The sequence below is a fragment of the Silene latifolia genome, chromosome X (assembly GCF_048544455.1).
Source record: "Silene latifolia isolate original U9 population chromosome X, ASM4854445v1, whole genome shotgun sequence".
Classification (NCBI taxonomy): domain Eukaryota; kingdom Viridiplantae; phylum Streptophyta; class Magnoliopsida; order Caryophyllales; family Caryophyllaceae; genus Silene; species Silene latifolia.
In genome coordinates this window covers 102,872,554-102,944,642 of record NC_133537.1, presented here as the reverse complement: position 1 = coordinate 102,944,642, position 72,089 = coordinate 102,872,554, and the positions used below count along the sequence as shown (strand labels likewise).

The following is a 72,089-nucleotide window of genomic DNA, read 5'->3' as shown; positions in this document are numbered from 1 at the left end:
CTTGTAAAAAGAAGGACTATTATTCCACCTTAGCAACATCTAGGTGATGATAAATTAATTGTTCCCACTTGTACAATCAAAAATGACAATTTAGTTTCATGCATAGCACACTTGTGCATGAACTCCCCCAATTTCTATACTAGCAATAGTGTCCTACTTGGTTTGGGGAAGTTTAAGCACAAGAAATGGGAGTTAATTCAAATTAGTTCTCCAACCAATAAATTCACGCATCATATAGTATAGTTTTGAATGCATCACTCTTGTATATATGCCATGTAGTTCGCATAATAGTGTAGAAACCATGCGTTCTCATATAGCTTGCATAATTCCCTATCGTATTGGCCATTGAGGATAATGCCCATACTAGTGTGGGGATGGGGAATTCTAACTTGACCTTTAAATCAAAAAAATGATAAAAATACAAAATTTTTGAAAAAAACAAAAACATGTTCATTCCTTTATAGTGTAGATTATATATATTTTGTGTATATTGTGTTTGTTTGTCCCTCTATCACATTAATCGACTACGCCACATCCGAGACATGAGGAACATGAAGACCGCATGGTATGGTCTTTCCAATCTCCTTTTTCCTCTTTATGTTAATGAATATGTGGATTAATTTTGATTGATGCGGTTTACACCAATGTGATCTTAGGAATTGCATCTAGTTTATATGGCATACTAGTTGGTAGAAGCATATACATTAGGATGTACAAATGATAGTTGCATCATGGCATGTAGTTGCATTTTAGGAAAAATTTTGTGAAAGCATCTATTTGGGACACTTGACAAGTGTATATAAGGCCCTTGTAGATACTTTTTCTTCTTAAGACTTTGCTCATTAGAATGCTTGGAAAACACCGTAGGATGTGCCATGCTAGTATCCTTTGACCCATGGATTAAGGCCTAGTCAAGAGTACCTTGTGGTGTGATAACTCGTTGGCTACCTTTTATTCCAAGGTGACCCTTGAAACCATGCAACCATCTTCCACATCCATCACATTTTGTTAACAAAAAGGGAATGTGCACAAAAATTATCAATTTGAGTTCAAGCATTGAAATGAAAAGAAATGAAAAAGTTTGCAATTTGCATCAAAGAAAAGAGGAGTACAATAATAGACTACTATGCTTCAAATATAAGCACCCTCACTACAAATGGGGTAGCTTTGAAAATGTTCAAAAGAAAATGCAAAAAGTTGAATGTTGTCAAGTATTGAAATGCCAAACATTAAAAGAAATGGCAAAAAGAAAGTGTTCTCAAATGTCAAATGCCACAAGAAATTGGGGGGAATAACAACAACAAAAGCAAACTCCCACATGAAACTCAAAATACTTATTGATCCCTTTTCCATCGAATCCACTTTTGTGCATGGTAGAGAGGGGACGACCCTTCTTCTTGTCTAGGCCAGAAGGGGAATTCCACGATCCTCCAGTGTTTCTAACACCATATGGAGTCTACTATTGACGAAATCATTTAACTATTGAGGACAAAGGTACCCTAGCTTGACACAACTTGGAGGTGATTTATTGGTATCCTCTTAGGCTGAGTAGGTTGAAGAAACCGTATCTATAATGGAGTGTGTACCCTTAGATTGCTTCCCTTATAGATAATTTCCGCCACTTAGATGAGTAAAGTGGCTATTCATTTTTGTAGATGCATCCATTACTTGTTTTTGTTTGCTTAATGCTTGGATGTATCGCCATTTTGGCAAGCCCCACCTTGCCTTGCAAGAAGGCATCCTACCTAATGGTTGTCTTGTTGTGAGTTGAAGGGGCGGAGTGAGACCCGCTAATTATCTCATATTGGCTATATTAGTAGGTTAGTTTAAATAAATATCCTAGTTGTAGTCACCTCTTTACTCGGGACGAGTAAAGGTTCGGTTTGGGGATGTTTGATGTGACTCATATTTGAGCACATTTAGTCCCCGAATTAGCCTCGTTCCTATGCTTTATATCACTTATTTGGGTCATTTCTTATCTTTAGTTTCCCATTTTGCGTATTATTTGAGGATATGTGTCCTTGGTAGGAGAGGATCGCTAACCATGGATTCATGAGGCAAAATGGAGCTAAATTGATGGCATCTAATGACCAAGTATCAAAGAGAAGACAACACTAGAAGGCCTAAGTAGATAATAAAGTGAAATGGGCAATGATGAAAGGATCCTTGCATCCCCGACATGATCCTTGCGGATTGTGAAGGAGGAAAAGAATAGAAGTTGTCTGCCCAGGGATCCGAGCAGATCAGACACGATCCGGGCGTCTCCCATCATCAACATCGGGGTGTCTTTCAGCCAAGACGAGCGTCTCCCATGGAGCCGAGCGTCTTCCAGACGATCCGAGCGGATCAAAGGTCAGAAAGCCCGTGCCACAGCTCAAGACGCACGGATCGTAGCAGGATTAGCAGGAGAATATGCTTATATCCTTCGAGAGGAGCATTTCCTCAACTTTTTCTTAGGGACTTAATAGTCATTTAAGCCCTTAGTAACCCTAATCCTTGTACCGAATCTCTAGTATAAATACCCCTTTATACTACCTAGATTAGCATCAAGTTGTAATAATCCTTTAATGTTCTCTTAATCCATCCTTAATCAAGTAGTAATCTTGTAATGAACTCTTAATCAAGTTATAATACAATTCTCAATCTTAATCTTTCCTTAATTTCTCTATTGTTCCTAATTTATTTTGGGTAATTAGAAGTTTATTTGGGGTTTATTTGGAGGATTGACAACCTTCCGTCAATCATGAAGTACTTCTATTATTCTTTGCTTTATTATTTCGAATCATCTTCATAGGTATAATTCTCTCTTAACCTTGTTTAATTATTGTTAATCACTTTCATTTATTCATCATGTTTTGCCTTGTTAGTATGATTGACAACCTTATTTGCATGTTAAACTAGATAATGAGTGAGTAGTTTCCTTAGCCAGGGTTCATGGGGAATTAGGGGAAACCAACATGGGGATTGATTCATCCTTAATCTAATATGTTTTCATAATTAAATTGCTTGCTTGTTGTGATTTCAACTTATGCACATGTTATGTTTGATGAATTGCGAGCCTATGAATCCTTGCATTTTTTACCCATCACCATTATTTTCAACGAGACTTGTAAGCTTATACACCAACTCGAGTCTCAGTAGACCATACATGTAGCTGAATAAGGAGGATTAAGTCGACTTGTATGTGTTTTACAATCTAATCGATTCGGCTCCAGGACCCAAACCTTCTTAGGGATTGTAAGCTTATACACCAACTCGATCCCATCACAACAATAAGTGCTTGCTATATAATAGAGAACATGTTTGTATGATCAACTCCCATGAATCCCCTATGAACCCATGACAACCTAGTTCCTTTAATCAATTGTTTACATCTCCTTTTAATCATTTTCCTTGTTTTTATTACTTTACTTTTATATTGTTGATTAGTTTAGTTGATCTCCTACCTCAACCCGAATTGTGACACCCTAAGACACAACCATTTACAATTGAGAATCCTACATCAATACCCGTCCCTTAAGATCCGGCCTTTACTTGCCTCTTTACTAAGAGTAGTTTGTGAAGTTATAAATATTGTTTTGGTTGGTAACTTTTAACGACGAGTTTAAACCGGACCAAAAATTCAGCCTGAATTGAACATATGCCTTAATCTTGTTCAAGGAGTGAAGAATTCAATCAATGATGAGTTCTTCGAGAATTTCTACCTTTTGCATCTTTAGAGTCTCAACATGCTCCATCAACTTGAGCACATTAGGGCTAACTTTTTGGCCCTCCTTAATGTTGAGATCGAAGAACGCGGATGCCGCTTCATATTGAATGATCCTCGGAGCTTGTGAAAACATGGTCACAAGCTTCATATAGATCTCACATGCGGTGCTAATCTTTATAGCACTTCTTTAGAGTTCGGCCTCCATAGAGAACATCAACACATTTTTGATCGCGGCCGACTCCTTTTGGTAAGTCTCATAGGCTTGCCTAGCGGCAGGGGTAGACCTTGCGGTAGGTGCGGCGGGAGAGGCCTCGGTAAGGTAACAAAGCTTGTCGTCACCCTCCGCGGCCAAGCGAATTTGTGCGTCCGAATCGGCGAAATTGGACCCATTCTTTTCTAATTTACATCGATCTATGAAGGATCGAAGCTAAGAAACATTGATGAGAGTGTTCGAGCTAGTGTTAGCGGATGAATTTGGAGTTGTCATTGCAATTGAGAAACAATTTTTTACTACAAAATAGGAAATGAAGGAATTAATAAACATTCATCGTTTTTAATAATTCCTGTAAATATTTTAAACAAGTTTTTAAGCATTTATATAGTGACTTCTATCCAACTACTATAAATGATTTCGAGATCCAAATTCATATTAACTCGGGCACGGTGAGCCGATTCATCCCTAATTAATATAATTCGGTAGATTAACTCTTTAATCGATTCTACTTCTAGAACTCTCGGTCGATAAAATTACTTTAATATTTATCTTAAGCCCGGAACACATGCGGCTACAGTCGCGAATACTTCCGTTGAGCGCAATCCAAATTTTGATGTAATAACAATTTATTACCCACTTACCCAACGTAACAAGTTTAGCACCCCGGTGAGCCGAGCCTACTTCCTTATGAAATTGGGATTCATGGTTCTACTATTTGGTAAGGATAATTCTCAATTATTATTTAGTGAGAGGTCTTGTCAATTTATTATCTATCTCGTTTTAAGTGAACTAAAGCAGTGAACTACGATAATTATAATTGACACGATCGATGACTCGATAAAAATGATATGCATGTGTAGTTATGGCGATTTGGCGATGCATGCAAACATATAAAACAAATGCAAAGCAAAGCAAAAAAATCCTAGTATGGCCTTCCTAAAATAGTAAATCTAATAAACTATTTACAAATTCGGAAACCAACTCCTTTGGTCCCTTGAACTTCATTTGGCACGCACTCCAAGGCAACACCGTCTTTGTCGGAACGCCTTTCCGAATTGCACCGTCTTCAAGGATCTCCGAGATAAATAAATTACATAGCTTTTCTACTTTATACATTATAAAAATAAAAACAAAAATAAAATAAAAGTGATACGAGATCACATTAATTACAACCGAATCGATATCCCCATCCATTTCAGGAAATATCAATCAAAAGTAACACCATACTAAGTACAAATTACATAATTCAAAATTACATAAAATAAAATATGACAATCATACTAAAATGCAGCATTAATATATGTATGAAACATGCCATGTGATGTGCCAAATCGCCCTATTTAAGCTAATATCGTATATTTGGTCCGGTTTTATGGATAATTGTGACTATTAACTTGTTAAAATCACACAATATTACGTAAATCAAATCTATGTCCAAGTTAACTACCCCAAACTTCTTAGGACTCAAAAATTTAGTCTTCACTAAATATTTTACAATAATTCAACTTGATATTTTATTATTGCTCTTTAAACATCTTTTATTCATAATAATAAAGAAATAATTCCCACTAAGTCATAAAATTCGAAAAATTTCAAACTCATAATTTTGTACATTTTGGGAAATTCCCAACATTCCAAAATTTTAATAAAATTTGCCATAGAATATTTTTAGTTTATTTCACAAATAAATCGCATAATACATTATTTTAACCCTTTAATTCCAAATAAACATAAAATTATGCAATAAATCAAAATTAAAATTTTGAATATTCTATATATGTTTCTAGAATCTGGAAAAGACAAATTTTTATGTTCAAAAATCGAATTTACAATTATGACTATTTAAAGTTGCTATTTATCAATTTTACAATATAAAAATCAATAAACATCCAAATCAAACGAAATTTGACATGCAACTTTAGATCTGATGTTTATATCAAATATAAAATATTGGGAAAAATTTTAATGCCATAAAATTCATTTTAGCTAATTTATGCTAAAATAGTCACTATTTATGCGATTTTTACATCTAAAATCATAAATCATGCAAAATAGAACCATTTTATTTAAAAATTTAGATACAGTGTGTAAATATTGCATGTGACAACATACTAAAATTTCATGGACAGAGACGAAGTCTAACTAATTTTAGTAATTTAATTGTTATTTTATTCAATAAAATGTAATAAAAAAAACTAAAAATCATATTAAAGAGCAATAAAATACCATAAATCATCAAAATGACCTAAAATCAATTTAGGACCAGAATGTTATTCATGCCAAAAATTTCGTGGTGTTTATCCTCATCAAACACAAATTTCTAGTTTTATATGGTCACATTTTAACTCGGATAAACAATAACCGATTATGCATGCACCAACCATTGCTCTGACACCAATTGTAAGATTCATTAACCTCTTATTAGACATTTCTAATAATTTTATAATTTTAGTTTAGTCATAACCTAATTAGATCTTATGCATGCATAACAATAAAACACAAAGTAAGAAGAAAACCGATGTACTTACAATGAGGGCCGAATGGTTTATACTAATCGGTCTCCTACCAAATTAGTCTTCTTAAGAAAATCCAAGTGCTCCAACAAAACCCTTAGATTCAATAGTAGAATCTAATCCTCAAGGATTTGTACCAAGGTAATCACCCTTAATTCATATGCTAATTTAAATACTAGAAATTAGAATATGAGCCCTTTAAATTATAACTAATATTATTGTATACTACTTCTAGTAATGGTGGAATAATATTAGAGATGTGTGAGTTCTTCCTTTTATTTCTTCTAAAAAACAATTAAAGAGAGGTTTTATTATCAATGTGATGATCTTATAGGAATGAATTATGAATCATGAAAAAGAAGAGAAAACTCCTCTTTTTCATATGGGTGGCCGGGTGGTCTTGGGTAGGATGCCCAATCCATATGCAAGTTTGTTCTTCTCAAGATTTAGACATGCAAGCCTATGTTTAGTAGGGCATCATTATGTTCCCTCTAATTAATAGAACAAAACACCACCAACCCTTACACCCTCCATTTACACGGCACAATGAAGATAAAAAGGGTCCATTTTAAGTTTGTCAATTGTCAATTTGTATAGTGTGACATATTGGACATGTTACTAGACATGTAATTAGATAATGCATTTTTAACTTATTAAAAATCATTATATATAAAGAAAATAAATCACATAGAAAATTAACTAGTAATTCACAATTATAAGTACTTAAAATGGGTCATAGAATTATAAATCACAACTACTTGTATTTAAAATAAATCATTCAGTCTTATTTTTATTGTTTCATAAACAATAATAAAACCTAAGTAATAAAACAATTTAATTACTTAGTACGAATCTTATTTAATCGAATTACAATAAGATACGTATTCTTACTCACAAAATCATTTGTTCAATTTTAAGGAATTAATTAACTTGTATAAACATACAATTAATTAATTAATCAATTAAGAGTGTTACCCTAGCGGTATGACCTTAACGGATCAACTGATCACCACCGTCGTAAGTAATGTCAAACTCTAGTCAGCCAATCATTACCGATTAATGTGGATCAGTTGACAATAAAATATTACTATCCCTCAAATATTCTTATTATGAGATTTAAACATGTGATCGCATTATTGTCGGGGACACATACCCAATACATACCTAGTTTTGTTTTTGGTTAGGGTTGTTAATAATAGGGTTTTCCCTACCGTTTTGATAGGTGTTTATGGTGGATGCGTTGCCTTCATACGGTTGTATGCGGTGTGGATGTTGATTGCTAAAGGTAGGTTTTCCTACTTAGTATTGTTGATTGTTTGGTATGTTGGTTGTGTTGTTATTTGGTAATGGTTTTGTTTACATTGGTACTGTGGTTGGTTGTTGTTGATTGTCTGTGGTGTTCGCGAGGTGCGTCCTCGGCTGAGTGGAGTCATCTTGGGAATGGCTTCACGCCCTTGATTCGCCCCTTGTGGTCCCCGCCCCATAGGGATGTGCACATTAATGGACATGGGTTATGCGCTAGATGGAGATGAACGGGGCTTAGGTGGGAAAGGTTGCGGTCCCCCACTGGTGGTGTGGAATATCTTTTGCGATGGACATTCCGGCAAGACTTTACCTTTGGGTAGTCAGATGATTGATGGGTGATTAGAGGTGGAGTTGGGTTTGTGTATGCCGTACTTTGTGTTTTGTATTTCTTCAGTTACTGACCTTCTCTGGTTTTGTCTGGGTTTCTTTTGTTATGTGTCTGTCGTGATCCATTATGGTGAGCAGTCATTTTTAGCAGGTGTTGATATGTGGAGCTTAGCTGTGTGCTTTGGAGGGACGTGTCTATCACTGAGTCATGGCATGGATAGTATCACCGTATTTGATAGTCGTTGTTATCAGTTGTACCTTTTATTGAGTTAAACTTGTAATAAATTCAGTTAGTTCTTTTATTGACGTCATGATATTTACTATTCCTCGGGCAACCGAGATGGTAATGCCCGTATCTGCTAGGGAAGGTCTTGTTAAGGCTCCTTGATAGACAAGGGTGTTGCAAAGTGGTATCAGAGCGAGGATTTTGGAAACTGTAACCAAGGAATATAATGAACGTAGTGAGTCAAATAAAATGAACCAGGTGTAGGTATGTTGGGAGCCCTTTTGGTAATCGGTTTTGGGTGAGAAGGCGCCCTCATTCAAAAATCCTGGCCCCAATAAGCTTAATCCAGCCACTCCAAATGGGAATATTGAGTCGGGAATTGTGTGTGTGCATGTGAGTAGTGTACGAAATATATATATATATATATATATATATATATATATATATATATATATATATATATATATAGGGTATAAGGTCAGGATCCGGTGAGAACCACTAACATAATGAGAACCGTGAGAACCCTTACTAAATCATCATCGAATCTTGTTCCGAAAGTTTTGATGGATCATTTACCCTTAGTTTAGTTTATTCAAACACTTTTTTTGTGTAGTTAAACAAAATTTATTGATTTTATTAACAAAATATAAACTTAATGTATAAAAATACAATTAGGTATACTAAAATGGCTATAGATGCACGAAAACGAATATTAGGTGCATGAAAATTGTTACGTGCATGAAAATGATTACTAGGTGCATGAAAATATCAGGCTCTAAGTGCACGAAAATGAGTTCTTGGTGCATAAAAATTGTTAGATACATAAAAATGAGTAGTAGGTGCATGAAAATTAATAAAATGTTTCTCGTCTCGATTTCCGTCAATAATTTATACTTTTTGGACCTAAAAATATGTTATCGAGCCATAAAACTCTATGCCGAATCCAAATATGTCTTTATTCTTTAGTAAAAATCCATAAGGCGGAGTTCTCACGGTTCTCATTATATTGGTGGTTCTCACAGATCTCAATTATATATATATATATATATATATATATATATATATATATATATATATATATATATATATATATATATATATATATATATATATATATATATGAGTATGAGGTAATATCTTATGTGTGCAAGTGATAGAATAGGAATGTGCAAATTGCTTGTATAGTTGTGTATGCGTAAGTGTATGTTGATGAATGGTGAGGTGTGTGGGAAGTATACACGAGGATGTGTGGCGACGTGAAAGTTGGTAACGTTTTTCAAGTTGCTCTATTGACAAATTATATGAACATGCTATGTAGTATTGTAGAATTTAACATATGGATAAGTAGAATGTCGTAATTGATATGAACGCGTATGTGAATTTAATAGCTTGTCGTGCGTAGAATTGAAATGCAAAAGTATGAGTAGATAATTGTTATTGTTATAAGTAGATATGTGAGTTAATGTATGTCATGGCCGGATTGGATCGTATGTTGTTTGAAATGTAGTAGAATAGGAGTAGTAATCTTTGATTGCGGTAATTGTGTTATATGCAGGGTGACGTTGATCGATAGTAATGGTATATAAATAATTAGTGACGAGTTCTAAGTATACCCTAGACTCCGAACGATTTTTTGTTTTGCAGGAACGATTAATCGGATCAGGAATCTTTTGTTGCTTATTTTAATCTTACTCAACTGAGTGTGAGTGAGCACTTGGCCGAGTAGGCCTTACTCGACCTAGTAGGTGAGTCACTTGATCGAATTCGCTGAAAAACAGAATCGTTGTCTATTCTGCCCAGCAGAAACTTGATCGAGTACCCCTAACTCGATCGAGTAGAGGCTACTCGATCGAGTACCGCAATTACTCGATCGAGTAAGTACGCTATAGTACACGGGATTTTTCGGGACTTATACCCCCCTTTCTCTTCATTCTTTTCTTTACTTACTATCTTTCTAATATCTCAAACCCTATTAAAATTTCTTCCTCTACAATTTTTGGAGTAATTAGTGCTTGATTCTTTCCCAAAATCTTTCTAGTTCTTCTTTCAATCCGTTTTCAAACTTATTCAAGTTAAATTTCTACTCTTTTATTTGATTTTAAATCAGTTTGTAGTATGTAATGGTGTTGGATTTTCTGGATTTTTTCAGTTTTGGTTCGTCGGTTTTGTTACTCATCGTCAAAAGTTACCTAGACCAAAACAATATTTATAACTTCACAAACTACTCTACTATTAGTAAAGAGGTAAGTAAAGGTCGGATCCCAAGGGACGGGTATTGATGTAGGATTTGCGATTGCAAATGGTCGTGTCTAAGGGTGTCACAATTTGGGTTGAGATAAGAGATCACTAAACTAAATAACAATGTAAATAAACAAGCAAGATGATTAAAATGAGATGTAAACGATTGATTAAAAGCACTAGGGTGTCATGAGTTCATAGGGGATACATTGGAATTGATCATACAAACATATTCTCAAATTATAAGCAAGCAATTATTGTTGTGATAGGATCGAGTTGGTTTATATCTTACAATCCTAGGAAGGTTTTGGTTTCAGAGCCGAATCGATTAGATTGTACAACACCTACAAGTCGACTTAATCCTCCCTACTCAACTATATGCATGGTCCAATGAGACTCGAGTTGGTTTATGTCTTACAAGTCTCATTGAAAAGGTAAGTGATGGGTAAAAAAAATGCAAGCATTCATAGGCTCGCATTTCATCAAACATAACGTGTGCATAAGTTGAGATCACAACAAGCAAGCAAATAAATTATGTGAACATATTAGATTAAGCATGAATCATCCCCCATGTTGGTTTTCCCTAATTCCCCATTAACCCTAGTTAAGAGACTACTCACTCATTATCAAGTTTATCATGCTAACAAGGTTGTCAATCATATTAACAAGGCAAAACATGATGAATGAATGGAAATGATTAAAAATGATTAAAAAGGGTTTAAGAGAATTATACCTAATGATGATTCCAAAATAATAAGCAAAGAATAATAGAAGTACATGATGATTGATGGAAGGTTGTCAATCTCCCAATAATACCCAAATAATCTTCAATTACCCAAAATAAAGGATGAACAATAGAGAAATTAAGGAAATGAGATTTGTATTAATGCTTAATTAAGAGTTGATTACAAGATTAAGATGAGATTAGAACATAAAAAGAGCATAAGAAGGATATTAATATTGGATGACAATCTAATTAGTACAATGGGGTATTTATACTAAGGAATAGGTACATAAATTAGGGTTACTAAGGGCTTAAATGACGATTAAGATCCTTAAGAAAAGTTGAGGAAGTGCTCCTCTCGAAGGAGATGCTCATCTCTGCTTTTCTAGTCTTCAAAGAATATGCTCATCCCGAGCGGACTGAGGGAGAGACGTGTTGTACTGGGAAGGAATCCGAGCGGCCTGAGGGATGCGACGCTCGGATTGTGGAGGGTCAGGACGAGCGGACTGGCTATGGGACGCTCGGATTATATCCAGCCAGGACACTCGTCCCATGGCTGCGACGCCCGGATAGTAGCTCAGCAAGCTTCTCTTCTTTTCTTCCTCCAGCAATCCTCATGGATTTTGTTGGAGATGCAAGGATCTTCTCATCATTGCCCATTTAATTCATTATTTATATAGGCCTTCTAGTCTTGTCTTCACTTTGATGCGTGGTCATTAGATTCGATCAATTTAGCTCCATTTTGCCATGAAAATGCAAGGTTCTTACTCATTTCCTACCAAGGGATCAAAACCTCAAAGAATATGCAAAAGGAAAGACTAAAGATAGTAAATGACCCAATTATGCACTAAAAAGCATAGGAACGAGGCTAATTCGGGGACTAAATATGCTCAAATATTGGTTACATCAAATATCCCCAAACCGAACCTTTGCTCGTCTCGAGTAAAGTGGTGACAAAACTAGGACCCTTATTTAAACTAACCTACTAATATAGCCTATATGAGACAATTAGCGGGTCTCACTCCGCCCCTTTAACTCACAACAAGACAACCATGTGGTATGATGCCTTCTTGCAAGGCAAGGTGGATCTTGCCAAAATGGCGACACATCCAAACATTAAAGCACACAAAACAAGTAATGGATGCATCTACAAAAATGAATAGCCACTTTCCTCATCGAAGTGGCGGAAATTATCTATAAGGGAAGCAATCTAAGGGTACACATTCCATCATAGATATGGTTTCTTCAAACTACTAAGCCTAGAAGGATACCAATAAATCACCTCCAAGTTGTGTCAAGCTAGGATACCTTTTTCCTCAATCGTTAAATGCTTTTGTCAAGAATAGACTCCCTATGGTGTTAGAAACACTGGAGGATCGCAGAATTCTCCTTCTTGCCTAGACAATAAGAAGGGTCGTCCCCTCTCTACCATGCACAAAAGTGGATACGATGGAAAAGGGATCAATAGTATTTGAGTTTCATTTGGGAGTTTGCTTATGTTGTTGTTTTTCCCCCCAATTTCTTATGGCATTTGACATTTGAGAACACTTTCTTTTTGCAATTTCTTTTAATGTTTGGCATTTCAATACTTGACAATTTTTCAACTTTTCTTTACATTTTCTTTTGAAAATTTTCAAAGTCACCCCATTTGTAGTGAGGGTGCTTATATTTGAAGCATAGGAGTTTTTATTTTTCTTACTCCTCTTTTCTTTTGATGCAATTGCAAACTTTTTGACTTTTTATTTCATTTCTTGAACTCAAATTTTGAACAATTTTTGTGCCCATTCCCTTTGATGACAAAATGTGGTAGAACATGGATGATGGTTGCATGGTTTCAAGGGTCAACTTGGAATAAACGGTAGCCAAGGAGTTATCACACCACAAGGTACTCTTGACTAGGCCTTAATCCATGGGTCAAAGGATAGTAGCATGACAAATCCTAGGGTGTTTTACAAGTATTCTAATAAGCAAAGTCTTAAGAAGAAAAAGCATCTACAAGGGCCTTATATACACTTGTCAAGCTTCCCAAATAGACGGTTTCACAAAATTTTTCCTAAATGCAACTATATGCCATGATGCAACTAACATATATACAACCTAATGTATATGCTTCTACCAACTATTATGCCAAATAAACTAAATGCAATCCTAATTTCACATTGTTTATACCGCATCAATCAAAATAAAGCCACATAGTCATTAACATAAAGAGGAAAAAGGAGATTGAAAAGATCATACCATGCGGTCTTCTATATCCTCATGTCTCGGATGTGGCATAGTCGATCAATGTGAAAAAGGATGAACAAACACAATATATACAAGACTACACTACAAAGGAAATGGACATGTTTTGGTTTTGTGAATTTTTGAATTTTTTTGTATTTTGTATTATGTTTTAATGAAATTAAAAGACATATTTTTGTATTCTTCAAATTTTTCGATTTTTATCATTTTTGTTTTAAAAAGGTCAAGTTAGACTTTCCCATCCCCACACTAGTATGGGCATTGTCCTCAATGGCCAATACGATAGGAAATTATGCAATTTATATGAAAATGCTTGATTTCTATGCTAAATGCAAATTATATGATATATAAACAAGAGTGAACGCGAACTAAGCTATGCTATATGATGTGTTTGGGCCAAAATTCACTATTAGACCCAAGCTACGTGGCACGAGACGAGTGGATAATTAATTAAGCAAATGAACCCATGTCATACATGGGGGAGTCAGCCCCATAGACCGAAGGAAGAGAAATACGGATAGAAGATCGAATACGGCTGTTTGGGTCAATTTCTACATATCGGGCCAACACAGGATTAGGTCCATCAGAGCTGATTTGGTTAATTGGGCCAAGGAGACCAACGGCCAAGGGAAGCCCGCGTGTTGTAGACCTCAGGGAGAATTTAGGGAGATCAGGGAGAATAGAACATAAGGTGGTGTTTATGGAAAAAAGCATGGTAGGACCGGGATTCCTTGCCATACAAGGAATATGATTCGGTTAGGGTTTCCACTCTATAAATAGCCAGGAAATAAGGAGAAGGGATCAATAATTCGGGGAAGAGAGAATACAACTAAACCTAAACCTACCCATAACCTACAACGACGGCGTACACTATTTTGCTCGTCAATACCCCGTACAAAGCACTAAAACCCAAGTCACTCACATATAAATCTTCTGGCCGTCATTAGGTAATGATTTGCTTCATCATTATCATGTTAACTCTCCCATTATAAACCCACGTAATGCTATGAAAGAAAAGTAGATCTATATATATTTAACATATTCATATATATGTTATAAATTAATTTGTCATAAAATTAAAGATGGATTTTATGCATGCAAACTTTAATAAAAGAAGATAAGAAAACATTTTCTCACCATAAAAATGGATCATAAAGGGCACAAGTGGAGAACTCCTTCCTCCACTTGATCTTGAGCTTTCCATATGTTAGGATGATCCTCCAAGAACTCAAAGTAGAATGCCTCCAATTAGTTGCACCCAAGACTAACCCCATAATCCTTACACTATTATTAACTAGATAATAATATAAGTAACCTTAAACTTATTCTAATATTTTATGATTACTACATTGTAATATTGAGAATATATTAGATATAGAGAACAAATTTCCATAAAAACAATTTTATGTATTTAGAGAGAAGTTAGAGTATTTTCTTTTCAAAAACATGTGAAAAAGAAAAACACCACACCACTCAAATGAGAGGGTGGGACGGTTCAAAAGAGAGAGCATGGGGAGTGCAATTTTTGATGTTATTTATGCCCAATAGCTTTTGACATAGATTAGAGAAAAATATGGAAAAGACAAAAGCCAATCAAAAACAATGGCTTGTCTCATGTGTGTCTAATTGTATCTAGTGCACACAATTCAAGGCACATTTTACACGGTCCAAAATGACCTATTTACGGGTCCATTTTGGTTCTTATATTTGTCGCACAAATACGTGTAATTTTATTTTAAACATCGTCTCATGTTTTAAATAATTCCCAATTAATTTCGTCTAACATCACTCTGCAAATATACGTGTACAACTGCACATATATTTTACGTACCAATATTAATCACATTAATCGATTAGTACAAATTTAATAATTAACCGCTTAATTATTAATTCCTGTCTCAAATAATTCATTATTCAATTATCGCATAATAAAAATAATAATTTCCGTGCCTTGAGTTCAAAAACTCGAATTCTCTCTAAATAATTTGTTCGACTACCTTTTAGTCAATTTTAAGGAATTAATTAACTCGTATTGTCATACAATTAATTAATCTTTTCTATTATGGGAATCGTCCTTTAGGTGTGACCTCAAGGGATCAATCGACCACCACCGTCAAACGACAAGTAATGTCAAACTCTAGTCGACCAATCATTACCGATAAATGTTGGTCAGTTGACTATATATAATAGAATCATCCCAAGCGTATTCTTGTAATGAGATTTAATAATGATATTTAAATCATGTGATCGCACTATTGTTGAGGACACATTTCCCAACAATATCCCACTTGTCCTCGACAAGTGTGCGTCACCAATTCTCTTGTCCTATTACTATCTCCCACTCAATGCAAGGTCTCTTTCAGTCGTACTTGCAAGTGATCATATCGAGAGTGGTTTCCTCGATCCGAGAATAATCGATTGACCGGAATTTATCTACCATAGATACCTTCCGAGCGTGGCCACGTATTTCCGATTCATTACTCCTCGAGTGGCCCTGAGATATTGTTTTAACCCCGACAAGGGGGTGGACAATTCCTATCGCACTTATTCCCTTCGATGGCCCATGACCATCATTACCCAAAATATGCCCATTTGACCCCATTTACGAAGGTCGTAGTAACACAAATCAAAGTTAATCTGAAACTGTGCCATCTTAGGTGAACAGTCTTTAGTCAAAGAATCGACTCATTAGAATACTATAGTAGCTCTCGCCACGACCAGGCTTTATAAATTTGCCAGAACTCTATAAGCGGTCACTGCCCGATAAAGTGTTCCTAACAGTCTGCCTATGTGATCGACTAGTCATCTCACATGACTGTATGGCACTTGAACTTGCCCTCAATTGCATCACACTCTAGTCACTTCGAGACGTCACCTCATATAAGTGACTATGGGCAAATACAATGCTAATCCGTGTTCACTTTAACGGGGTTCAATTGTCTTTACAACCCGTTTGGATGTAACAAAGTATAATAAAAGAGTTTTAAAGTAAAAGTCGAACGACAAATGCGATTATCACATATGAATAGTCAATGCCTGATTACTATTTCATGTTTTGTAATCTAATTTGATCTTGTATGTAGTTGTTCATTTCAATTCAATTGTAATGACATGAATCATCATGTTTAGCCTATGAGAAGGCTTTGGTTAGTAGGTTTTATCAATTTCTGTACCTTGCTCAACCTTACTACATACTCGATTTCCTTTGTAATGTATACATTTGCATTACAAAACTTTCTGAGTACGTGTCGAGATCCAATCAAGACATAGGCCCTCTAGCCTAAGAATAGGTCCCACTTGTTTTCACAAAGATTAATGCGGGACTCATCCTTCTTGCACATCTCATGATCGCAAGTGTACTCAATTTCCGTTATAAATATCTCTCATTGTTTTTTATTTCCTAGAACGATTCTAGAAAATCTACTTCTTAATTAACATTGTCACAATGGTATCTTAACCATCCTAATGTGTTTTGATTATGGTTTTGTCGGAAACCATGCGCAATCTCAATTGTCAATTGTCACTTGTGTAACACCCTTACACAAAATTGCATCATAAACACTCAGCATCATAGCCTTAATGCTTCTGCAAGCACTTAAGGGTAATCTTTATGGCTTACTTGGTAAAGATTACTTAAATTCGATTTTGAAAACAATTCATCATACTCAAAGCATATGAAGTGTTTATACATCATTTCTTTTTAATTGATTCGGCAACGGAAGCAAATGAAATCAATCAAATATGTTCAATTTAATTGAACTAGTCATGAATCTTATCAACATAAGACTTCTTACTGACGCTAATATCATGTGGATTTATCTTCATAAATCCGGATATTCAAGATGTATTATAATACTCCAAAAGTCTTAAATCATTCTCAATGATCAATATGTCATCCACATATCGGACTAATTAAAAATCCGTAACTGCCACTAAACTCCATGTATAAACACAACTTCTCGACTTATCGAGAAATGTTTTGTCACATGATCAAAATGTTGATTCTAAATCATTGATGTCCTACTTAAGACCCTCTCTTAAGTTTCACATTATCTTAGGATTGCAAGAATCTACTAAACTCAAGGCATGTATTGAATACATTCCTTCTATTGAAGAAGTGGGTTTTAGATTGACTCGCTATGTATTTCATAACCTCATAATGAAACACAATCCCTAAGAAGATCCAAATAGACTTAATCATTTCAATTAGTGTAAAACCCTTTGCAACCAATTTTGCTTTGAAATATCTCTTTATTAGTGCAAAACCCTTTGTCACTAATCAAGCCCTTTTGATTCGGATTTTCATGACTCTAAGCCTTGTATTGAGTTGTGACTTAAACACTCTTATGTAAGTCATATGTTCATTACTTTCTAGAAGTAATCAACTTGAATCAAACAATTTCTTTTGTAAGTTATAAGCTCTTTTCTTTCTTAAAAGTAACATGAATTCATCATTTTTAACAAGTGACGAATTTAACCTCCTAGGTTTTAAAGAAACAATATTTTACACAAAACGTCTCATGTAGCCAAGAAATACCAGTTTCTTGCGACATAACATTCTTTGTGGCTCTTGAATAATTTTCTCCCACTCTGTCTTCTAGAAATAAACTTGCATTTTTAGAAAGACAGCTTCACGAGCCACAAACCCGGTGTACTCGTGATAATTGAAAAGGGAAAAATGAGCATTTGTTTCTTGTGAAAACTTACAAACATGGTACCCTTACCATTTCATATCTCATATGATTCGATTTAGTGGAAAAATAATTTAGACAAAAATGATAAAATCCCCAAAAAGATCAAGTAACTCAAAGTAACTTGATTGAAGTCCAAACCATATCAAATAGCGTTTGATTTCTTATCCAATCACACATTATTTCATAATGAGTGCTAAGAGAGATTAACTTGTGATATTAGATCACATTTCCATTGGCTTATATCAAAGTCTTCACTTTGATAATCCCATCACGACTAAATCGTGATTTCTTTAACTCTTTAAACTTCTTTAAAGATTTTCTATTTACCTTATTAAGTTAACACATTAGCGTCAATTTAAATCGTTGGTAAAAGAGAATGATCAACCTATTATGGATCAATGATTTATAACCTCGATCTCCTTTTCAACCAAAAGGCACGAGACATCTTGCTTTGAATACAAGATACGCATATACCATTAACAATCTAATGGTTTCAAGAGTACTCGATAACTCTTTGCGTTCATCATTCCAAAATTTTAAGGTTTAATCTTGGGTTACCAATTTTGAGTCTTGCATCATCTTCATGATATATTATTCTAGTTTGGTTTAGAATATAATCACCTTGATGATGGGCTAGCCATACATCAAATCATGGTGTATAGGGTCACAAAAGTGAAACCTCTTTTGTATCTTTAACAAATTGTATTCTTATTTAGAGTTTATGTACTTAATAGTCACAATTAAGTACAACTCCAAACCCGAAAACTAGATTTAGTACACAATGACTCTATCTCTTGACTTCATTGTTGCTAGTCGTCATATTCTAATCATCCTATGTATCAAACATAATGATGAAAACCACCACCGGTTTCTAATATTGACGAAGTAATACTAGCAAAATTATGTTTAATCAAATAAACATTTAACGAAGAAGGTCCCATTAGATGTCCCACAACTAACTTGTTGATTCTTCAATAATTTGGGGTAGTTTCCTTTCTTGTGTCCAACATTTAGGACAATGGAAACTTTATCGGTCGGGATTGATAGGTTTAGTATCGTCATTCTCAACAACTTTACCTTTAACATTACCTTGTATCAATTCCATTATAATCCTTACTTCTTGAACCTCGTCCTCATCTTAACGGTTTAAGAGAATGCTCCCACTTAATTCAATGAGTCTTTGCTTTGAGAAGCAAAATTGAATTCATGAAGATTCACTCTTCATTTGTTCGTTTTAGTCTTAAAACTTTCATTGAAGTGGTTGCGTTATTTTGGTCAATTACGAATTCTTGACAAAACTAATTACCAAAACAATTTATCGCTTCAAGGTACTTAATTCATTTAAGTACATGAAAAATAATCCATTGTAAGTAGATGTGTTAGTCAAGAATCAAAACCTGTTTGATAATGAATAACTTTAATCTATACTCTTTACAAGAGATCCTTAGCAATGGTTCATATGAGGTTTTAGAAGCAAATTCATATTTGTCTTTAGTTATGATGTTTTAATGGAGTTTTGAATCAAAAACGAAATGATATCGTATATGAATTGTGGTAAAGAAATAGAACAATATAACAACGAAATAGTGGAAAACTTAACATTTATCGTTTTATTAATACTTGTAAACAACAAGTAAAGCATTTACATAGTGACCTCTACCCAACTATGATAAATGATTCCAAGACCCAAATTCATATCGACTTAGGCACGGTAGGGCCGATACATCCTTTATCAATATAACTCGGTGGATTAACGTTTAATCGATTCTACTTTTAGAACTCTTGGTCGATAATATTACATTAACAATTATCTTTAGCCCAAAACACATCCGACAAGGGCACGGTAGGGCCGATACATCCCTTATCAAAAACTTTTGTTGAGTTCAATCCAAATTTCGAATAAATGTGTCCATGATCCAAATCCATATCAACTTGGGCACGGTAGGGCCGATTCATCCCTTATCAACATGAATTCGGTGGATTAACATTCATCACCCACTTCCCTTACGTAACAAGGTTTGTACCCCGGTAGGGCCGAGTGCACTCCCTCGCGAAATAGGTTTTCATGGTTTCTACTATTTGGTAAGGCTATATCTCAATTAATTGTTTTAGCGAGAGGTCATGTCAATTTATTATCTATCACGTTTGAAGTGAACTAAAGCGGTGAACTACGATAATTCGAATTGACACGGTCGATAAACTCGATAAAATAGGTTGCATGTTTTAGTTATGGCGATTTAGCGATGCATGCGACATAAAATAAAATGCAAGCATAAAAATAAATAAATCCTAGTATGGCCTTTCCTAAAATAGAAAAACTATTTAACTATTACATATTCGGAAACCAACTCCATTGGTCCCTTGAACTTCGGTTGTGGCACGCATCTCGAGGTAACACCGTCTTTATGTATCACCATTCTTGAAGAAATCCGTCTTTGGGAACTCCGGAATGAATAAAATTACATAATAAATTAAATAATTTCCTATTATACATTTGTAACTAAAATAAAATAAATCTATTAAATTACAAAACGGTGATACGAGATCACAATAAAATTACAACCGAATCGATATTCCCATACATTTCGGGAAATACGAATTAAAATCTAAGGCCATACTAAGTAAAATTACATAATTCAAAATTACATAAATTAAAATTATGACAATCATAAAGAAAAATGCAGCATTATGATATGTATGAACATGCTTAATTTTATGCTAAATCGCCTTTAATTAGCCAATATCGTATATTACTCGGTTTTTACGGATTTGCGTGATTTCAACATTTTACAATCACAAAAATTACATAAATTCATATTTATGCATAAGTTAATTACCCTAACCTCTTAGGACTCAAAATTTAGTCTTCACTAATAATTTGACCATAATTAACTCATATTTTCAAAATTTGTTCATTAATGGACTAAAAATTACAAAAATAAGCTATAAACTTCAAATAAATCACAAAATTTCAAATAAATTCAAAATTTGAAATTTAAACTCATGAACATTCTGGAAAAAAATACCATGACACTCATAATGTTCAAAATCTTAGGTTAAAAAATTTCGAAATTTTTCCGGAAAAACAATGTTGCGGTTTATCGGTTTTTTAATAAAATAATCATAAAACATGGAAAAAATTATATTCATTAACTTTTCAATTTTAGATCTGAAAAATATAATAAAATGCAACATTAGACATTTTTCCTAAGTCATAGATTATGTTTTATTAATTTTTTCACTAATAATGTCACTATTTATGCTATTTTTCTTCAAAAATTCATAAATCATGCAAAAAGACTTCTTTATAGCCAATTATTTTACACACATCTTGTAAAATTGTATGTAACAACATATTAAATTTCTATGACCAGATTCTAAATTTAACTCATATTAACCTATTTTTCACCTAAATCCGAATTTAATAATGAAAAATCCATTTTTCGAGCATAACAAGTCAAAAATTATGAAAATTTATAGGTTATCTCAAAATAATATATGTGACAATATATCCAAAAATCAACTGAAAATTCGAAGTATAGCTAATTTTAGACCGAAAATGACATTTTTACTCATAAAATCATATTTAAATGCCATTATTGTATTATATGAACAATAAAAATCCGTAAAATTAACCAAAATATCCTAAAACATTTTAGGACCAGAAATATTAACATGCATGAATTAATTTCGTGATATATCATAATAACACATATTTTCAAGTTTTATATGTTATTCTTATAACTCGAAAAAACTTTTAACCGATTTGCATGCAAACAACCGTGGCTCTTGATACCGATTGAAAGAAAAGTAGATCTATATATTCAACATATTCATATATATGTTATAAATTAATTTGTCATAAAATTAAAGATGGATTTTATGCATGCAAACTTTAATAAAAGAAGATAAGAAAACATTTTCTCACCATAAAAACGGATCATAAAGGGCACAAGTGGAGAACTCCTTCCTCCACTTGATCTTGAGCTTTCCATATGTTAGGATGATCCTCCAAGCACTCAAAGTAGAATGCCTCCAATTAGTTGCACCCAAGACTAATCCCATAATCCTTACACTATTATTAACTAGATAATAATATAAGTAACCTTAAAATTATTCTAATATTTTATGATTACTACATTGTAATCTTGAGAATATATTAGATATAGAGAACAAATTTCCATAAAAACAATTTTATGTATTTAGAGAGAAGTTAGAGTATTTTCTTTTCAAAAACATGTGAAAAAGAAAAACACCACACCACTCAAATGAGAGGGTGGGACGGTTCAAAAGAGAGAGCATGGGGAGTGCAATTTTTGATGTTATTTATGCCCAATAGCTTTTCACATAGATTAGAGAAAAATATGGAAACGACAAAAGTCAATCAAAAACAATGGCTTGTCTCATGTGTGTCTAATTGTGTCTAGTGCACACAATTCAAGGCACATTTTACACGGTCCAAAATGACCTATTTACGGGTCCATTTTGGTTCTTATATTTGTCGCACAAATACGTGTAATTTTATTTTAAACATCGTCTCATGTTTTAAATAATTCACAATTAATTTCGTCTAACATCACTCTGCAAATATACGTGTACAACTGCACATATATTTTACGTACCAATATTAATCACATTAATCGATTAGTACAAATTTAATAATTAACCGCTTAATTATTAATTCCTGTCTCAAATAATTCATTATTCAATTATCGCATAATAAAAATAATAATTTCCGTGCCTTGAGTTCAAAAACTCGAATTCTCTCTAAATAATTTGTTCGACTACCTTTTAGTCAATTTTAAGGAATTAATTAACTCGTATTGTCATACAATTAATTAATCTTTTCTATTATGGGAATCGTCCTTTAGGTGTGACCTCAAGGGATCAATCGACCACCACCGTCAAACGACAAAGAATGTCAAACTCTAGTCAGCCAATCATTACCGATAAATGTTGGTCAGTTGACTATATATAATAGAATCATCCCAAGCGTATTCTTGTAATGAGATTTAATAATGATATTTAAATCATGTGATCGCACTATTGTTGAGGACACATTTCCCAACATGATAAACAAATATCACCCAAATGAATCCCATCATGCCGTCATCATTAACAGATCATTATACCATAATTACTAGTCATTACCCAAATAACCCAACTACAACTCTACATATAAACTCCACAGTCAACCAAAACAGCCACTGTAATGTTCATCATTCATATACCTCGTGCGATTCACAGCCGTTCGTACGTATAAGCTCCGAGCCATTACCAAGCAAGGATTCGACCGTTATACATTATATATTGTACTCATGCTCTGATTATCAAATAGTGGAATATTGGCGGGATACCGACTCCCCCCGCAGTTGTTTCCCAAATTGGGTTTTCCGCGTCACCAAAATCTCGTGTCATTATTCCTTTATTCTGCCCTTTATGTTATTTACATCATTATTCCGTCACAAGTCATATATAATTTAACACCCCGATACGAGGCTAAAAAGAGTAGGTCACTTTAACCCCTAACGAGATAAAATATCATGTTTTGACAGTTTTTTACCAAAACAGTTTTGGCGCCCACCGTGGGGCATGGTGATCGATTTCTATAGCCAAGTTCTCATCAAGTCAATATCCGGTACCATGTCTGCTAGCGAGCAAGATCCCATCGCTATTTATGAAGTCAGCAGTAGATTTATTCCCTGGAAGTTATCTGGAAGTCATCAGCAGATCAGCTTCCTCTGATCCTCCACAAGTCTCGCAGCAGACCAGCTTCCTAGGATCCTCCGGAAGCCAACAACGGATCAGCCTCCTGGGATCCTCCAGAAGCAAGCAGCAGATCAGCTTCCTGGGATCCTCCAGAAGTCAGCAATAGATCTGCTCCCCGGAAGTTATCCAGAAGCCAGCAGTAGATCAGCTTCTTGTGATCCTGCAGAAGTCCCGTAGCAGAACTGCTCCCTGGAGCTCCTCTGGAGTCCTAAAACAAATCTGGTTCCTAGGGTTCCACCAACCTCTGTAAGAGCAGGAATGATCAATCCACCAGAAATCAGCAACAGTATGCCAGCAGCAAGTGTACATACAGTAGGAGGACTAGCAGGAATATTCTGTACAGGGTCGTAGAATCAAACATATCAGGCATGGAGGCAGATCTGGACCTCAAGAATCTCTAACCCAGATAGACAGATCCCTGAGGAGCTAGTCACTATACTACAACCAGGGGGTCCAACATACAACCTCCCTTCATGCTGATCAGACTGCAGGCTACGTCAGGTAACACCTTATTTTTTTATTCTGTTGAAGCTAAAATTCTCCTTATTGCAGGAATTTCAGCCATCGGGAATCAGAATGACAATCTGGAGCCGTTGCCACACAACTCCAATAATCAGTAACCCTAGAGGACATACCTCTACAAGAGTGTCATCACGGAGGTAACATTTGTGGTACTATTTCGCCTGTCCCAAACCCTCTTGCAGGATCAGGAAGCCTTGTCGACATCCAGGAGAAAGGTAAAATATCAATACGAATAGGGCAACTTGGACCACCTGCTATCACGTGGGGGCAAGGTACAGTAATTATGCTCCACAAATCAGGTTCTACCTCTATACTTCCTATTTGTCCTAGAATAATATACGTGATAACAGGTGGATCAGAACAGTGCGGCCTAACATACTAAGCAACAAAAAAAAGGGCATGACACAGAAACAAAAAGATCTCCTAGAGTCCTCCTACAGAGTCAGCCATGAGAATCTGCCACCTGTCATATTCGACGAAGTAGATGCTCATGACACTCAGGGAAACCACCATGATGCTCTCTTCATAACATCATACATAAAAACTACACCATGAGGAAAATCCTAATGGTCACAGTAAACTTAGTCAACATGGGTAAGCATGACCCAGAACTAACAATGCGGACAGGTTAAGAGTATGCAGGAAATTTTCATCAACAATTGATTGAATTTCTTAAAACTAACATGGATTGTTTCCTTTGGTCCCACGATGATATGATAAGAAACAGACCAAATATAGCCAGTAGGTTGGACCCAGCCAAGGCAAAAACAATCAGGATGATGACTACAATAACTATAAGCAATTGTCACCCTCATAGGGTCAGCAGCCACCAACCAGTCTCCTAGCCTTGGTAGAACTCGAGAAACATCACAAAAACGAAACAAAGCAAAACAGTAAGGGCCAAGCCCCGAAACTGACAAATCAAGAGCCCGAACAAGTTAGGGGGGAGATCTATCTAAAAGGATCCTTTCCTCAGCAGCTGTAACACCGGCTCCACCATCTAGCTCTACTTGATCTCTTCTTGCAGAAACTAGCTATAGCTCGGAGACATCAGCAGCCTTAGCAACATTTTAGGGGAGCTGACCTCATCAGCATCCAGAATTAGGTCCCCAGCACGCTGAGATCTAGCAGAATAAGGAAGTCTCGACCAGCTGCCTCATCTCAAATTCAGGAAGCAGGAGGAGCCAGAATCGGAAATTGAGGAGGCAAACAAAAGGAAGCAATCAGCAGACACCAGAACGACAAACTGGGTTAGTTGTCGCAGCAACCCTTTCAGCCAGCGACCCAGGCAGCCAGAATCTAGCAACAGTTTGGACATGAAGCATCACCTAGGAGCTAGAAGCGAAAAGGGGGCATATGCAGAAGCATAAGAATCTTGGTCCCAATACCTATTAGTGGCTGAGACAATAGCCAATGTCATGCTGGAAGCCGGAATATTACATCATTGAGTCTCTGCATCCTGTAGAGACCAGGTACACACTACTTGGAAAACTGGTTCTTGCACATGTTATAGCCTTCTATAAATTGCGTTCTTATTTTTAGTCTAATAATGACCATGTGCTAACTGACTATCCCCAGAGAGCCATTATGAGTAAACCGTAGATATCAGGAGGGATGACCAATTGAACGACACATCTAAGTGCTTACAACATGAAATCCGAACCTCGGACGACCATTAAGTCACAAACCATGGTAAATTCTGTACCTACTTTAGTCCAGCACCTTAGACCTAGGTGGATAAAATCATACCCAACCTAGGGAGAGACATAAGACCTAAAATTTGACTTAGCGCACTGGTAGGGCCACCAATATAAGCGGAACATGAGTACGCCTGGTACCTACGAGGGATGCAGGACATGTACCTGAGAAAGCCAATCACCTGATCGTCCAAGCATGCGGCAACCCTGAAAGTCTGGACACCTAAAAGTATGACGTCTGCCAGTCAGACACCTGAAAGTCAGACACCTGAAAGTTTGGACGCCTGAAAGTCTGACGTCTGCCCGTCAGACACCTGAAAGTCTGACGTCTGCCAGTCAGACACCTGAATTTTTGACGCCTGAAAGTCAGACACCTGAAAGTCTGGCACCTGAAAGTCAGCCACCTGAAAGTCTGACGCCTGAAAGTCAGCCGCCTGAAAAATGTCCGAGCTCGTAGTGGTCCTGAAAATAAGACACTATAAAATCAGGCACCAGAGAAAGTCAGGCACCTGAGGATATCTGAAACCAGGCAGATACCCGTTCAGGGACCAGAACCTGCAGGCAAACGCCCTCACAACCGTGGGGGCAGCACTCAACCAAGGTATCTTATCAACCATACTTATCATTTTATATGCTACTATTAGCAGTAAGCAAAAGAAAGAAGATTCATATTCATAGGGAGATACACTGCTCCTAAGGTAGCTCATCAATTCGTGATCTCATTACAATATTTTGTATAACTACTGCCTTGAGCGTCGGAGGGTCGGTGGCTATGCCATCTGCCAGCCTTAGCAGAAATATTTCTTGTAGGACCGTCATTAAATTCTCCTGCCAGCAGAAGTGCTCACAAGGGCTCTAGAACCTGCCACTCTTCCCCCAGATCAAATGGATCATCCTCCTGCAAAATGCAGAGAGCAGAACGCAGAACACTGCCTACAGCAAACTTTCTGCCTGCAGAAACAGCCTTCTTGCATGCAGATCAGGCCACCCAGGCGGCAGGTCAGGTCCCTCTGCCAGCAAACTTTCTGCATGCAGAAACAACCTTCTTGCGTGAAGATCAGGCCACCCAGGCGGCGGGACGTCGCTCGCCCGGCAAAGAAACTTTCTGCTGCGAAAAATAGCCTTCTTCCGTGCGGTCGGGCCACCCGGCCCGGCGGACGAGTCGCTCGCGGCCAGCTTGCAGATCACTTTGCTTGCAGAATACTCTGCCTCCTAATGAGTATCAGACCGCTCTGCCAGCTGGATCCCAATTTCTAGCGTCTGATCCCCAACATCTGCCCGACATCTGGCAGTACATAAAAGTTCCTAGCACCCTGAATATGCATGAGACATGCAGCAGCCAGAATGCTGCAGAACACATCCTTACATTAGCTTCCTCAAGCAAAAAGTTACAGCAATACATGTTGCCATCAGCCAGGTCCCCTGGGAACCAGAACATGAAATAATAAATGACAATTAGAAGTGCATGTCCTCCACACCCAAGCTTTGAAAACCATGCAGGAGGCAGACAATACATATTCCGCATCGCAGCCAGAAACAAGCAGTCGAATGGACAAGCTGACTCACTATTGAGAATCTGAAACGAAACCTAAAAGAAACTGGGGGCAAAAACTAAAAGAATAGTTCAAACACCCTTCATCCTAGTGTTCGGAGGAGAGGCAGTAATACCACCAGAGGTTCTGGTTCCCACCCACAGGTATGAATGAATGAAGGGAGGAACAGAACCAGGTGGATATGACCACGCAGAACAAATCAGCAAAGGATAATACAGTTACCTTGAAGGTGTACAACCACCTAAACAGGCATACAATCCCCTTGAAGGTCTACAACCACCTAAACAGGTATACAATCCCCCAGATGAGAATCTCCATACCAGGTTGGAGGCGTTGTTGGTCGTTGTGCGTATAAGTTAATGACCATGCAAGGTTAATTAATAGACGAGCCATGGAACATACTCCACCTGAAGAGGTATCACTTTTGATAATAAGTAGATTTTAGTGTACAGAGTAGTGCGTCCAGAAAAGCCAAAAAAAAAAAAAAAAAAAATAAAGTCCGGTAGTAGGCATACTACCAATTTCGTGTCCTTTTCTGATACCTTTATTTCTTTCAATTTTTAAACTACTATTGGAGTGGTGTGGTCTGAAAGCTTCCTGGGACCACAATTGCTCTGGTACCCCATGAGATGGCATCAGGTACTTCACATCACTCTGATAGAATTTTCTATTTTCAGGCTTCTCTAAGTGCATCACTCTGAATTCTAACATCTATCGTACGTTAAAAGTGTATCTAGCAGGACTGACAACTACAAACGCTGGGTGACAAGGCACATGGCACTCCAACATGCCTCACCTACTTTCTCCATTAGGAGCACCCTCACCAGGCGAACTGTGGAACATACGAAAGGGAGCCTAGTTGACAGCTGAACGCTTACCCAGCTACCCCTGATACCACCCCCTGGACGTAGCTCGCACTAATCGCAATTAATCAGGGCCCCAGCATGCATGCACACATATATGGAACGTAGGGATCTCTGAGCTACCAGAATCCTGCAACGTCCCATCGGTCATAGAATAACGATAAACATGCCTAAAGTACGCCCCTGTTGGCTTTAAACGTGATGAACACACCTTGCGTCGTGAACAAGGTTAAGTAGTCAGAATGCGGCATACGCCTAAATCAGTCATTAGACTGACACGGCAGCTAGCTAAGTCTAAATCAGCCTCCTGGGTTGACACGACAGGTCTAAATCATCCCATTGGTTTGACACGACCACCTCCGGCCTAAATCTGCTCCTTGGGCAGACACGACAATCAATGTATTTGAAAACACTTACCAAGACTTGCATCTTACAAAGTCAAGTCCCCGAAATATTTCAGCAGTCCTAGAACGACGATAAACTTACCTAAGGTACGTCCTACAATGACTTAACACTAACTCCTACCCCCAGGGGCAGGTATATTTATCATCCTTCAAAACATATCTTGTCCCCGCAGACAAAGACAAAACATATAGGCATGATTGACATTGCAGTCACATCGTACTATAGCCCCTATCATGCATTAGAGGGTCCTCGCATGCATATGCATTGCATTACTAACATTTTTCCGGTATCACCTACATGACAAGTGCACAATAAACTTGTGCCAACTACCAGACTCACCCTTGGTGACCAGATAACATGATGGTAAGGGTAGGTGGATACTATTCCTCCTGAGCAGCTGTGAGCAAGATTCCTGTGTCAGGCACCTACTTCCCAGCATCTGCCAGCAAGATTCCAGCATCTGCCACCTGGTCCCTAGTGTCAGGCATCTGCTTCCTGGAATACGCCAGCAGGATTCCAACGCCATGCGTATGGTCCCCAGCGCCAGCTGTCTGGTTCCAAGAGTCAGCCGTCTAATCCCAGAATCAGTCGTCTAGTTCCCAACATTAGCCGTTTGGTCCCCAGCGCCAGCCTTCTGGTTTCCCAGCATCAGCCGTCTGGTTCCCAGAGTCAGCCGTCTGGTCCTTAGCGCCAGCTATCTGGTTCCCAAAGTTAGCTGTCTGATCCCAGAATCAGCCGTCTGGTTCCCAACATCAGCCGTCTGGACCCCAGCGTCAACCAGCAGAATCCCAATGTTCGCCACCTGGTTCCTAGCGTTAGTCATCTGGTTCCCGCAGCAACCAACAGTGTCCGCCTTCAGGAACCCAACGTCCATCATCAGAATCTTGGCATCCACAAAGTTAAACTGAGCATCCTTCAGTAGAAATTCGCCTGAAACTCGCTTACTGGCATAATATGCTAGTAGAAATCTACAAGTTGGCATCTTCAGAACATCAGCTTACAGATTAGCAGAGTTAAGGAGTGACAAATATCAACCTGTCAGGACAAACGGAGTATGGTTCAGCAGAAACAAGTAGATAAGGGCACCCGAATTATGGGTACAGATCATGGATACAAAATTATCTCAAATGTATCTAACATGAGTCATACCTAGTAGGCTGGCAACAGCATGCTCCATCGCAGTTTCAGCAGCCTGTTCCAGGAGAAGTTTTGCAGTATATCCTAGCAGAGTTTCAGCAATCTTCTCTAGTAAGGTTCCAATGCCATCTTCCGGCGAGATGGCAGCATCTTATTCCAACAAAGTCTCAGCGGAAGAATCCAGAAGGGTAGTAGCTGTTTGTTCCAGTAGTAGAATGACGATAGCGGATAAAATTTGAAGAGTCAATTTCCATCCTCAACGAAGCTCAGAAGCGAAATTGGGGGTAAACTGTTTGGGCCAAAATTCACTTTTTGGCCTAAGCTACGTGACACGAGACGAGTGGATAATTAATTAAGCAAATCAACCCATGTCATACATGGGGGAGTTGGCCCCATGGACCGAAGGAAGAGAAATACAGATAGAAGACCGAATACGGCTGTTTGGGTCAATTTCTACATATCTGGCCAACACAGGATTAGGTCCATCGGAGCTGATTTGGTGAATTGGGCCAAGGAGACCAACGACCAAGGGAAGCCCGCGTGTTGTAGACCTCAGGGAGAATTTAGGGAGATCAGGGAGAACAGAACATAAGGCAGTGTTTATGGAAAGAAGCATGGTAGGACCAGGATTCCTTGCCATACAAGGAATATCATTCGGTTAGGGTTTCCACTATATAAATAGCCAGGAAATAAGGAGAAGGGATCAATAATTCGGGGAAGAGAGAATACAACTAAACCTAAACCTACCCATAACCTACAACGATGGCGTACACTATTTTGCTCGTCAATACCCCGTACAAAGCACCAAAACTCAAGTCACACATATATAAATCTTCTGGCCGTCATTAGGTAATGATTTGCTTCATCATTATCATGTGAACTCTCACATTATAAACCCACTTAATGCTAAACAAATATCACCCAAGTGAATCCCATTATGCCGTCATCATTAACCGATCATTACACCATAATTACTAGTCATTACCCAAATAACCCAACTAAAACTCTACATATAAACTCCACAGTCAACCAAAACAGCCACTGTAATGTTCATCATTCATATACCTCGTGCGATTCACAGCCGTTCGTATATATAAGCTCCGAGCCATTACCAAGCAAGGATTCGACCGTTATACATTATATATTATACTCATTCTCCGATTATCAAATAGTGGAATATTGGCGGTGTTGGGTTTGTGCCTTTATTAGGTCATTTTGTACTAGGTTTAGAGAGTATTATATAAACTCTCTAAGCCTCTACCTAGCAGTCATACCGTCTGAATCTGTAATCTGAAAACTCCTCACATATCAATAAAACTCTCTCCCTTTTGCCTTGTGGACGTAGCTAACACACCGTTAGTGAACCACGTAAATCTGTGCGTTTGTCTCTTTATTGTTTTTTTATCAGTTCTTTTTTGCTTCTGTTATAAAAAACTGGTATCAGAGCCTTCGGGTTTCTGACCAGCGAGAAAGATGTCGGCGAAGAACATAAAGATCGATCGCTTTACCGGGAGGAATAGTTTGAGTCTGTGGCAGATCAAGATGCGGGCTCTGTTAAAGCAGCAAGGGTTGTGGGCGCCGCTTTCAGATAAGAAGACGGAAGGCACAACTGCTTCTACTGCCACTGCTACCGCTGAGATGGCCAGTCTGGAGGAGAAGGCACATTCAACGCTTATGTTGTGTCTTGCTGATGATATCATCACTGAAGTCGTGGAGGAAACTACCGCAACCAGTCTGTGGAAAAAGCTTGAGAGTCTTTATATGACCAAGTCTTTGACCAATAAGCTGCTTCTGAAGCAACGTTTGTTTAGTCTGAGAATGCAGGAAGGTATGCTTCTTCGAGATCATTTAGATCAGTTAAACATAATTTTACTAGAATTACGTAATATTGATGTTAAGGTAGAACATGAGGATGCCGCATTAATTCTGTTAGTCTCTTTACCGTTATCGTATGAGAATTTTGTACAGTCTTTTTTTTTTGGTAAAGATACTGTTACTCTAGAAGATGTTAGATCGTCTCTTCATACTAGAGAACTGCGCCATAAGGCGGCTAGTACAGGTACAGACAATTAGGGCTGCGGGGTTAGCGGCCGTGGGGGTTATGGACGGGGAAATTCGGGAAAGAAAAAGTATAAGAAGCCTTCTTATTCGGGTTCTTCTAATTCTGCTGGTACTTTTGGTACTTTTGGTACTTCTGGTAATTCTGGTTCTTATGTTTCTAAAGGTCCTAAACCTCGATGTCCGTAACTCTTTGTAAAGGGAAGGGGCATTGGAAATTCGATTGTCCCAAGAAAGATAAACAGAACAAGTCCGAAATGCATTCTGGGTGTAACAAATGCAGGTTCCGAGGAAGATGATTATGTTCTGTTACGGATAGGGTCACGCATCACACTGATGTGTGGATTCTAGATTCTGGAGCATCTTACCATATATGTCCGCGCAGGGAGTGGTTTACAACTTATGAACAGGTAGATGGAGGCACTATTTCTATGGCCAACAGCGCTGTTTGCAGGATAGTTGGAATCGGCTCAGTCAGGGTAAGGACACATGATGGTAAATTCTGTACATTGAACGAGGTTAGACATGTTCCACTAATGACAAAAAATCGATCTCTGAAGCACGTTAGACAATGAAGGGTTTCACTTTCAAGGTGTAGGTGGAGTGCTAAACGTCCGCAAAGGTTCGAATGTGGTTCGAGGGGTATCAAGCATGGTACTCTATATTATCTTCGAGGATCTACTCTGTCGGGTTACTGTTCTGTCGTTGCATCCTCGGATGTTGATAAAGAAGATTTGACTAAGTTGTGGCATATGAGGCTTTGTCATATGAGTGAAAGGGGGATGCAGACTCTGTCAAAAAAAGATCTTCTGTGTGGTCACAAGGTCAAGAATCTGGATTTTTATGACCATTGTGTATTTGGGAAGCTACATCGCAGCAAGTTTCCTAAAGCAGTGCATAGGACCAAGGGCACACTTGATTACATCCATTCTGATTGTTGGGGTCCTTCTAAGGTTGAGTCTTTGGGAGGTCACAGATATTTTGTGTCTATTATTGATGATTATTCCAGGAAGACTTGGATTTATTTGATGAAGCACAAAAACGCGGCCTTTACTCACTTTAAGCAGTGGAAGGCATTAATAGAGAATCAAACTGGGAACAAGGTCAAGAGGCTGCGAACTGATAACGGCCTAGAGTTTTGTTGTTCTGAGTTCGACGAGTTCTGCAAGAATGAAGGGATTGCTAGACATCGTACAGTCCGAGATACACCTCAACAAAATGGTGTAGCAGAGCGAATAAACCAGACACTTCTGGAGAGGGCAAGGTGCATGCTCTCTAATGCTGGACTAACAAGAAGATTCTAGGCAGAATCAGTTAGTACAGCATGCTATCTGATAAATCGGGGACCTCACACGAGTCTGAATCTCAAAACTCCATTTGAGATGTGGTCTGGTAAGTCTGCTGACTATTCTATTTTAAGAGCTTTTGGTAGTACTTCTTATTATCATGTTAGTGAAAGTAAGCTTGAGCCACAAGCTAAAAAGGGATTATTCATGGGCTATGGGGATGATGTCAAGGGATACCGTATCTGGTCTCCATCTGAGGGTAGGGTTATTTTGAGTAGAAATGTTGTCTTTGATGAAAATTCTATGGTTAATCCTACCGTGAAGTCTTATATGTTGTCAGATAGTAGTAGTAGTGTTGATAAACAGGTGGAGCAGCAAGACACTCTTGATGAGAGTGTACCACAGGAAGAAGATCAACCACTACAGTCCGAATCCAAATCTGTTCCATCAGATTCTTCATTACAAGTTCCGAATCAGCAGAGTTTGGCCCGTGAGCGGTCAATCAGGCCTAATTTTGGGAAGCCTCCTAATAGACTTTGTTTTGAAGATATGGTGGGTTATGCACTTCAGGTTGCTGAGGAGGTGGATCCTGGCTTACATGAGCCATCCACTTTTAAAGAAGCAGCTACATGTTCTGAATCGGCCCAATGGCTTGCTGCCATGGGAGATGAGATGGAGTCCCTTCAAAAGAATTAGACCTGAGAATTATCCAAGAAGCCTCAAGGGAGAAAGATTGTTACTTGTAAATGGGTCTTCAATAAGAAAGAGGGAGAGACTGTTGCTGAAGGTATAAGGTATAAAGCTCGATTGGTAGCTCGTGGGTTCAGTCAGAAAGAGGGGGTAGACTACAATGAAATATTTTCGCCAGTGGTCAGACATACTTCCATCAGAGTGTTGCTAGCAATAGTTGCACATCAGGATTTAGAACTCGAACAACTAGATGTGAAGACAGCTTTCCTACATGGAGAGTTGGAAGAAGAGATATACATGACTCGACCAGGACGGTTTCAGTTCGGGCAAAGAAGACTATGTTTGCAAGCTGAAGAAGTCCTTATATGGGCTAAAACAGTCTCCGAGGCAGTGGTATAAAAGGTTTGACAGCTACATGTTGGAGATTGGCTACACAAGGAGTCTGTATGATTGTTGTGTTTATTATAACAAGCTAAAGAATGAGTCTTTCATTTATCTGATCCTATATATAGACAATATGTTGATAGCTGCAGAGAGCAAGTGTGATGTTCAGAAATTGAAGGGTCTTCTCAGTGCTGAATTTGAGATGAAAGATTTGGGTGCAGCAAGAAAAATTCTAGGAATGGAGATCTACAGGGATAGGAGTAAGAAGGAGCTTTTCTTATCTCAGAAAGGCTATATTCAGAAGGCGCTAGCAAGGTTTGGCATGTCTATTGCTAAATCCATAAATACTCCTAGTGCATCGAATGCACATCTGTCTGTTGCTTTCTCACCCAAGTCAGCTGAACAAAGGGAGTACATGTCCCGAGTTCTGTACTCTAGTGCAATGGGTAGTTTGATGTATGCTATGGTCTGCACTAGACCTGATTTAGCACAGTCAGTCAGTGTGGTGAGCCGGTTTATGGGTGATCCAGGAAAAGAGCACTGACAAGCTGTGAAGAGAATTTTTCGGTACCTTAAGGGTACATCTGATGTTGGTCTCATTTATGGAGGTGATAGAGAGTGCCTTGTGTCAGGGTACTCATATTCTGATTATGCAGGAGATGTTGACAGCAGACGATCAATGACTGTTGATGATTTCACTCTTGGTGGTTCAGTCGTCAGTTGGAAGGCTGCATTGCAGCCTACAGTTACTTTGTCTACTACTGAAGCAGAGTATATGGCGTTGACCGCAGCAGCTAAAGAGGGAATCTGGTTAAAAGGACTGGTTAGTGATTTGGGTCTACATCAGGAGCAAGCTATTGTATTCTGTGACAGTCTTAGTGCAATATGCTTGGCTAAAGATCAAGTCCATCATGAGAGGACTAAGCATATAGATGTGAGATATCACTTTCTCGAGAAATGAGAAGAGGATTAAGGTGAACAAAGTGGAACTACTGATAACCCACCGACATGTTCACTAAGCCGATTCCGCATAGCAAGTTCCAACATTGTTTGGACTTGCTAAATATCCGCAATCTGTAATTACCCTCTTGGGGGCAATATCTGAGGGGGAAGGGAGAAGAGCTTTCTGGTACATCTGACATTTATGGGAATGCATCTGGTACATCTGTCTCTTTGTGAGAGAATTCAAGTCAAGGTAGAGATTTGTTGGGTTTGTGCCTTGATTCTTCTGGACGTCATTAGGTAATGATTTGCTTCATCATTATCATGTGAACTCTCCCATTATAAACCCACTTAATGCTAAACAAATATCACCCAAGTGAATCCCATCATGCCGTCATCATTAACCGATCATTACACCATAATTACTAGTCATTACCCAATTAACCCAACAAAAACTCTACATATAAACACCACAGTCAACCAAAATAGCCACTATAATGTTCATCATTCATAAACCTCGTGCGATTCACAGCCGTTCGTACGTAAAAGCTCCGAGCCATTACCAAGCAAGGATTCGACCGTTATACATTATATATTGTGCTCATTCTCCGATTATCAAATAGAGGAATATTGGCGGTGTTGGGTTTGTGCCTTGATTTCGTATCTGTTATTGGGCTAGGTATGTCTTGGGCCTTTATTAGGTCATTTTGTATTAGGTTTAGAGAGTATTATATAAACTCTCTAAGCCTCTACCTAGTAGTCATACCGTCTGAATCTGTAATCTGAAAACTCCTCACATATCAATAAAACTCTTTCCCTTCTGCCATGTGGACGTAGCTAACACACCGTTAGTGAACCACGTAAATATGTGCGTTTGTCTTTTTATTGTTCTTTTATCAGTTCTTTCTTGCTTCTGTTATAACAGGCGGGATACCGACTCCCCCCGCGGTTGTTTCCCACATTGGGTTTTCCGCGTCACCAAAATCTCTTGTGTTATTATTCCTTTATTCTGCCCTTTATGTTATTTACATCATTATTCCGTCACAATGTAGTATGTATGAATGAATGAATTGTATATAAGCAAAAATGAACCAAAACTACTCTTAAGGAGTAGTATGGCCGGGTAGCTTATGTCCAAAAGGGCATCTAGCTTTTCTTTTTGCTCTTACCAAAATATAGACTTGTAAGGCTATGTATAGGTTAGACATCATTAGCTTATTTTATCTCATAAAATAATTCACCCACTAACACCCATCATCCTCATTATTTTGGTCCATATACATTTAAAATGGACTACCATTTTATTTTGTCAATTTGTCATTTGTCACACAATATGTCACATGTAGTATTTTACATGTTATTAATTAATTTAATGGATATTTATCACATAAATATCATTATATAAATTAATTAAATTACATTCAACAAATTGACTAGTGATGCTTGATCACATAAATAAAATGGGTCATTTAATTATAATTCACAACATCTTGTAATTATAATCTACCATTCATTCTTATCTCTATTGTTTCTCAAACAATATACAATTTTAGTAATAAAGCTTTGTTATTACTAAAATAAATCTTATTTAATCCCATTACAATAAGATAAATATATTCTCTCTCACAAATGAATTGTTCAATTTTAAGGAATTGATTAACTTGTATCGTCATACAATTAATCAACTTTACAGATAAGGACATCATCCTTTAGGTGTGACCTTAAGGGATCAACTGACCACCACCGTCCTCGACGAACGTCAAACTCTAGCAAGCCAATCGTTACCGATTAATGTTGATCAGTTGACTATATAATTGAATCATCCCTTACGTATTCTTTATATGAGATTTAATTATGATATTAAATCATGTGATCGCACTATTGTTGAGGACACATTTTCCAACAATCTCCCACTTGTCCGAGACAAGTGTGCGTCACCAATTCTCTTGCCCTATTACAATCTCCCACTCAATGCAAGGTGTCTTGCAGGTTGTACTTGCACTTGATCATATCTTGAGTGGTTTCCTCTATCTGGAGAGTAACTGTCTGACCGGAATTATCTACCATAGTTACCTTCCGAGCGTGGCCACGCATTTCCAGTTAACTACTCCTCGAGTGGCCTTGAGATTTCAAAGAACCCTGACAAGAGGTGGACAATTCCTATCGCACTACTCCCTTCATTCAGCCACAGTTCATCATAACCCAAAATATACCCAGTTTGACTTCATTTACGACAGCCGTAGAGTATAAATCAAAGCTAATCAGAAATTTGTGCCAACTTGGGCGAATAGTCTCTAGTCAAAAGAATTGACTCACAAGAATACTATAGTAGCTCTTGCCACGACCAGGCTTTATGAATTACCAGAACCCTATAAGCGGTCATCGCCCGACGAGTGTCCCATACACCGCCTATGTGATCGACTAGTCATCCCATATAACTCTATGGCACTTGAACTTGCCATCAATCGCATCACACTCTAGTCACTTCGAGACGTCACCTCATATAAGTAACTAGGGGCGAATACCATGTCAATCCAGTTCACTTTAATGGGGTTCAATTTGTCTCTATAACCCATTTGGATTTAACACAGTAAGGTGTGAGTTTAATAAAACTCAAACGATAAATGCGATTATCACATATGAATAGACAATACACTATTACTACTTCATATCTTATAATCTTTAGTGTACCATTTACACTAGTTAAAATGCAATAAAAGTTTGGCAAGTGGATATACCCTATACCCATATATTCCAACTTTGTCAATTGATATTTCCTTCTATTCAATGTTATTTCTAATAACTTGAATTATCTCTAAGTATTTGTCTAGTCTTCTTACCAGACTTGGGCTCTTTAACTTGAAAGATGCCCCCCACTGTTATCACATAACTTGTGATAAAGTCATTGGTAGAGGAATCTACTCTCGTTCTCTACGTTGACCATTTTATCACAATTTACTTAGATTGCCTTAGTAGAATTTGCAATGTGCGAAGCTAAAACACTTTTCTAGTCTCTTACTCCCTAGTCAATAAGACATCCTAAGATTTCAACAAATCCCTTTTGGTTTGGAAACTAAAGTTTGTGTAACCCTTCAACACATAAATTAGTTTATCATCCAAACATATGAACGAATCCTTATTTCTTCTCAAGAATCTCAAGGATGTTCTGTAACGCCCCGTAAATTTGAAGACCTTTATTATATTTTAAAAGTAATATTTTAATCCATTTTAATTTAATATTAATTTATTTGAAATAATAATATTGGTTCGGAATAATATGTGTCGACTTAAAAAAATTCAGACTACAATTATCTGATTACTGCGACACCCTTATTCATTGCGGAAAAGTAAACACGTAATTCTAGAATAAAACTGCATGGATATGTTTGTACATTTGGGTAAAAACCTGTAATTTTTAAAACCTGAACCTGTTATAAAGATATCCAAATTGAAAGGTGTCAAAACATACAAGGTCTAAATAGAAGTTTCATAACATAACCATCTCTAAAGTCGCGAATAGCAAAGTTATACAACCAAATATAAAGAGGGAGACATATGTCCCTAAAATGTATGTGACATAAAAACTCGTATAAGAGTCTCTACAAATAAAACCAAATCTAAGTAAGTCCCAAGGTTACTTTGCTCGCTAGCTCGTCCATGAACCCCATATAAGCATCACCATACCTGTCGATCGCATTTTATACAAATACGAAAGCAATCACAAGGTGGGGAGTAACTCCGAGTTCTCCCGACCACGAAATGTCATAATTAATATAACATGTAAACATAAGAATATGAATATGAATAACACATAGCCTTAGCATATAGATGCTAGACAATCGTGCTTATCATGTGAACAACAATATAACAACACATAGTCCTAGCATGTGAATACTAGACCGACTCATGCTACACTATCATGTGAATCACATAACATCCAGGAATCCAAACTCTATCGACCATAGCCGGCTTGCATCTCACCTTCTATGATTCATAGAATCATCAAACAAGAAAGGACAATATATCTAGAGACAGGCATAAGTTCTTAGTACAGTCAATAGTCACTCTGTAACTCGAGTCTATACCACGAGGTAAGGTAAACACCCTAGTCCTAAACCTGCGCAGACCTAGCGACATGTGGAAAACTACCGCATCCAAGACCCATGATAACAACACATGAGTACCCCTAAGGAGTCCATCAAAGGGTTGGCTAGTACTTAAGCTGACTACGTACTTCTAAGAGTACGTCAGGAAGTCATACCCTAACTTGGATATAAACCCACCAAGCTAAGACACAAAGGCTATTAAGCGGTGAACATACACTCGTCAAAGACTATAAGGGCCTATCTATGACGATGGTCTAAGATACCAACACCACACAAGACAAGTTGGACACCCACTTAACCATAAGAGGGGCAAAGAGTCTAAACTGGCAACATAAATACTTATACTCAAATCAAGGACTCTAGGATAACATCCTTCCTTGTGAAAAACTACAAAAATGTAAATTCAGCTGACAATACAACAATATCCACAATCTCATTAGTAATCCAAAACTCAGCGAACCGTTAATCTCATAATTCATGAGGATAAGCTAAAATGCCAACAAGGCAAGAAGACTCAAGTATAAGGAAACCAATTCATCCAACAACCAACATATGAAAAGACAATCATACTCAAAGACAAATCCTCGACCCTAGTCCTGCGACGGGTCATCGGTCAAATCGAGGCTGACCGGTTTAAACCTAGCTTGACCAAACTCATTTGGTCAAATTGGCCCAGCTCAGAGTCTTGGCCCATTTTGGCCCACATCGCGGAATTTACCCCAATGTCATACTCTTGCCATTTTTAATTTCTATCATGTGAAAACTATTGACATAGAGAAAATATGCCAACTTATAAAATAACCAATTCAACGGAAATATTAACTTAAACAATTTCCTACATGCCAAAATACCAACATACTTCAAAACATGAACCATAGGCCCAAAACATCAAACAATAGACCCAAGACCCGACCCAAAGTGACGGGTCAAAATCCGGGCCGGACCCACCGGGTCTGCCGCGCCCCTTTATGGGCTGTTTTGGGCGGTTTTTCCGCCCCTTTTCCCTTTTTCCTACCAAAATCCGTTTCAAGCTCAATTTAATACCGTCTCAAGCAACAATCAACAATACCCATTTTGTTTCAATACTCAAGTATATGAAATAACCACAAATTAGTAAACTTTAACAACACAAGTCATGTGAAAAACGAAACTAACACATTATCAATCACCTAAACACTTAACAAAGAACAAACACAACATCTATGTGACATTAAATCGTCGAGTAACTCGAAATAGTTACCTTAAGCTAGCAAAGAGACAATTAATAACTTGAGAAAGCTTCTAAAACCCAAAATTACTCTTCATCTTCAACCACATATGAGTCACCTAACTCATCTTCAAATTCTTCACCTATAAGAACAACAAAAACACAATTATTAAGCTTAAATTCGAAACCCTAAAAGATGAGCTTTAAAACAAAAATTGGGGGAAATGAAAATAAAGCTTACTAGGAGATGAGGAATGAAAAGAGGATTCCAAGCATATAATTTTTATGAAATTTGGTGGAGAAATGGAGGAATTATGAAGGATTTAGGGTTTGTAAGGAGGATTTTTGGTAGGTTTTTGGTGTTTGAGAGAAGGAGGAGATAAATTGAGAATGGAGGAACTGAAAATTGAAAGAGGAGACAAATGGAGGGAGATGGCCGGTCCAAATGACATGGGGAGGTTGGTCAATTGTTTACGTTTTGGGTTTGCTTCGACGGTAATTAGAAATATTCGTCGAACGCGATTTCCGAGAATATTAAAGTTCTTAAACACGATTTTACTAAAAGATTAAGTACTGATATGCCCAATATCCAAACTCGTTTACCCAACGACCGTAAGAAATGGGAAAATCCCAATATTACGACTTTTATCAAAATCTATTTTATCAAAGTAAAAGGTTTAAATATAGTTTAAATTATTTTTAAATATTGCTAAACTATCAAAAGTGATTACATTACTTCAAACTAAAATAAAAATTATATTTTATCAAATTATTATTATTTCAAATAAATTAATATTAAATTAAAATGGATTAAAATATTACTTTTAAAATAAAATAAAGGTCTTCAAATTTACGAGGTGTTACATGTTCTTTAAGGCTTTCACAAGCCATATCATGGGAATTATCTCGTTATCGACATATCATGCTCTTAGCATATATCACATCATGGCATGTGCGTCTGTTGGCATACATGATCATTCTAATGGCGGAAACATTAGAAATCGATTTCATGTAATCAACAACTTAATAGGTTCGGTGAATGACTATGACTCCATCATAGTAATTCCACTTTCATCAACATGAATAGCTTATTCAACCTTGTTGATGTACAACAGAGACGAAAGATCTTATCCTCATAAGTCTCTCAACTCTATGCCAATATTCTCTCACATAGATTCAAAATCTAGAATACTTTGCACCCCTTTCCAAGTCTCCAATCACTCTTTCACAGAAGAGAGCATTGGTACATTATTCTCAATAAATAATATGTTATCAACATATAAGACATGGGAAAATGATTCTGGCTCCTACTTAACTTCATGTATAATCATGATTCTTCAATCATGTGAATGAAACCATTCACTATTATCACATGAACGAAAAGTACACTACTACAAATCCAGGCAACTACAACGCCCCTTTAACAACGATTATTCACGAAAATCATAATAGACGTTGTAGAATGTATGGCGCGAATTTTACTAAAATCAATTACAACGGGTATGGTTTAAAAACCGTTGTTATTAGTTTTAAAAACGGGTCACACATGCACAACCGTTGTTAATAATTTGGCGCAAAATTGGCGCAAAGTTAGTGAAAAGTAATAACAACGGTTATTTTTGAAACCCGTTGTTAAAACATATTTAACAACGGGTGTTTTTTACACCCGTTGTTAAAACTTATTTCACAACGGTTGTTGTTTAATAACCGTTGTCAATACCTTCCATACTATAAACCACACAAACAGAAGTCTGCTGCAGCCACAAAACACAACCCTTAATACACAAACACAAACACAAACACAAACACAGCAGACAAACAAACACAAAACACATACACACTCTCTTTCTCTCTTTCTCTCTTTCTCTATTTCTCTCTTTCTCATCGTCGCTTTATCTTCTCGCCGTCACTGTGATTTCATCGTCTATTACGTTCGTATTTATCGGTAAATCTCGCCATCACTTTGTTAGTTTCATCGTCATTATTTTCTTTTTCTATTTATTTCTTTTGCATGTATGTGTTTTTATCGACCATTATGTTATTTGTTTAAGTATTGTTCGCATAATTAGTTAGTAAAACAATGAAGAAGCAAGATGAAGAAGTAAGATAAACATAATTAATATATATATATATATATATTTATAAATACATAAATTAAAAAAAAAATTACATATGTAAAAATGCAATTCTTATATTTTCATGGAGGATCTTATTCTGCTCTATCGTATCCGTCCTCTCCTCCTTGGCTATTTGGAGGTTCCGTTCAGCAGTTGCTATATCGTCATATAGCCAGCTGCAATCGCGCCGCTCCGTCAAGCCATCTTCTTTGGCGTGCTTCAGTGCGGATCGAGCTTCCGCAAGGTAGCTCCTGAAACTTTTCTCAATATGGAGGAACCGGCGGATGAAGTTGTTGTTGTTCTCGATCATGGTAAGAGTCGTAAGGATGAAATCATTCATTTTGTTGGAGTTTTTTGAGTTTGATTTGAAAGATTAAGTAGAGTTTGTTTTAGCAGTTAGAGTTTGGAGATGAATATATGAGATAATGGAAATGTTAGTTGAGATATGCAATGTATTTATACTAAGCAATGTGTGGGTTGAGTTAATTGCTTTTTAATTAATATATATGTTAGGAAGTTGTGCCATAATCATCATCATATCTCTCAATAATGCTGCTTCAAATCCTATTACTAACCCTTCTCATTCCATATTATCCGTTCATATGTACAGTGATGTCAGTAATAATGCATGCATCGGAATTCTAACAAGCCGTAATTATGCATGCATCTAATATTTAATTTAATTTTTTTTTTATTTTTTAAGAACAAACAACAACGGTTATTTTAAAACAACCCGTTGTCTTTAGTTATAACAACGGTTTTGTATATTAAAACCCGTTGTTATAACTTTCCCCCCAAAATTATGTCACACTTTCCACAAAGGTTTTTATACATAAAACCGTGGTTAATAGTTTTAACAACGGTTTCCTTAAGTAAACCAACCGTTGTTAAAACCTTCTACAACGGACGCTTTAACAACGTCCGCTTTTTTATATAACAACGGTTTTTGACCGTTGTTATAGCCTGTATCTGTAGTAGTGGTATAATCCTTTAATGCTTACTTAAAACCATTCTAGGATCACTTAAGAAAGCTACGCACAATATGTTAGGATTCTTAGATCTTTATCTAAGGTTTTGTGTTCCAAATGTTGGAATATGTGTCCTCCGACAATAATGCGATCACGACTGTTGATCATGATGATCACATGTTTAAATCTCATTATAAAGAATACAATTGGGAAGTAATATTATTCTTATCAATGGTCAACATATATCGGTAATGATTGGGTGACTAGAGTTTGACATTACGTTTGTGTCGACGGTGGTGATCAGTTGATCCCCTAGGTCATACCTATAAGGCAACACTCTTAATTGATTATTTAATTAATCGTATAATGTTACGAGTTAATTAAATTATTTGAAAATTGACTAGACGATTTTGAAGTAAAATTTACGTATCATATTGAAATGTGATTAAATAAGATACTGATGCGAGTAATTGAATCGTATCATTACTCGGATGAAATAATTGTTTAAGGTAACAATTAAATTTGAATGAATTATTATAAATACAATCTGTTGTGATTTATAAACGGTGAAATATTTTGGTACAAGTAATTATGAATTACTAAGTCGTTTTTTGTTTATGACGTATTTTTATTAATACGTTGATTTTTAATATGTTAAAAATTACATAACAAATTTATGTTACATATGACATGTGACATATTGACAATTGACAAAATAATATGGATTCCATATTATCAAGTGTGCCGAAAATTAGAGGAGTTTTTAAGCTAATTATATGTTGATTATAATTAGTGGAGGGCATGATGATTACCCTAGTCTCTAGCCATGCAACACTATTGTTTATTGTGAAGAACAATTTTTGCATGCATTGGCTCCTCTTTGCCTCTCTCCCACCCGGTTTTCTAGAGGGAAAAACCAATTGGTTTTTCCTCTCCTTTTTACCTTATACTCAAATTGTAATTGAGAATATTATTCATTCTTCAACTAATCCAAAATAAGATTTTCTAGAGAGATAAAAAGCTCTCTTCTTCTTCCTTCATAAAACCGAAATATTGAAAGTGTTACATAATATTTTGGTTCAATTTTCTTCTAATTAATATTGTACTAGTTCATGTAATATTAATTAAATTAAGGGTAAGCTTTGGGTATTAATCCTAAGGAGAGATCCTATACTTGGATCTTGGTTCTTCCATCATAGGAAAGCACAAGAACAAAAGAAAAGGAGATTTCTTTTGTGCCCATAAAACCGAAATACCCATTGTAAGAACATGATTTCTCGTCTATTTTATCATTTGTTTGCATGCATAAAATCCATATTTAATTTTATGACAAATTAATTTATAACATATATGAGTATGTTTGTGTATAAAGATCTACATTTCCTTCAATCGGTATCATGAGCCACGGTTGTTTGCATGCAAATCGGTTAAAAGTTTTTCAGAGTTATAAGAATAACATATAAAACTTGTAAAATTTGTGTTATTATGAGATATCACGAAATTAATCCATGCATGTTAATATTTCTGGTCCTAAAATGTTTTAGGATATTTTTGTTATATTTACGGATTTTATTGTTCATATAATACAATAATGGCATTTAAATATGATTTTATGAGTAAAAATGTCATTTTTGGTCTAAAATTAGCTATACTTCGAATTTTCAGTTGAGTTTTGGATATGTTGTCACATATATTATTTTGAGATAACCTGTAAATTTTCATAATTTTTGGACTTGTTATGCTCGAGAAATGGATTTTTCATTATTAAATTCGGATTTAGGTGAAAAATAGGTTAATATGAGTTAAATTTCGAATCTGGTCATAGAAAATTAATATGTTGTCACATGCAATTTTACAAGATGTGTGTAAAATAATTGGCTATAAAGAAGTCTTTTTGCATGATTTATGGATTTTTGAAGAAAAATAGCATAAATAGTGACATTATTAGTGAAAAATTAATAAAATTGAAAAGTTAATGAATATAATTTTTCCATGTTTTTATGATTATTTTAGTTAAAATCGATAAACCGCAACATTGTTTTTCCGGAAAACATTTCGAAATTTTTAACCTAAGTTTTTGAACATTATGAGTGTCATGGTATTTTTCCAGAATGTTCATGAGTTTAAATTTCAAATTTTGACTTTATTTGAAATTTTGTGATTTATTTGAAGTTTATAGCTTATTTTTGTAATTTTTGGTCCATTTATGAACAATTTTATAAAATATGGGTTAATTATGGTCAAATTATTAGTGAAGACTAAATTTTGAGTCCTAAGAGGTTAGGGTAATTAACTTATGCATAAATATGAGTTTATGTATTTTTATGATTATAAAAATGTTGAAATCACGCAAATCCGTAAAAACCGAGTAATATACGATATTGGCTAATTAAAGGCGATTTAGCATAAAATTGAGCATGTTCATACATATTATAATGCTGCATTTTTCCTTTATGATTGTCATAATTTTAATATATGTAATTTTGAATTATCTAATTTTACTTAGTATGGCCTTAGATTTTAATTGGTATTTCCCGAAATGTATGGGAATATCGATTCGGTTGTAATTTTTATTGTGATCTCGTATCACCGTTTTGTAATTTAATAGATTTATTTTATTTTAAGTTACAAATGTATAATAGGAAATTATGTAATTTATTATGTAATTTTATTCATTCCGGAGTTCCCAAAGACGGATTTCTTCAAGAATGGCGATACATAAAGACGGTGTTACCTCGAGATGCGTGCCACAACCGAAGTTCAAGGGACCAATGGAGTTGGTTTCCGAATATGTAATAGTTAAATAGTTTTTTTCTATTTTAGGAAAGGCCATACTAGGATTTATTTATTTTTATGCTTGCATTTTATTTTATGTCGCATGCATCGCTAAATCGCCATAACTAAAACATGCATTATCTTTTTATCGAGTTTATCGACCGTGTCAATTAGAATTATCGTTGTTCACCGCTTTAGTTCACTTAAAACGTGATAGATAATAAATTGACATGACCTCTCGCTAAAACAATCAATTGAGACATAGCCTTACCAAATAGTAGAAACCATGAAAACCTATTTCGCGAGGGAGTGCACTCGACCCTACCGGGGTACAAACCTTGTTACGTAGGGGAAGTGGGTGATGAATGTTAATCCACCGAATTCATGTTGATAAGGGATGAATCGGCCCTACCGTGCCCAAGTTGATATGGATTTGGATCATGGACACATTTATTCGAAATTTGGATTGAACTCAACAAAAGTTTTTGATAAGGGATGTATCGGCCCTACCGTGCCCTTGTCGAATGTGTTTTGGGCTAAAGATAATTGTTAATGTAATATTATCGACCAAGAGTTCTAAAAGTAGAATCGATTAAACGTTAATCCACCGATTTATATTGATAAAGGATGAATCGGCCATACCGTGCCTAAGTCGATATGAATTTGGGTCTTGGAATCATTTATCTAGTTGGGTAGAGGTCACTAGAAAAATGCCTAAAACTTGTTTAAATCATACATTTTTACGAGTATTATTAAAACGACATTTGTTTTACTCCTTATATTTTGTTTTGTAGACCACTTCTTTTTCATTACAAATGGCAACACCAACACCAACTCCTAACGCCACACCTCTCGCTAGTTCGTCATGGCTCCGATCCTTTATGGATCGATGTAAACTTGAAAAGAATGGGTCAAATTTCTCCGATTGGGATGCCCAACTCAAATTAGCCGCCGAAGGTGACGACAAGCTTCGTTACCTTACCGAGGCCTCTCCACCCGAACCCTCCACTAGGTCCACCGCGGCCACTAGGGAAGCATATGAGGCTTACCAAAAGGAGTCCGCCGCAATGAAAAATGTCTTGATATTTACGATGGAGGCGGACCTCCAAAGGAGAACCTTTAAAATGGGCAATGCTAATGAGATTTACTCCAAACTTGTGACCATGTTTTCACAAACTCCGCGGATCGTCCAATATGAGGCGGCCGTGGCATTCTTTGATCTCGACTTCAAAGAGGGCCAAAAGGTTAGCCCTCATGTGCTCAAACTATTGGAGCTTGTCGAGACCTTGAAAATTCAAAAGGTTGAAATCCCCAAAGAACTCATCGTAGATAGGATTCTACACTCCTTGTCCAAAGTCAAGGCATATGTGCAATTCCGGGTGAATTTTAACATGCAAGACAAGGATGTGTCTCTTGAGGAATTGCATAAGTTACTTGTGCAAGCCGAGAGGGACATGGGGTTAAATGTGAACCCACCAAAGGATGTGCTTAACATAAGCACTAAGAGTAAGGGGAAATTCAAGAAGAGTGGAAGAAAGGGTAAAAAGCAAGCTCCCACATTCACCAAAGCTAAGCCTTGTGAAGCTAGCACCTCAAAGATCAAGAAGGGTCCTCTTGATAAATGCCATTATTGTAATGGTATGGGACATTGGAAAAGAAATTGTTCCAAATACCTTGGTGACATTAAGGCTGGAAACATCACTCCAGTAGGTAAATGACTAACCTTCTTTTATGTTTCTAATTCAACTATGGTATTATGATGCAAAGTTGTGATAATGTATCTCTCTTTTTATGGTAAATAGGGCCTCCACCAAGCAAAGACAAGGGAAAGGAAAAGCAAGCATGAGAAACCATCAAGAAGCTAGGGATAGCTTTCATGGAGCCTTGCTTTTCATTGTCTTATTTTAAATTATGTTTTGGTTTTTTAGAACTTTAAGTTTCCGTGTTCGACATGGAAATGTATTTTGGATAATGGTTTGTATTTTGGATGATGGTGACTTGGTTTGCAACCCAAGTCACCCGTTTTATCATTTATCCTTTTATGTTCTGAAAATTCATGTTTAAATGCTTGTTCTAGGAAACATAAGATTATTCACTTAAAGTGATCTAATAGACAAATATAATGACGGGTTTCATTATATGTCCACATGCTTAAGGCTTGTGTATGATCATTTATAAAGCGATTTTGAGTCTATGAACTCTCTTAAAGGAATGTCAATCACCAAGTACACATATGAAATCAATAACTATTAGTCTATCTATGAGATAGTTCTCCTTATACTTCAACATCATTATTTGTGTCTCATATGCTATCTTTGAATCTATAGTGTATTTATTCTAAAGATAGAGTGGGAGAAAAATGAGGACACAACACACAAGGCAAGATAAAATTGTGTACTTGTGTATATGAAGATCTACGCAAGAGAGAATGATTTGAATGAAGGTATATCTATTTACATAGTATGCCGAATAGATGAGATCTATGGTCTCAAGTTAGTTCTATATGACTAAAGAGACCAAGTGAAGTAATCATAAGAGTATATTCTCAAGATAACTACACGAGGAGACCAAAAGAAAGTTTTGGAAGAAAAATGACTAATGTAAAGTCTTAACAAGTTTTTGACTAAGTTTATGAAATATTTGACCAATAGTTTCAACCTTGAGATTTACTTAAGAGCCTAAATGAATCATAGTAACATACTAGTCATGATCGAGTTGCAAAGATTGATATACCGATAACTTCAATGGCCAAAGTTTTAACCACGCAAATGTCATTGCTTAACCTCATTATGAAATGGTTAAACCTCCTTCCAAAAGGGTATTTGCGAAGGACGTATTCTAGATATTATTTATATTGGAATAATGACATTGCTACACATCGTTATGACATGAGTGTGTTGTAGATTTAAAATCTCTTTCCGTAAGGTTAAGATGAGACCACTTCAAAATAGGTATTTTGAAAGGATATGATGGGAACATATATGGTTTTATCCTAATAACTTGACAATGCAATTTATATTTCAATTCTTGATAAATTTCGATTGAGAAGTCAATTTCGAAATGTGTAGAATTCAGTGGGAGTTAGGAAATTCTCATGTGAAGACATGGAATTTAGTGGGAGCTATCATCCTTTGAATGTTTACAACTCATCACTCAATAAAGAATGACGAGCTAATAGCTTCTTTCATAAAGAAGCCTTTTGAGTTTTCAATTCTGGATGAAAATGGACTATGATGAATCCAATTACATCAAGGGATTTTGGATTAGTATTAAGAGATACACATCGTATCAACATTCACATAGGTTATTCATGTAGATGAAAATGGAATTGCCATTAGCAGTCATGGTCGTTCATTGAACCTATGAACGGTTGATCTCATGATTATTAGTAACAAATGTTTCCGCCATTAGAATAATCATGTACATGTCCAATTATGAATCATATGCATAAGAGCATGATGATTGATTGGTAAGCCATAATAGAAACGTCATGAATTCTCGAATAGAATCCAATGAGCGATTTCAGTGTTTGACGGGATGTTCCATTGTGTGTGAAGAGGTTGCACATATTATAGAAAATCCGAGCACATATGAGGATTTATGTGTAACACCCCCATACTCCAAGTGCCTTACCAGGACCACTCAGGTATGAAGACATTACCATCTCGGTTGCCCGAGGCAATGATAATCAAATAAACAATGAAGAATCAACGTTTAAATATAAATACTTAGTGAAGAGTTACAATTCTCAAAACCAAACCAAAAGTGCAATACATGTTCTCAAACTGACTGTTCTAACTGAAATGTAAATAACTAATAAGCTACAGCGGAAGACTCCTATCATCATGTCGTGGCGATCCCAGCTATCCCAGTACTCATCTCATACCTGCTCAATATCTGCTCACCATCCCCGAATGGATCACCGCAGGTTTACAAAACAACACCGCGGTCAGTACTAATCACACAATTTATACATATATATATCAACAATAAGATACACAGACAGCTTAACTGTCAAACACACACAACCAACCAATTCCAATCGTCTCAATCACCGATCATCCACCATCGACCACCGCCGATGGGGACCGCAGCCGTACCCACCAAATCCCCGCTCCACATAGTGAGCGATAACCCTGTCCATTAATGTGCACATCCCCTTCAGTGGCGGGTTCCACGAAGGGCGAAACTAGGGCGTGAAGCCACTCCCGCAAGTGACTCCACTCAGCCGAGAATCATCTCGAGAACCAGAGACAACCAATCACAATCACAATCACAACCGTCACAATGCAACTACGATATTAAACAATCAATCTCAACACATCAACAATCAACCCATTATGGGACTAATACTGAGTAGGAAATCCGACCTGGAAAGCACAACTATCAGACGGTCTCTACAGCTGTCTCAAAAAGGCTCTTCTACGAAACCTCCTCCTATCATACAACATACAAATGCTACCAAATCACAAACTACTCAAAACCCCCCAAATCCCTAGATTAGGGTTTAACCAACTTAAAGGAAAGACAATAAAAAGGGTACATAGATCTTACCGTCGACGCAAGGAACTCAACGGTATAATCAACGCTCAGAACTGACCTTCCAAACTCCGGGTATTGCTAATAATGCGATTAGGATGAAGAACTTGCTTGCTTTCTCTCTTAAACAGTAATTTAGATTTTGCAAAAGTGATTTAGAATAATGACGACAAAGCTTATATACCTTAATCGCATAATTAACAAAACCCGAAAAAACTCCCCGTAAAACCGGCTACTCGATCGAGTACCCAAGGCTACTCGATCGAGTACCCCCTTACTCTATCGAGTACCTAAGGCTACTCGATAGAGTACCCTTCTCTATCGAGTACCTAAGGCTACTTGATAGAGTACCCTGTTACTCTATCGAGTACCTAAGGCTACTTGATAGAGTACCCTACAGTCGAAACTTTTCTAAAACGCAACTTACCCTTACTCGACGGAGTAAGGCCTACTCGATAGAGTACCCCAAGACTTATAAATACGGAGTATTACGGTCTTCCCTCCTTAAAAGAACTTCGTCCCGAAGTTCACCCATACTCTAAAAACAACCATACTAACTCGACCAAGACACAACAACATAACTAAGAACTCAAAAACTCGACCAAACATAAAACATGACCTCTTAACACCCACTCCACCAACTATGTTTACTTCCTTAACATGACTCACGATATCGTATCCACCACATATATATCTCTCACGACACCAACTTCATACATAACCAACCACCATCCACTAACACTGCTAGCTCCATAATATCATCCACTATCAAATCCAAAATCAAGACACTCATAAACATCAAACGGAATGTTACATTCTACCACCCTTAAAAGGAACTTCGTCCTCGAAGTTTACTCAGACTCATAACATCATCCTCCAACTGTCAACATTATATAAAATATTCTCATACTCCGAAGCATCACACTACTACAAGCACGGCCATGGCCTTTTATAAGTATTATCCACAAAACAAATCCCTCCTTTACGCTACGCTAACACTCTACTTCCAATTATATTACAACATGCACCACCATGAAACTCTCTTTTATCGCCTCCTACTCCTCTTAAGATAAATGTTACGTCCTCGTAACTCACTAATACTAAATCCTAGATATATCTTTTCATAATCCTCATCACCATCGCATGTCAAAGATAACCACCTATAATCTAAACACTCGCCATGCACCTACCCAAGGCTCACTTACTTAAACAACTCTCATACTTCACTTCTCTCGTCACACCACCTAACCTATACCACAAAATCCTTAATTTAACCCAAAACTTCACTTGTTCCCTATTACCGCAACATGACACACCTCTCTATATAAACTACATAAAACTCTTACCGCCAAAAGCATAACTCACGATCCACACTTGTTACGTACACTCACACTAGATCCTCAAGTTCCTTTCTTTTATTACCGCAAGCCTCATACATAACTTAACACGACACTAATTACTCAACGCCCTACACTCACTGTCTCAACAAAGGATTATGAACCACCTGCATATATCAGATCATTACCACACATGTTCTACGAATCACTTGCCATTACCATGTCCACTAAAGCCTTATCTAGAACAAGATCAAAATTACTGTAACAACCTCTCACAACCGTGTCCTATCAACAGAATATCACTATACCATGACAACAGCGAAAACATATACCACTCTATTTCATATCATATTCTACCCTCATTCCCAACTTAACCTGGTAAGAAACATCAATAACAAAACAACTGTCTATCTGTACAAACTGAAACTCACAGGAAGCAACATCAAACAAAACAACATTCTATGTATGACTGGTATGTACTTTCGAAACTTGAATCATAATCATCCCACCTACTCCACCACAACCGGTGACGGCATCACAACACCGCCACCAATAGCCACACCGCAGTGCGAAAATACTCGCATCACAACACTATGTACCGTGCCCGGATCACCACCCGAGGCACAACAACCACATCGATAGTCATCACAACTGCATACAACTCCCATAAATACTGACTCGGAATAATTTCTCAGACAAGAAAAACTTACCCAAATCCGCTTTACTAAATCATAACACAACATATTTTATGAATTAAACAGATAATTACCTCGTGAATATCATCCCCTTACCATATCACAGATTGACATGTACCATGAATACAGACAAGCATAACTAGTCATGCCAAAACAGTCAAATTATTACCTTTTTAAACATCATTCCATTACGTTCTCGTATCCAACATGTATTACGGAAAATTCGATAACAACTTTATAATTATCACACCATACCATTTTTTTTTTTTGTGAGGTCGAACCTCACACAAACATTTATATATAACATAGACCCATAATCACATCCAACCAATCAATCCCGATCACGTAAGTTACCACTCAACAAAGGTTACCATCAGCCCGAGTTTAACTCGCATGCCCCTCATCACATTCTTCCATTCGCATAACCCTCACCTTCTGCCACACTTAACTATACAGCTAACACTCACTAGGAGAAACCGCCTCCTAAGACTATGTCTTATACTTCCTCACAACCATACCTATCAATTCAATCTCTACAAAATCAGCCTTTTTAGAATTGCCATCTTTCCTATTTATCATTAACCTTAACCACTAGAGACAACTCCTCCACACAACTACCGTTCGTACATCAACTTCTTACACTCATCTCTAAACATCACCGTTTCTTCCCTATCTTTGGTTATCATCCCCAATAACGAGCATCAAATCCATCAACCAAAATTACCTCAACATAATTCCCAATACTATTCTTAATTGTATCATCAGTTAACTCTCCACCAAAATCTCATATCCTGCAGATATTCTACCAACTTCTTACTTTCCTTAATTCCTCAAAACTCAAGACTAATCATGTTATTCCGAAACTCCTATATAACCATTAATTCAATTCCTCATGATAGTATCATGCATCTTGACGATTCCTTACTTTTATATCACACAACTCCGGTGAACATTTTCTTAGTTTTACTCCCTTTTTTTTTACACTCGACTAAAACAATTAACCATTCAACTCCTTATTACTTCTTCCTAACTCTTTAGTGCTCCGATCACTTTCTCATTGCTCCACAATTCCAATCCCGTTATTTCTTATCGATATTATCTCACTCTTCCTTACCATAAAATGTTCTCTTATTATGCCATTAATCACCCTTGCCACTGATCCATAAAAATCAACGTTTAATGTTCAAACAATTACATCTCCCTTTTTACATCTCTAGAAATCAAAATTCTTTTATACCGTTAATTACCCAAGGAAATCACACATTATTTTCGTCTCTGGATAACACAAATTTCCAAACTCAGTCACTATCTGCAAATCCACGTCGCGACATGTCCCATTAAGTTCGCTATAAACCACTCTTCTCAGTTCCTCTAAAACGACCTTTCATTACATATATTCTTACTCAACACTATTTCTAACCATCTCCCTCCATAATTCATTATACATCTCAGGTTGCTACTATCCACATCCTTTCTTTCAATCTTTTCATTCTCACATTCCTTAAACTTACATCATGCCTTGCCCACATTCACTTACATTTACATTACCCAACACACAATCATATCACTCATCTCGTCTCACAAAACCTGTTCTATATCTCAATTAAGCCATAACGATCTTCTTTTTTTTTTTTTTTAACTATCTATCACAACCACGTATAACTCATGTCCTCCCCATCGAACTCACACTCATCATAGGTGCCACTCTTTACACCATAAGGTTAGGTAACTTACGCTTCAGGACCAACACAAACGTAAAACAGTGCATACAGAAGTAATATAAAAGCTTTGAATTAAACATAATATGCAACGAATGTCAAAAGATAAGCATATGACCCAAAACAGGGGGTCACTAGATCGAGTTCAGGCCACTCGATCGAGTAAGGGACTTACTCGATCGAGTAGGTGAAGATCAGAAGCACGTAAAACAAATTACCAGGGACACTCGATCGTGTAACTGACGTACTCGATCGAGTACCCCCCTACTCGATCGAGTACCAAGGCTACTCGATCGAGTACCTACGCATTTCTCAGCCTGTCCAGTTTTCGTAAAACAGTCATAACTCACTCATTTCTTGGTCGTTTTGGGCGTGTGACCTATCGTTAGAATCGTAAAAGAGCAAGTTATCACCTCCAATTGGAATCACATTAAAATCATTTACGCATCTCAAGTTATAACAGTTTAAAGACAACTTTGCTGTAATCAGACGACATAACTATTTGATTTTTACTTCCAAACAACTTAAACAACAACCAAGTTAAACGAAAACAACCTAATACTCATGAAACCAGTAGCCCCAATCACATATTATTATTTTCGAAAACAAAGCAACAACATTCATCATGCACTACCCACATGCTTTTATTCTATAGCCTTTCGTAAGACAAATCATACTCATACATTACAAATCCTATTCCATGTTACTAATACATCAATATTACAAATACACTTCGTCACCTAAACATATTCATAATCACAAAATTCGTATTCTCATGCTATTGCCACTCCATCTTTTCCAATCAATTCATCCATTTCAACCACATTCTTCATACAACATGTACATATGAACAATAGTAGGCATGTATATGAAATCATTATATAAAATTACACAAACAAAATTAGGTATAATCATATCACATATGAACTACTCCCTTTTTCCACCACATTACTCATAATTCTCATGCACTTTTCTAATAATTCCAACCAACATTGTAAACCAACTATCATGCAACATGCTTTCAATCAACAACAGTTCTATATACTTCACCAACCTTTCATTCACAAACTCGATCTTCAACTCCAAACATCCAACAATTACAACATACATCATCACATTCACATACAAGCTAACAAGCAACACATACGACCTAGACATACTACCCCCATGTGACCGGTTCAAAATTGTAGGGCGAGTTTGCGACTTCGGATCGCTCTCCCAAGCCTTTGCATTAGCTCCTACAACCTTTACCCCGGTTCATTTTAATTGACTCCCTATGTTCATTAGGTTCATTGGTTACGAGTTTCGGGATCCTCTCTCTCGATACCATTTGTAACACCCCCATACTCCAAGTGCCTTACCAAGACCACTCAGGTATGAAGACATTACCATCTCGGTTGCCCGAGGCAATGATAATCAAATAAACAATGAAGAAACAACGTTTAAATATAAATACTTAGTGAAGAGTTACAATTCTCAAAACCAAACCAAAAGTGCAATACATGTTCTCAAACTGACTGTTCTAACTGAAATGTAAATAACTAATAAGCTACAGCGGAAGACTCCTATCATCATGTCGTGGCAATCCCAGCTATCCCAGTACTCATCTCATACCTGCTCAATATCTGCTCACCATCCCCGAATGGATCACCGCAGTTTACAAAACAACACCGGGGTCGATCGATCACACAATTAATACATATATATCAACAATAAGATACACGAACGACCTTAATCACACACACACACAACCAACCAATTCCAATCGTCTCAATCATCGATCCCACTGGACCACCTGCTAGTGGGGGACCGCAGCCGTACCCACCAAATCCCCGCTCCACATAGTGAGCGATAACCCTGTCCATTAATGTGCACATCCCCTTCCGTGGCGGGTTCCACGAAGGGCGAAACTAGGGCGTGAAGCCACTCCCGCAAGTGACTCCACTCGGTAGAATCATCTCGAGAACCAGAGACAACCAATCACAATCACAATCACAACCGTCACAATGCAACTACGATATTAAACAATCAATCTCAACACATCAACAATCATCCCATTATGGGACTAATACTGAGTAGGAAATCCTACCTGGAAAGCACAACTATCAGACGGTCTCTACAGTTGTCTCAAAAAGGCTCATCTACGAAACCTCCTCCTATCATACAACATACAAATGCTACCAAATCACAAACTACTCAAAACCCCCCAAATCCCTAGATTAGGGTTTAACCAACTTAAAGGAAAGACAATAAAAAGGGTACATAGATCTTACCCTCGACGCAAGGAACTCAACGGTATAATCAACGCTCAGAACTGACCTTCCAAACTCCGGGTATTGCTAATAATGCGATTAGGATGAAGAACTTGCTTGCTTTCTCTCTTAAACAGTAATTTAGATTTTGCAAAAGTGATTTAGAATAATGACGACAAAGCTTATATACCTTAATCGCATAATTAACAAAACCCGAGAAAACTCCCCGTAGAACCGGTTACTCGATCGAGTACCCAAGGCTACTCGATCGAGTACCCCCTTACTCTATCGAGTACCTAAGGCTACTCGATAGAGTACCCCCTTACTCTATCGAGTACCTAAGGCTACTTGATTGAGTACCCTACAGGTCAGAAACTTTTCTAAAACGCAACTTACCCTTACTCGACAGGGTAAGGCCTACTCGATAGAGTACCCCAAGACTTATAAATACGGAGTATTACATTATGAGAATCCCAATTCTTTGGAGAAATGAGAAGTTTTGGAAAGATGCTTGGTTGAATAAGAGGTTATTCAAAAATAATCTTTCCTAGTTAAGCTAGGACTTGTGAGAAGTGCTAAGCTAATAATCTTGTCAATTGTTACAAGATTCTACAAAATATATACCTAGTGCATTGTGTGTGGATGGAATACTTGATCAGTACAAGTTATATCATTCATCACAAATTCGTTCGTTATGTGATAGTCGATAAGAAAGTTCTTTCAAGTTAAAGAACCGAAACCAAGGTCGGGTACCTTGATGTGTACTTGGTAAGATTCATGCTATGAGAGAGAACATGAATGTAAAGGAAATTGCTAGTGTAAGAAGTTTGAACACATGGACACATGGCATGTTAAACTTCTATTGTAATCAATAAGTGTTTACACTTACGATATACATCACAAGGTTGTAATATGATATTGACTACCCGAGTGTGATGTCGACATTTGTCGTTTGAGTTATTATTAACTCACCTTGTACATTGTTATATCCAAACGGGTTGTAGAGACAATTGAACCCCGTTAAAGTGAACATGGATTAACATTGTATTTGCCCATAGTTACTTATATGAGGTGACGTCTCGAAGTGACTAGAGTGTGATGCGATTGATGGCAAGTTCAAGTGCCATAGAGTCATGTGAGATGACTAGTCGATCACATAGGCGGTGTTAGGAACATTTTGTCGGGCCTTATGACCGCTTATAGAGTTCGGCAAATTTATATAGCCTGGTCGTGGCGAGAGCTACTATAGTATTCGAATGAGTCGATTCTTTTGACTAAAGACTATTCACCTAAGATGGCACGATTTGGATTAACTTTGATTTGTGTTACTACGACCTTCGTAAATGGGGTCAAATGGGCATATTTTGGGTTATGATGGCTGTGGCTAGTCGAAGGGAATGAGTGCGATAGGAATTGTCCACCCCTAGTCAGGGTTATAACAATATCTCAGGGCCACTCGAGGAGTAATGAACTGGAAATGCGTGGCCACGCTCGGAAAGTATCTATGATAGATAAGTCCGGTCAATCAGTTATTCTCCAGATCGAGGAAACCACTCTCGATATGATCACTTGCAAGTACGACCTGAGAGACACCTTGCATTGAGTGGGAGATAGTAATAGGACAAGAGAATTGGTGACGCACAATTGTCGAGGACAAGTGGGAGATTGTTGGAATATGTGTCCTCCGACAATAATGCGATCACGACTGTTGATCATGATGATCACATGTTTAAATCTCATTATAAAGAATACAATTGGGAAGCAATATTGTTACTGTCAACTGGTCAACATATATCGGTAATGATTGGCTGACTAGAGTTTGACATTACTGTCGTGCGACGGTGGTGATCAGTTGACCCCCTAGGTCATACCTATATGGCAACACTCTTAATTGATTATTTAATTAATCGTATAATGTTACGAGTTAATTAAATTATTTGAAAATTGACGGACGATTTTGGAAGTAAAATTTACGTATCATATTGAAATGTGATTAAATAAGATACGGTCTGAGTAATTGAATCGTATCATTACTCGGATGAAATAATTGTTTAAGGTAACAATTAAATTTGAATGAATTATTATAAATACAATCTGTTGTGATTTATAAACGGTGAAATATTTTGGTACAAGTAATTATGAATTACTAAGTCGTTTTTTGTTTATGACGTATTTTTATTAATACGTTGATTTTTAATATGTTAAAAATTACATAACAAATTTATGTTACATATGACATGTGACATATTGACAATTGACAAAATAATATGGATTCCATATTATCAAGTGTGCCGAAAATTAGAGGAGTTTTTAAGCTAATTATATGTTGATTATAATTAGTGGAGGGCATGATGATTACCCTAGTCTCTAGCCATGCAACACTATTGTTTATTGTGAATAACAATTTTTGCATGCATTGGCTCCCCTTTGCCTCTCTCCCACCCGGTTTTCTAGAGGGAAAAACCAATTGGTTTTTCCTCTCCTTTTTACCTTATACTGAAATTGTAATTGAGAATATTATTCATTCTTCAACTAATCCAAAATAAGATTTTTTAAAGAGATAAAAAGCTCTCTTCTTCTTCCTTCATAAAACCGAAATATTGAAAGTGTTACATAATATTTTGGTTCAATTTTCTTCTAATTAATATTGTACTAGTTCATGTAATATTAATTAAATTAAGGGTAAGCTTTGGGTATTAATCCTAAGGAGAGATCCTATACTTGGATCTTGGTTCTTCCATCATAGGAAAGCACAAGAACAAAAGAAAAGGAGATTTCTTTTGTGCCCATAAAACCGAAATACCCATTGTAAGAACATGATTTCTCCTTTATTTTATCATTTGTTTGCATGCATAAAATCCATATTTAATTTTATGACAAATTAATTTATAACATATATGAGTATGTTTGTGTATAAAGATCTACATTTCCTTCACCAAACACATCCTTCTCTAAATTCCCATTTTAGAAAACCGAATTTTTATTTGCCATTCTTCATTAAAATGAAATGCGGCGATTCCTAATATAATTTTCTTGATCAGCATCTTTATGTCAATCTTATGCATTTGAGTACTCTAAAGCTCTATTTACCTTTAAAGAGACCCTCACTTTAAAGTAAATCTACCTTGAGTAACAATTTTTGAATTGTAATGCTATGGCTCGTATGTAACAAGGTCGATTTGGGACCAGGTCATAATACTATCACTTTCAGAAAGCAATATTTTAACCAATAATACATGTGCGATAAACTCCCACTAAACTATGCTCAGAATCTATCATTATAGATTACAACTTATCTATAGTTCCATTACTTTCACAAAGTAACACTATAAGACATGTTTGTAACGATCCAATCAACTCTCACTCTATCTCTCAGAAATACATCTATCTTCTTGAGAGATAGCTTTGTGAGATACATACATATATAAGGTGGAGTATTAGGAGTTTATCTAGACTATGCATTAGCTTTCAAAAGGCCATCCCTATCATGGCAGTTTGATTCATGTAATATGCTAGTCTGATCCATGTCATTTGTTAAATAGACTCTCTATTTCAGGTATTTCCTGGTTGACCATCCGCTTGGAATTACTTGTCCGTTTTGGATTGCAAATTTTCAAAATTGAGTTCAACAACTCAAACCGACTCATATTAGTTTGATCTTATGGGCAGTGACACTAGGTCATAATCCATATTTAATAAATAAAATTCATTACTTAGATCTTTGCCACTACGATCGGATCGTAATGCTTTATTACTTTGTTCAATTGGTTCTCTAAGTCATTTAGAAATTTCTCAAATTTCTCAAATGCTTCACTTTATATTTGATTAAGTAAATCATCGTTAAAAGTGACGAAGTAGTCATAAATTCCCTTTGCAGTGATGCTTATTAGAACACATACATCAGCATGTATTAGTCCCAACAAATCACTTGCTCATGTCCCTTTACCACGAAAAGGAGTACAAATCATTTTGCAAAGGAGACAAGATTCGCATATTCCACATGATTGAAAATCAAATGGTTCATTAAATCTAGTCGACACTAGCGTTTAATGCGTTTCTCATTTATGTGACCTAATCGAAAAAGCCAAATGTACAAATCATTTGGATTACTAGTTATGAGTCTCTTGGATTGTATTATGAAGATATCATTGCTTGAGTTGGAAGTGTCTAAAACTTGTATATCATAAAGATAAGTGACATGGCTCACAGCCATGTCTATTTTGATTAAAATACAAATCCTTTCATGTCTAACATAGAAATGGAAATAATGTTTTAGACAAAATGGGTACATAATCATCATTATGTTGATTACAACTCAAAGATATTAGCTAAAACAAGTACACAAGTCCCTCTTGAAGTGGCGGCTGCACTAGCTTCATTTCCTTGTCGGAGATTTATATCACTCTTGTTTAGCTTTTCCATATTTCCAAGACCCACTTGGAGTAACAAGTCCAACTTTGATATCTCCTAGATACTTGGGGCAATTTCGCTTCCAATGGCCCATGACATTACAATAACGACATTCCTCATATGATTGGGCACCCTTCTTGGTCTTTGTTTTGGTAGTCCCACTATCCATTTCCAATTCATTATCAGGTTTGGATTTCTCACCCATTCTTGCCTTCCCTTTAACAATGCCAATACTCCTTTCATTTGCAAGGACACTCTTGCTAGAATTCCCACTCAATTTATTATTTCTCCTTATTTCTTCAAACAAGGATGCCCTTGGTTTACTGAGATTTTCTTCACAAGATTTTCTTACCAAAGTGGTGGGCATTAATATTGGAGTGGGTGGTATGGAGGTGGTAAAGAAGCAAAAATTTCCATACTGACCAATGCCAACGCGTAATTCTCTAATCGTATCATTGTCATACTAGGAGCACTTTTCACCGTATGATTGGAGCTATGAATTAATGGTGATTGGTGTAGGAGTATTAGATGAATTCATTGCGTATAATTAACTACAAAAACGGAAATGAAGAAAATAATTAACATCTATCGTTTTAATAATACTTGTGAACAAGTATTGCATTTATAAAGTGACCTCTACCCAACTATTATAAATGATCCCGAGATCCAAATTCATATTAATACGGGTACGGTGAGCCGAGTCATCCCTTATTAATATAACTCGGTGGATTAACCTCTTAATGGATTCTACTTCTAGAACTCTCGGTCGATAAAACTTACTCTAATTTTCATCTTTCGCCCGGAACACATGCGACTACAGTCATGAATACTAACGTTGAGCTCAATCCAAATTTCGATGTAATAACATTTTATTACCCACTTACCCAACGTAACAAGTTTAGTACCCCGGTGAGCCGAATCTACTTCCTTATAAAATTGGGATTCATGGTTTCTACTATTTGGTAAGGCTAATTCTCAATTATTAATTTGTGAGAGGCCTTGTCAATTTATTATCTATCACATTTTAAGTGAACTAAAGCGGTGAACTACAATAATTATAATTGACACGGTCGATGACTCGATATGATATGCATGTGTTGTTATGGCGATTTGGCAATGCATGTAACATATTAAAATAAATGCAAAGCAATAATAAAAATTCCTAGTATGGCCTTCCTAAATTAGAAAATCAAATAATCTATAACATATTCGGAAACTAACTCCTTTGTTCCCTTGAATCTTCAAGTGACACACTTCCCTAGAACACCGTCTTCATCGGATCACCTTTCCGAATGGCACTGCCTTGAAGAAACTCTATAATTACAAATAATAATAAAAATACAATGCTATTCCTATTATACATTTGTAAAATGGAAAAACTAGTAAAAATAAAAGTGATACGAGATCACATTAAATTACAACCGAATCAATATTCCCTTTCATTACTGGTAATATCGATTAAAACTAAGGCCATACTAAGATAAAATTACATAATTCAAAATTATATAAATAAAAGACATTCAACAATTGAAATATGCAACATTATAATATGTATCTATCATGCCAAATAATGTGCCAAATCGCCCTATTTAACTTATGTCGTATATATAACCCGGTTTTATGGAAATGCGCGATCATAACTTCTTAAAATCACAAATTAACACTTAAATCATATCTAACTCAAGTTAATTATCCTAACACTTTTTATGACTCAAAAATTAGTCATCACTCAATTTTTGACAATAATTCAACTTGATTTAATTTTTATGCTCATATTTGACCTTAAAAACATAATATATATGAAATAAATACAAATTAAATTACAATAATTTCAAATTTTAAATTTTAAATTTTTGAACATTCTAGAATATTTTCATGACACTCATAATGTCAAAAATGATGGTTAAAATTTTCGAATTAATTTTGAGAAAATATAGTTGTATTTTATCGGTTTTATCTCATAAAACATCTAAAGTATCCAAAAATTAATCCAATCAATTTTACAACCTTAGATATGATAAGTGGGATATTTATGCAACCTAAAATAATTTTCTCATGCCATGCAATTTGTTTCAGCTATTTATGCTAAAATAGTCACTATTTATGCTATTTTTACTCTAAAACTTCATAAATCATGCTAAATGATATCATTTTATCTCAAAATTTACTTACACTCTTTAAATCATACATGTGACAACATATTCAAATTTTATGGCCTAATTCGAAATTTAACTATTTTTAACCATTTTACCTCTTTTAATCCTTTTTTTATCTCATATAAATCATAAATCATGCAATATTAATCCAATTAATAGGATATTTCACACACTACTTGTAAACTATTCATGTGAGGTCATTTAAAATTTTCAAGGTCATAGAATAAGTTTAACCATTTTTAGTCATTTTAACCTCTATTTATGCCATTTTTACACTAAAAATTCATAAATCATGAAATATTAATTACATTAATATGATATTTTACATGAAATACATAAAATATTCATTTGAGGTCATACTAAAATTCCGCGGCCATTAGTGAAGGTTAACTTATTTTAGTGAATAAAAGTTTATTTTAATCATAAATATGTAATAAAATCACTAAAAATCAATAAAATGAGCAATAAATTTCCATAAATCATAAAAATAACCTAAAAAAATTTTCGGACCAGAATATATAACATGCATAGTTATTTCGTGGCTTAATCTTATAAATCACAAATTTTTAGTTTTATATGTTAACATTTTAACTCGGAAAAATAATAACCGACTATGCATGCAACATCCTTATGCTCTGATACCACTTGTTAGGTTTGTTTACCTCTTATTAGACTCCTCTAACAATAAACTAATTAACTTCTTAATTATTTGTTCTTTAGATATAGTGCATGCATAACAAAATAAGAGATTTATAAGAAAATAATGTCCCTTACATTGTTAATTTTTTTTTTGTGAGTACAACTAAGGTCTCCTACCTTCACTTGTTCTTGAGCTATGATGAGTATTAGGATGATCCTCCAAAGACTCCAAGTATAGAAGCCACTCCTCTTGATTGCACCCAAGATTATTCCTTATCTCTACAAAATAATAATTGCTAGATATTTGTTTAGTAGTTTACCTTAAAATTGATTACTAATACTCATATATTACACTAATAATATTAGTAATCTCATTTGAACAATTTAGATTAATATTTCTCTAGTTTTTGAGAATGATGAACAAGTAAGAGAGAAGTATTCATTTTGCATGTAGTATGTATGAATGAATGAATTGTATATATGCAAAAATGAACCAAAACTACTCTTAAGGAGTAGTATGGCCGGGTAGCTTATGTCCAAAAGGGCATCTAGCTTTTATTTTTGCTCTTACCAAAATATAGACTTGTAAGGCTATGTATAGGTTAGGCATCATTAGCTTATTTTATCTCATAAAATAATTCACTCACTAACACCCATCATCCTCATTATTTCGGTCGATATACATGTAAAATGGACTACTATTTTATTTTGTCAATTTGTCATTTATCACACAATATGTCACATGTAGTATTTTACATGTTATAAATTATTTAATGCATATTTATCACATAAATATCATTTTATAAATTAAATAAATTACATTCAACAAATTGACTAGTGATACTTGATCACATAAATAAAATGGTCATTTAATTATAATTCACAACATCTTGTAATTATAATCAACCATTCATTCTTATCTCTATTGTTTCTCAAACAATAAACAATTTTAGTAATAAAGCATTTTTTTGCTAAAATAAATCTTATTTAATCCCATTACAATAAGATAAATATATTCTCTCTCACAAATGAATTGTTCAATTTAAGGAATTGATTAACTTGTATCGTCATACAATTAATCAACTTTACAGATAAGGGCATCATCCTTTAGGTGTGACCTTAAGGGATCAACTGACCACCACCGTCCTACGACAGTAACGTCAAACTCTCTGTAGATACCCAGTATCTGCTGAGACTCCATCAAACACCCGATGATTATCGGACTACAACATGTTTTGGGATCGCAACGTTTGATCGACAATTTCGAAAACAAAACATTTCAAAAATACCTGGAGTGTTTAATGCACGATGACGGGGTCGCGATGACACTAACTAGAGTCAAAACCGACTCGAAAATTCAAATCCCGACTCCAACAACGAGTCAAACCGAGTCAACCACAAAAACAAAATATCTTCAAGCCTTCTATGCTAAGTTTTCCCGGATTCATGTTGGTCAAGTACCAAAGATGTGACTACAAAACCTAGGATAGAACAAATCATGATTGCGTTTGTTGTGATAGTGACAACACAACTCGAAGTGCCGCAACGTGGCTCGCGCCTCTTTGAGCAGCCCAGGTGGCCACGTCGCTCAAAACTCACACAACCACTCATTCTCCTATAAATACCCCTCAAATGCCACCCATTTGAGACTTACGCGAGTGTCCGCCCCCTCTTTTCTCCCTTAAAATTCTCGACTCGACTTCTAAAGTCACAATCCGACGCGTGTTAACGACCTACCGATCGTAAACACGAGCCTTACACATTGTTTGGTACCGTCATCGTGCATTAAATCACTTGTCCGACCACTTTGACCACTACACCATCACTAAACTTTTAAAACACTCTTTTACTTACCAAAACGGTTTTAAACCGAGTTTTTTCCTATCAAACAAGTTGTTACACTTACGTCGGTCACTCGCCATAACCAAGCATCTAAGTATGAGGGTGTAAAAATCCTCTTTTATTATGTTTTCATTTGTTTCATGACTTTAACATGCTAAAACATGCATATCATGAACCAAAACATGGAATAAACGAGCCAAAAACTGATTTTTGGTCTGAGGCAAAAGCCCCTTAGGTCGCCAACAGGCTCGCGCCTAAATGGGGTGCTCAGACCAGAGATCAACCGTGTTTGTTCTCGTCCTTTCCCTTAATCCATTTTTTTCATATTTGTAATCCGTTTTTACCATTTCAAATATTTTCGAAACCTTTTTGTTTCATTTCACATGTTTTAACCATAAAGTATTTTTCACCCTTGGTTTTCATACCATGACGGTTAAATCCGTGTTTCGGTGATAATACTTGGTTAATGACATTTAAGAGGTATTTTAAAGCCTTTTATTTCATTTCTTTACATTTTCAAACAAACATATTAGTCACCAACACAAAGTCATCCTTGGTTATACATACCATGCCGGATTTTAACCCGGGTACGATGATGAGTACCGACTAATTACATTAAAAATGGACTTAAAACAATTAGTCCATAATCATTTTCAAAACTATTCATGTCAAGCTTGTCAAACCGAACCCGACACCGAATATTATCAAACAATGACGACTATTCGAGTCTAGTTCTTCAAATCAACAAATGCGGTCTAAACGACCCTTTCAAAATCAAACCGGGTTCAAATACTCATTTTCAACACGTTTCATAACGTTTTCTAAACAGTCAGAACACGGCATACAGCCGTTGGCTAACCCGCGCCTCAAGCAGGCCCTTTCTTTCTATTTTTCAAAACCAGAGAGAGGCCCCTTACACCGCCGGCTGGCTCGCGCCTCTTATATCCGTCTGGTACAGGGCCTGTTCCCTTCCAGCATTAGTCTAGGACGATCCCGACTCCGGTTAACCCGGATATAGGACGGATCAGATGACTATTCAAACCACATTTGCAAAATGCCTTACTAAGACAAATGGATCATGTTATGCACCCTGAACCTAATACGGTAAATGGATGTTTAATTTCCGTCTTGCATGCAAATCAATCATTAATCCAACTCGACATCTTATACTTGATACTTGGATTAAATCAACCGACTTAGAAAGTTCTCACATGTTAGGTTTAAATCATTGGATGCGCATTCATGCATTTAAACCATTTTATCAACTTTTGCATTCAACCAACCAAGATCGATCAGTAGAGGCCGCTAAACGCGGGCGGGATTGGGTGTCTGATTAAAGGGCTTCCCAATACGTACCTTCACCTCTTACTCAGAAACTTTGGATAGTGGACGACCTTATCCAGGGCGTACGAGAGTCATTCTAGAGATAGGATGCTAAAGAGGGACGATTTCCTTATCTTTAGTACCTATGTCAAAACGGTGCTTTGTGCTTCGATTTGACCGAGGTATAAAGTGGAATTCGAACGGGTTCCAGGCATCCCACAAATGCTTGGTGGCGACTCCGAACATCTCTAATCGTTTCGAGACCCTTACCGAGACGAAACCGACCGATCTAAAAACGATCCGGTCGAAAGCATCTTTACGCCGCCGAGCGTGGCTTTCAAAAAGACCGTTGCACGTCCGCAGATTGAACCGGACCCGCAGGTGGGCCATGTCCACAGATTGGCGACTCCGCTGGGGAAAACTAGGACACTTACGTCTTTGTGATCCCTAGATGGTGAGACTCGAACGAGGTCTTGGTTGGAATGCATTAATTGATATTACGGTCACGGTCGGGTTCCTTGTCCGGGCCCACAACCTAACCCTTTTCGACCAATTGGCTCGTCCCGTCGGCGTGAGTTTTCTCATCCCCGCGTTTCGAATCCCGATTGAGTCAAGCATACCATTGACACATTTCTGTTTCGTCAAAGAGCTTTCATCACTTTCGAGCACGAGGCTAGGGCACCCTCCTTACACATTTTGTTTGGATTGGTATCTCTCTCGCAAATCGGGGTTTGATTGCTTGGTGTGTAACCCACCCTTTTAAGCCAAAACCCGTGTCAGCATGACGCATAATATAATGAAACTGTGAGTGCTTATGTGCTACTTGATCATAAGTCCTTCCGTGTCATTTTCGAACTTTCAAAACACCTTTTTGCGCCGTTATAATGGCCATTTCAAACCTCGGTCTTTCGCCGACCGATGCACGCCTTTCTAGGCCGTCGTAATGACGATTTTCAAACTCGGTTTTGTATAACCATTTGAACACGCCTTTCTAAGCCGTCGTAATAACGATTTTCAAACCCGGTTTTGTATAACCGTTTCAAATAACCTTTTTACGCCGTTATAATCGCCGCGTCTAGACACGGATTTTAACCCGTTTTGCGCCGACAATGGCTCTTTCAAAACCCGAGAAAAGCCCACACCCTTTTCTCGAGACACTTTCGAGATCCCGAGGACCATGCACCGTCCCCGAGACCTTTTCAAACATTTCAAACTCGATTTTCAAAACATACAATTTTGAATTTCAAAACCGTCTTGGGAAGCAACACACTTGTTTTTACGAGCCGACTCAAACTCAAACCGTCTTTTGCAAATAAACTTAAGACAACCCTTTTCAACTGATCGACTTGCGGAGATTTCTATCTTCGGAAGCCGCCCATTAAAGCGACAAATGAATCTTTTGAAAATTTCTATTTTCGAAAACTTCAGTCCACCATTCCAATTCCGCCTCGTGTCTATCGAGTCAAAGCAAACGTACTTATAGGTCTTTACTTATGAGTCGTCTCACCACGAGACCCGTCCAACGGCGTCACGCCGTCATGTTGGACTCGTGTCAAAGGTTCGTTCAAACACCGTCACGTCATAAATCGAGTCAGCACCGAGGGACCACACACGGTCACCCTCGTCTTGTTGAGTCCGATCTTGGTCTCGTCCTCTATGTCGTATGCGTTCAGTCTTGGAACCGTGTCGGATTGAGTTGTAATGTGAGCCGTTTTTCTGCCTCAGAGCCATGGCCCCGTCTTCAGCTTCGTCCAACAACAACAATGATAACAACAGAGATGTCACAACTGATAAGCTATCCAGCCTGCTTACCGCTCTTAAGGTCACCCTGGATCGCGTCGAGACCCGTATCGACGCCTTGGAGAACAAGGAAATTGGGGAACATAATACCCCACCTCTGACTGAGACTGAGAAGAGGCTGAAACTCTTGGAAGAACAACTCCTAGCCCGGGGTAACAACATCCACCTTGAAAATAACCGAAGGTTCGAACCTGTTGGGGACCAGTTACCTGACAATTTCACCCTGACTGATGTGCCTAAGTTCAAGGGAGTGGAGGACCCACTCAACCACATCCGTGCTTTGAAAGACTACATGGCCATTAAGGGGGTCAAACAGGAACTTTTTACCAGGATCTTCCCAATCCTCTTTGGAGCCGATTCCTCGCCAATGGTACTACTCCTTGGACCCGAAAAACCTTACCACCTGGGATGAAATCGCAGTTGAGTTTGCCAAACAGTATGCCGACAATGTCGAGATCCAGGCCAACACCCGTACTCTCGAGGTGTTAACCCAAATCGACAAGGAGGGGTTCATTGAGTTCCTAACCCGTTGGAGGAGGGTGAGTACTCAGTTGGTCAGTAAGCCGAGTGAATCAACTCTGGTGGAGAAATTTGTCAACAACCGCCGCCCGGTTTATGCCAACCTGCTGAGGTATCAAAATATCAAAACTTTTCAAGATCTGCAGGTTCTAGGGACACGTATTGAGGACGACCTCCAAAAGGGTGTCTTAGCAAATACCACAGGCAGGGGTTATCAAGGATCCACCACAAGATTGATGAGGTTAACCTCGTCGAACCATCTGCCAAGAAAATTGAACGCCCCCAGAGAGTGTTCACCAACATAGGGTCGACTTATGCAAGTGCCCTGAAAAGGCTCATGGACCAAGGGAAGCTACAACCGATCGGGCCCACCCCGGACCCGGCCGACGCCAAGAAATCCCGATTTTGGAATCCCAACGCCTCTTTGCCGGTATCATCGAGGAAAAGGCATGATACCGAAAATTGCTTCAAACTCAAGCACCTCATTCAAGACATGATTGAGAAGGGAGATTTGCCTATACCCCCACCAACTAAGCCGAACAACAAGACGAATCCTCTGGGAATTCATGCCATTTCTGACGATGAGCCGACCCTAGACTGCTCTCATCTCATCTTGCCAATTGACGACGAGGTGAATGTTCTGGAAAAGGACCCTTCGACGGAGTGTTCGTATTGATCTTTGCCACTATGCTCACTATGTTTCAGCAAATTGAGGAGGCTATTGCCAGCCTTTCTGAGAGAATCACCCGACTCGACGACGCCTATCGTCGACTCATCTTCAATCCCCCGGCACCACGTCCGAGGGAGAATTCTCCAAGCATTCAAAACTACCCACCCCAGATGGATTGCTCCATGACCATTCCGGCATAGACCCCACGAAAATCACCTTCAAAATAACCACCTTCACGAGAATTACCCTCAAAATAACTACCTCCACAAAAATCACCCTCACAAAAATATTCCCCCACAAGAACTACCCACCGAGGAATACCCCTCCGAGGTATCCTCGAGACCCTGAAATTAACGGCATATGGCGGGTTGATGTTGAGGATGTCTATGTCGTCCCAGGAAAGGAGAAGCGGACGAAGGAAATCGGACATCTCACCCCGTCCGGACGTCCCTATCAGAATCCGAGCAACCCAGCGGCCGTTCCAACAACGAATGACCAAATCGTCCCGGAAGCAGACATTCAACCAAAGGCTCCTGAGAACTCAATACTGAAACAACTTCAGAAAGCAAAGGCCGAGATCTCAATTTGGCAACTGATCGCAACGTCTTTTGAGCATCGGCAGGCCCTGCTGCAGGCCTTGGGAAAATTAACCGTGCCCTCCACCTCTTCCCCAGAAGAAATAGTGGCACACATGACAAGAGACGCCCCTGATCTGAGCAACCCGGTCGTCTTCTCCGACGAGGATATCCCCCCTGTTCGAGCCAACCATAACCTGGCCCTGTACATCACTGTGCAATGCCTCCAAAAGAATGTACCAATGGTCCTTGTGGATGACGGTTCCGCCGTGAATGTCATCCCTCTCAAAACTGCCCACAGGCTGGGTATTAAGGAATCTGATTTAATCCCAACGAATCAAGGAGTACGCGCCTACGACGGCACTCGTCGCAAGGTCGCTGGGCTTATCACTCTAGCCATCGCAACCGGGCCACTAGAAAGACAAACCAGTTTCCAAGTGGTCGACATCGACGCATCCTTCAACATGCTCCTGGGACGTCCCTGGATTCACGCCGTCAAGGCGGTCACCTCAACGCTCCACCAAAAGATCAGGGTCCCCTTCAACGGGAAAACGATCACGATCCCCGCTTCCCCAATCAAAGCAGTTATGAGAAGAGGGGTAGCCTCCCAAGCCATTGAGGAGGACGACAATTAAATGTGGGGTTTCCAAGCCATGAACGCCATAACCGATGAACTAACAACATCTGAATGTGACCCGTTCGCCAACCTCACGATCAACCGTATCATGATGCGCCAGGGTTATTTCCCGGGTTTGCCGCTCAATCCGCTAAAGGACCCATTGCCTCCCTTGAAAAAGGATAAGGTCCCCAACATTCCCTTTGGGCTGGGATACGAACCTACCAATGAAGACATCCAGGAGATGAACCTCCTAATCTGTAAACGCAAGAAGCACGGGGTTATCCTCCGTCCCTACCACCTGACTCTTAACGGATACTTTGTC

At 37.2% G+C, this 72,089-nt stretch overlaps 1 protein-coding gene across 1 annotated transcript; it reads left to right on the top strand.

Moving 5' to 3' along the window:
* Positions 1-33,580: 33,580 nt before the first annotated feature.
* On the top strand, positions 33,581-34,180 carry LOC141617993 (uncharacterized). The gene has a single exon (XM_074435117.1). The coding sequence runs from the start codon at positions 33,581-33,583 to the stop codon at positions 34,178-34,180; it is 600 nt and encodes a 199-aa protein (XP_074291218.1).
* The last annotated feature ends 37,909 nt before the right edge of the window (positions 34,181-72,089 follow it).

Coding starts and splice junctions, on each gene's coding strand:
- LOC141617993 (XM_074435117.1), top strand. CDS start 33,581: ATGTGGTCTGGTAAGTCTGCTGACTATTCTATTTTAAGAGCTTTTGGT.